The sequence below is a fragment of the Hylobates moloch genome, unplaced genomic scaffold (genome assembly GCF_009828535.3).
Source record: "Hylobates moloch isolate HMO894 unplaced genomic scaffold, HMol_V3 SCAFFOLD_2, whole genome shotgun sequence".
NCBI classification, from domain to species: Eukaryota; Metazoa; Chordata; class Mammalia; order Primates; family Hylobatidae; genus Hylobates; species Hylobates moloch.
The window spans coordinates 81,609,099-81,681,187 of NW_026652277.1; the positions used below are offsets into that span (position 1 = coordinate 81,609,099).

The window sequence follows — 72,089 nt, forward strand, 5'->3', positions numbered from 1 at the left end:
TTATTTTTAATTACTTTTATTTTGTAATTAGGGAGTTACTCCTACCATAGGAACTGAGATTGGCATGCTAATGAGGAGACAATGAAAATCGGATAATTTAAAGTGCAATGAAAATCTCTTCAGGCTAGTAGCTGACTTACCAGGGTTTCACATCCTTGTAGTGTATGATAAAGGCATAACTTCCAGTTAAGATTTGTGGTCCTCACTGCTGACCTCAGACTTGATCTTTAAAGAATCTGAAATATGACAAATGAACCTTGACAGAAATACATTAAACAACTAGTTTGCTGACATCCACAGGTAAGGCAGAGAAAACTGCCACTTCTCAAAAAAACTAATTTGCATCTGGCTCTCACCCTCAGGAGCTGCCTCCAGCGCCCTGTTCACACTCACCGGAAGGAGCCTTGCTGGGTGAGCCCTGCTCCCATGCCTGGGGACCCTGGACCATCTATCTGGAGCCAACACAGTGAGCCAGAGGAGTCGCCTCCTAACTTGTTAAAATGCAGTTTGTAACCACTGAGATAAATATTTACTTCCTTTAACCTTTACTTACGTTAGATGGTTTTACTCAGGAGATGAGGAAAAAATCTGCTTTGTAGAAATATGTTAAATTTCTGTTAAATGCCCAAAGTTCAACATTTTGAAAGGAAAAGAAATAAACAAACAAAAACACAATCTACATAATGAACATCTCATCTGTTATTAGTTACAGGATTCGCTCTACTTAGGTTTCTCCGTTTCCCACTCTTGAGTGTTTATGAAAGGCTAGTAAGTAATTAGCCTGAATGTCTGCAAAAGGGTATCAAACACAAATCTAGCATTTGAAAGACATACGCTCCTGTGAAATTCCAAACACAGTATTAACTACTTGTTAAGAGTAATTAATGAAAATGACTACATTTAAATATCTTCAAAGACTTGGAAAAGGCTCATCTCAAGTTTCCTCACAAACACAAATCCAAAATATGAACTTGTATTTTATGTTTGATGTCTGCAGTCAACTCTAGATTAAACTTGTTGTGTCAGAGTGACAGAGCTATGGAGTTAGTAAGTGCACGAAAGAAAAATATTTTGAAAAACGTAACTGAGTTAAAATCTCCTACCTTATTGCAGTTGTGAATTGTTTAGTATTGAATGATAGCCTTTCCTGATGCCGGCATTTCATGAGCAATTTACGTGTAGTTAAATTGATCTATCGGACAGTTTTCCAAACACATTTTCTTTTTTATCTTCCTCTAAAATCTTATTATTCAAAGTATAGCCCCCGGACCAATGGCTTCTGCACTGAGGTTGTTAGAAATGCAGAATCTCAGGCTCCACACCAGACCTTCTCAAACAGACACTACACTTTAACAAACACTCTGAATAATTCCTCCACACACTACAGTTTGAGAAGCACTGTTATAAAACACAACTACACAGGTTTCTTGTAAAGGAGAGATGGGTTTTTTAATTTTCAGAACTAATAAAGTCAATTTTTTTTAATTCGAAAACTTTTCCTATTTAAATCAATTCAAATAATGAATGTAAAGGACTTTTAACATGGCTCTAAATTTTTCTAGAACTCCCCCCTCCATTTGTTGGAGGTTTGTTATAATAGTCCCAATATGCAATAAACAAGTTACAAGTTGCAAACAAAAGGATAATTCTTGATGCCAAATATAATAGTGACAACTAGTTTTGTCTGATGTGATATTACAAATAGGCCACGCTTATTATTCTGCCCTCGTTTATCAAATATTTTGTGTCTTGTATGTAGTATTTTCAGAATTTGTGATGATGGAATTATGCTGCAAATCCTCTGACAAAATTATAAAAAGCTTTGTTCAGAACAAGAGTAACCTCTGCTGGATCGTGATTGTGTTTTGAAAATCCGGAACAAAACTGAGAATTTTCTCTGTTTTTACAGAGAAAGAGCAACTGCTTTGTTTACTTGGAGATAATCTGCCTTCATTTTTTGAACTAAACTAAGACTCCTAATGAATAATGTGCTGGTGTCCTGAAGAACACATTATCTAAATGATAATGTAACATTTTACTGTCAAATCACGAAATCAGATTTATTTACGCCAATGACATATTTTCTACTTAAATTTAAATATTTTCATGCATCATCTTCAACCTTTTAACAATAAATTAGATTCAGGAAAAAAACTTAAAGAGAAATAGGGGTCTGAAGGTAAAAAAACTATGTTGATTTATTTGTTGTTTCCATTTTTCAAAAAATTTCCCAAATAGTTAACAATGAAGAATTTTTTTTGTAATTTGTAAAAAGGCTTCATTTTTTAAAAAACAACCAAAAATTGTTCACCCCTTGGCAAAGGTACAAAATAATTACATATTAAAAATAGAATGAGAATCGCTAATAGGAGGTCTTCTTGTCTCCATATTGCCCATAAAATAAAATCATTTGATCCTACAGATGTTTAAATGAGAGTCAGTCAGAGGAAAACAACCTTATGCAATCAAAATTGTTAAGCAGTTACCCAAAGTTTAAAGAGCAGTGATATGAAATGCATAATATTCTGTACTTCTAATTTTTACTTTATAAATTATATGTTCTTGTTGACAGGACAGAAAATTCAACAGGAAAAAACGTGTAACCACAAGAAAGTATATAGTATATATAAGAAGAGAAGATGTTCTTTAAAAAAAGAAAGCATAGTTTTGATTCTAGTTCTTTCTGCTCAAAAACCTTCCATAGCTTACTGTTTCTGATTGAATAAATTCTAAGCTTTTAAGCATGGCTCCAAAGCTTTTCATGACCTTGTCCCAAATCTTACCAGTTACCTCCTCCTACTTGCCATCCTCTCTTTATTCTAACCAAATCAAACCATTTGCTACTTCCCTAGTGCAACCTGAGTTTTTCCATTACACACTTCTGCTCACATTGTTTATATGAATTGGGATAGTCTCTCTCCAATACCACCTCAGCCTGCCATACTCCCCATTATGACCTCAAACTACCTAGAAAAATCCTACTCTGTTAGTTAGAATGCTTATTAGCTTCTTGTAACAGAATACTCAACTGTGCCTTAAATGATGTAAACACTTATTACCTTACATAGCAGTAAGTCTGAGCTAGAAGAAGCCATGTGATTTCCATCACTCTATTTTGCTATCTTTGGGATGTTGACCATTGTCTTCGGGCTTCTTTCCTTATAGTCACATGGTAGCTGCCACTGCTCCAGGCATCATATCCTCACATATCTATATCAAAAGGGGAGGAGACACCGGGTGCAGTGGTTCATGCGTGTAATCCCAGCACTTTGGGAGACCAAGGCGGGTGGATCACCTGAGGTCAGGAGTTCGAGACCAGTCTGGCCAACATGGTGAAACCCCATGTCTACTAAAAATACAAAATTAGCTGGGCATGGTGGTGCATGCCTGTAATTCCAGCTACTCAGGAGGCTGAGGCAGGAAAATGGCTTGTACCTAGGAGGTAGAGCTTGCAGTGAGCCGAGATTGTGCCGTTGAACTCCAGCCTAGGTGACAAGAGTGAAACTCTGTCTCAAAAAAAAAGGCGGGGGGAGGGGAGAGAAGTTCTTCTCATACATCTTTTTTAAAAGAGAAGGAAAATGTTTTCCAGCATGCCTTCAGTAGACCTTTGTCAGGTGCCAATTGAAAGAAACCATCCATGCCCATTCTGTAGCTTCAGAGGAGGCAGAAAATGCAAGCATTGCAGCCTATAAAATGAATAGCCTCTATACTATCCAGAAGGAGGATGGGGGTGGGGTGGGAATAGCTGTCATGTAGGCAATCAACGGTTGCCTCTAGTACTCTAGTCCTCCAAAGCCCAAATCCAGTAACATTGACTCCATGGAGTCTTCTCTGAATCATCCAAATAAAAATAATCTTTCCTTTGGGTTTTCACAACCCTATGTACCTTTCTATTCACATTTTGCTTTGTATTATAGTTACCTGTGTATTTGCCCCATTTGTATTATAAGAATGTATCAATTCCATTCTTATTCATCTATTGTTCCCCATATGCCCCTATGGCCTTGACCCTTAGAAAGTCTTGAATAAGTATTTCTTGAAACCTCACTAACGTGAACCACAGTGAGATGGTTCATTTTAGCTACAGAAGGAAAAACAAAAACAAAAGCCCACATAGCCCAAAAGGAAATGTAGGGCTTTCACCACAGCTGCAATTAATAGATATTCTATTTTTCAATATGCAAACTACATGGTTAAGAGTCAGAAAAAATATATAGAGAGAAGTTGAGTTTATCCCCTCTCCTGACACACACACACACACACACACACACACAGACAAAAAAGGCATCCTGTAAAGACTGTCCACTTGTTACTGGAGGACAAAGTGGAGGCTCCCAAGGGCTTATCCTCACAGGATGCTAGACTCAAGCCAATTCACGCCAAAACGATTAGGGCTACCTACTAGGCATAGAGGAGCAATAAGGCTAGAAATCTCCCGAGAAATCTGTGGAACAAAGTTGCCATATCACTTCTTGATTCAAACCTCCTCTCTTAACATGAAAGAAAAAAATCATGTACCTCAACTTCTGCCACTCACGGTTGAACTTAATCCAAATTCATGCATTCAGTCTCCCATGGAGACTACGGCACTGCCAGAATCTCCAGAAGCCATTGCCAGTAAGAAAGTCCACTTGAGTTAAGGCTCAACCTGGCTTGGAACGCTGCTCAACTCAAGGATTGGCTAAAACTAGTCCCATCCAGTCAAGTACCATCGGCTTTCTGCACTCAGTTCTGTTAGCAAAATGCTGGCTGCAAATTGAGTTTCTCAAGCACAACAAGGACAACAAAAAATTGTCAAATATCCTAAACATCAACATCGCTGGTTGTGTTTAGTTAAATGCCACTTTTTTCCTAACACGAAGTCAAAGAATTGAGTCGGGTTTTCTCAATGCCAAAGCAGTTACCTCCAATCAAGGGGTGGACGACACACAGAGAAAAATCCAGCTCAGTGGTTCTTTGCTTTTGATTTGTATTGTTACATCTCTTACCAAAGACTAACACTATGGCAACCTGCACATGCAAAACAGTCAAGTGTAGGAAAAGTCAATCTAAAAATACAGTTTCTATCTTATTCTAAAGGTCAAGTTAATTGAAAAAAGTTGTTTCTTTGGACTGAATGGTAATTTTGGTTTTATGACCAATAAAGCCAGTTAAAATAAGAAGCAGCTGATTTGTATGTGAAGCTGCAGGTTATTTGAAAAATACCTCGACTGAAGTGTCCATCAGGTCAGTTTACATAAGCAGCAGAGGAGCCCTTAAAGTTGGGCCTTGGTGAGGACATAGGGATTAGCACTCTGGCAGACACATGAGAAGGGCAGGAATGCTTGTTCTCAGCTTTTCTACCGAGAGGACAACTGTCCAGCCAAGATTAAGCTGAAAAGACATGACGAAGTTTTCTTAACTATAAAAGGAGAACTTCATAATCATCTGATTCACATGATAAATGCAGACCTTAGATCTGATAATTAAGGTCAACACATTCAAAACAAGGCTTGAAATGTCTTACTTATCTACAATGGTCTTACACCAACATTCAAAACTAAGTTTCAGTTTCTGGAAAGCATTTTTGCAAAAATGGACGCAGCCAATAGCATAAAAACGGATCATTTAATGTCACAAAGAAAATCTATGAGCATATCTGGATAGTCAAAGTAAAATAGTGTTACTATTTTTTTAAGGGAAGTGCTTCATTTTTGAGCTATTTTTTTTTCCATTTTAGATTTGTAAATGGCATTCCTATGGTCCTCTTTTCCATATACAATATCTTAACCAGGATTTTATATTATTTTATTATCATTCTTCACATATGTTAAATGCCATCAAAATGTAGTGATTGTTTATAGTTTAACATCAAAAAATAAAAAAAAAAAAACTTTGATTTATTTGGGTCACTTAGCCCATAATCCCATATACCATACATGCAGAAGAGAAACATGTTATGTATATATACTACCCCTCCCTTTTCTTCTCTCACCCCACATCTGGGCAAACTAATAAGTCCACAGTTATTCCCATTCCCTATTTCTTACTCCTTCATAACCCCCTCCTACCTTGGCATGAATGGCGGGTAGAGGAGAAGCAGGAGGGAATTCAAACCAAGCAAACCTAGGAGCCCTTATCCTGGCCTGACTGTCTACCCACAATAAAAATCAGAGCCACTCTCCTCTCTTTGCTTAAGCCCTTCTATACTAGCTTGGATGTCTGCCCTGCTCTCTCCAGAAAGTCCCATTATATGTGTAATAAATCCTTTCATACCCTCTTGGTGTGTGTGTGTGTGTGTGTGTGTATCATTCTCAAACTTAAAATTCAAACCACTTTGGTGGGAGTCGTGAGTAGATGATGATCCTGCCATCCACAAGGCAACCAAAAAGCAACTGGTAGACTCAACTGCATTGTCTAGTTGATGACCACCACCACCTAGGAGTCTTTCTTTTCTTGCTCTTAGCTTGCTCACTGTCTTTGATGACAATTATTCATGTCTCTCCTTTACCACTGATAATATTGCCTTAACTGAATTTCCCATAGTCACAGCGCCCATTGACCTAAAATATCCCATGGTGCGCATGAATTCTTTGACCTCACAAGTAATAAATCGAAATAAAATTAATTTTTTTTTTTTTGAGACGGAGTCTCACTCTGTCACCCAGGCTGGAGTGTGGTGGCGTGATCTTGGCTCACTACAAGCTCTGCCTCCCAGGTTCACGCCATTCTCCTGCCTCAGCATCCCAAGGAGCTGGGACTACAGGCACCCGCCACCACACCTGGCTAATTTTTTGTATTTTTAGTGGTGATGGGGTTTCACCGTGTTAGCCAGGATCGTCTCGATCTCCTGACCTCATGATCTGCTCGCCTCGGCCTCCCAAACAAAATTTTTTGGCACTTAAAATTGGCTTACCAAAATGGGACCCCATGGACCTTCCCTCACAGCTAAATTAGTTAATATAGTCCAATATAGATTAAACCAAGACCATGGACCTTCCCTCACAGCTAAAATAGTTAAAAAGTCCAATATAGATTAAACCAAGACCTACAGGAATTAAAACCCACCATATAAGACTTCCAAAAGGAAGGCACCATCATTCCTGCTATTTTCTCTTTTAAATGCCCAGTTTGGCCAATGCTCAAACTTGATAAAAATGAATGGCATCTAACAGCAGATTATCACAACCTTAATGCCATGGTGCCTCAATCAAGGCTCTCATACCTGATGTTATTGAAATTATTGACTCTATCCAATCAGTAACGGAAAATGCTTTCCTATTATACATGTGGCAAATATGTTCTATTAAGTTTCTATTTCAACAGCCTCTCAGTTCCAATTTGCCTTCACCTTCAAAGGGACACAATACAACTTTACCTGACTGTCCATGAGGTATCTCAACAACCCTGCCCTCCCACACAGTCTCTGCTGCCATGATCTTCATCACATCCACCTTCCTCCAGGAACACAGATATGATATTACATTGATGGCATCCTCCTCTTCAAAGATTCATTTGACATACTCATTCAAAAAAGACAAATACTCACAAAAAGAAATGGAAATTGCCCAACAAAAAGTACAAGGCCCTGCCACATCAGTTAAATTACTGGGAATTATTTTGTCAGTCAAGGACTACTCCAGCTCTGATACTATCAGAAAACAATTAGTGGCCCTCTCTTAACGCCTGCAATGTTAAGATAAGCAAACAATCTTTTAGGACTTTTTAGGCTTCTGAAGGCAAATATTCCTCACTTACAAATTTTACCTAAGTTCATTTATGCTGCTACTTGCAAACTGGCCCATGATATAGTCTGGCTGTGTCCTCACCCAAATCTCATCTTGAATTGTAGTTCCCATAATTCCCATGTGTCATGGGAGGGACCTGGTAGGAGATAATCGAATCATGGGGGTGGTGACCCCCATGCAGCTGTTCTCATGATAGTGAGTGAGTTCTCATGAGATCTGATGGTTTTATAAGGGGCTTTTCTCTCTTTTGCTCGGCACTTCTTGCTGCCACCATGTTTAGAGGATGTTTTTGCTTCTCCTTCTGCCATGATTGTAAGTTTCCTGAGGCTTGCCCAGCCATGCTGAACTGTGAGTTAATTAAACCTCTTTCCTTTGTAAATTACCCAGTCTCGGGTATGTCTTTATTAGCAGTGTGAAAACAGACTAATACAGTAAATTGGCACCAGGTAGTGCAGTGCTACTGTAAAGATACTCACAAATGTGGAAGTGACTTTGGAACTATGTAACAGGCAGAGGTTGGAACAATTTGGAGGGCTCAGAAGAAGACATGAAAATGTGTCTCTTCCTAGAGACTTGGAGGGCTCAGAAGACAGAGACATGTGAGAAAGTCTGGAACTTCCTAGAGACTTGTTGAATGGCTTCAACCAAAATGCTGATAGTTATATGAATAATAAAGTCCAGGCTGAGGTGGTCTCAGACGGAGATGAGGAACTTGTTGGGAATTGGAGTAAAGGCAACTCTTGCTATGAAAGGCCACTCTTGCTATGCAAAGAGACGGGTGGCATTTTTCCCCTGCCCTAGAGATCTGTGGAACTTTGAACTTTAGAGAGATGATTTAGAGTATCTGGTAGAAGAAACTTCTAAGCAGCAAAGCATTCAAGAGGAAGCCAAGCATAAAAGTTAGAAGAATTTGCAGCCTGACAATGAAGTTGAAAAGAAAAACCCATTTTCTGGGAAGAAATTCAAGCCTACTGCAGAAACTTGCATAAGTAATGAGGAGACAAATGCTGTTCACCAAGACAAAGGGGAAAATGTCTCCAGGGGATGTCAGAGACCTTCCCAGCAGCCCCTCCCAGCACAGGCCCAGAGGCCTAGGAGGGAAAAATGGTTTCCTGGGCCAGGTCCAAGGCCCCCCTGCTGTGTGCAGCCTCAGACTTGGTGCCCTGTGTCCCAGCTGGTCCAGCAGTGGCTAAAAGTGGCCAAGGTACGGTTCAGGTCGTGGCTTTGGAGGTTGCAAGCCCTAAGCCTTGGCAGCTTCCACATGGTGTTGGTCCTAAGGGTGCATAGAATTGAGGTTTGGGAACCTCCACCTAGATTTCAGAGGATGTAGGGAAATGCCTGGATATCTAGGCAGAGGTGTGCTGCAGGGGCAGAGCCCTTATGGAGAACCTCTGCTAGGGCAGTGAAGAAAGGAAATGTGGGGTTGGAGCCTCCACACAGATTCACCACTGGGCACTGCCTAGTGAAGCTGTGAGAAGAGGGCCACCATCCTCGAAACCCCAGAATGGTAGATCCACCAACAGCTTGCATCGTGTGCCTGGAAAAGCCACAGATACTCAACACCAGCCAAAAAAGCAGCCAGGGAGGGTGCTATACCCTGAAAAGCCACAGGGGTGGAGCTGCCCAGGACCATGGGAACCCACCTCTTGCATCAGCATGACCTGGATGTGAGACATGGAGTCAAAGGAGATCATTTTAGAACTCTAAGGTTTAATGACTGCCCTACTGGATTTTGGACTTGCATGGGGCCTGTAGCCCCTTCGTTATGGCCAATTTCTCCCATTTGGAATTACCCAATGTGTGTACCCCAATTGTATCTAGCTTGCTTTTGATTTTATACGCTCATAGGCAGAAGGGACTTGCCTTATCTCAGATGAGATTTTGGACTTGGACTTTTGGGTTGATGTTGGAATGAGTTAAGACTCTGGGGACTGTTGGGAAGGCATGGTTGTGTTTTAATGTAAGGACATGAGATTTGGGAGTGGCTGGAGCAGAATTATATGGTTTGGCTGTGTCCCCACTCAGATCTCATCTTGAATTGTAGTTCCCATAATTCCCACATGTTGTGGGTGGGACCTGGTTACCCCAATGCTGCTGTTCTTGTGATAGTGAGTGAGTTCTCATGGGATCTGATGGTTGGTTGGTTGGTTGGTTTTTAAGACAGAGTCTCACGCTGTTGCCCAGGTTAGAGTGCAGTGGCACAATATCAGCCCACTGCAATATCCACCTCCTGGGTTCAAGCAATTCTTCTGCCTCAGCCTCTCAAGTAGCTGGGACTGCAGGCATGCGCCACCATACTTGGCTAATTTTTGTATTTTTAGTAGAGATGGGGTTTCACCATATTGGCCAGGCTGGGATCTGATGGTTTTATAAGGGGCTTTTCCTCCTTTACCTTGGCTCTTCTCCTGGTTGCCGCCATGTGGAGAAGGACGTTTTTGTGTCCGCTTTCGCCATGATTCTAAGTTTCCTGAGGCCTCCCCAGTCATGCTGAACTGTGAGTCAATTAAACCTCTGTCCTTTATAAATTACCCAGTCTCGGGTACACCTTTATTACCAATGTGAGAATGGACTAATACAGCCCACCTTAAAGGAGGTCTCCTTTAATTAAACGCTCTAGAATCTGTTCAAATTGCACACAATAAGCACTCTCCTTAATATACCCCAGAGATTCTCTCACTGTAGAGGTTTTAGCAACCTCTTCTCATGCCTCCTGGGGTCTCTGGATCACCTGTAAGTTGCCCACAGGCTTTTGATACAGGAAGCTGCCCTCCTCAGTCCCACGCTACACACCATTTGAACATCAACTGCTGGTTGCACATTGGGCCTTTCTGGAGACAAATACCCTCATGGCCCCTAAGCCTGTGATCCTATGTACCCAGCTGCCTCTTATGCCTTGGATCATTGACACAGCACTCTGCACAATCAGCACAGTTAGTTATAGAGGCCTCTGGACAAAAATGGAAATAGTACTTATATACCAGAAGCAAACTTAGGCCTCCTGGCATATCCAATCTACAGGAGGAAGTGGTTTCTCCTGTCCTCAGCCCCTTGCCAAAGTTAATGGTGCTGTAGGCCACCCTTCTTCCAGGCCCACTGGCCACCTGGAGAGTCTCTTGGGATCAACTGAGTAATCAGAAAAGGGATTTCATATGCAAGGTCACCATAAAATGTGATGATGCCCTCTAGTGAGCTGCTGCTATTCATTCCCTAACCAGGACATCCCTGATCAAGGATGGGACTCAAGAGCCAGCAAAACCGACCAAACTTCATGCAGTCATCTTAGCACTACATGATGTTTAACCAACAACTGGTCCAGTATGTATATTTGTATACATTATTGGGGCATTACTAATTATCTAGTCAGTCTGATCTGTAGCAATAATAGCAATTCCTTATCCAAGGTCACCCCACTTTGGGCTAAAAACAAAATCTCTGGGAATTTCTTGCCTTACAGATAGCCGAAATACAAACAAATGTCACACATCAGCCCATACTAAAGCTAAACTAAAAGGCCTCACCAAGACACTTCTTATCCCCTTCAGAGTTCCAGAAATTATTGATGATGACCAAGGCCTGCATTTCACTTCTTAAAATACACACCATGGACTTTTGAAGTAGACATTCAATGGAACTCTCACCTCTCTTACTGACCTCATGCTGCAAGTCTCATAGAGTACAATAATGGTTTATTTAAACAAGTTCAAAATCAATTAAATCAGCCCTGGCACATTTCAGTCATCAATCAAACATCAGTGGTGAATTGTAATAGAGCCTGACTCCATTTGTGATGTCTGAGTACTCATAGTTTTTAAGGTCCATTCCTCCTCCTCCCACTTTTTGTCCCATATCTGAGCAAACCTATAATAGGGCCCATGAACTTCATCCCTTGGCATCTGCTGGAATGTGAAGACCAGACAAACCTGAAGGCTCACTGTGGCCCCAACCCTGATCACAAGGAAAAACAAAGCCAAGTCCTGCTCTCCCCAGAAAGTCACATTATGCAACTAATAAACCTGTGCATACTCTCTTGGTGTGTGTGTGGTCTCATCAGTCTTGATATCCAAACCAACTTGGGAAGGGGGCTGATCTCATCTTTGTTGGGTACAGCCATAGCTATGCATATAACTCCTTTGCTCATAGACTTCCAAGAGCTCCCCCACTGTCCACTAAATTGTATAGAAACTATTTATGATAGCTTCTATCTAGAAAGATAAATTTATCTTTCTAGTCTTATACTCCATTATTCTCCTTTGTAGACATTACATTTCAAATGTTACTGTTCCTGGAAAACGCTTGGTCTTCAATGGCCTCCATTCTCTTTGCTTATGCTATTCTCTCTGTCCTGAGTTTTCTCTTCTACCCATCAACTCTCTTTGCCTCTTCTTCAAAATCATCTTAAAAGCTAACTCTTCCATGAACCCTTTTTGGATTCTCCTGAACAGACAAGATCTCTCCTTACTTTGAATCTGATATCACCTTGTTTGAATCTCTGGTGTTGTTTATCATGTTCTATGCTAGAAAAAGCACAGACGTGATCGTCGTTCACGTCTCCTCTAGAGCAGGAGTTAAGAGCTTGGATCCTGAAGGCTCCCCCAACACCCTCCCCAGAAAAAAATAGCAGTTCAAATCCCATATCTGATTCTTACTACCAAGTTGTTCTTGGGCAAGTCATCTATCCTCTCCAAGCCTCAATTTCCTCTTCAAATGAGAATAAATCTTTTATGTGAAAAGCCGCACTCCATGAAATGTTAGTTATTATCATTACTTGTCCTCACAACTAGATTAGAAGCAAGTTTATCTCAGAAACTCAGTTTTAAAAATCCAATGCAAGATCTGAAAAAATGATTCATGGGAACTTACTAAAATTTTAAAGCAAATTAACAATAAGATGAGTACAATTAATTCACTTGTATGAACTCTCACTTAATTCTAAGTATACCCATACAAGGCATCTAAAAAAATAAATAAAAGAGTAGAATTCAGGCAAAGATATAGGTTTGTCTTAATAACTGCTTCCTAACTCATAGCTAGCTAAATTTATTTCCCAGATGTTCCTCCATACCCCACATTGTCTTTCCCCACCCTGACTCACACACACACACACACACACACACACACACACACTCACTCATAACTGGGCTATGGGCTTAGCTATCTTCTAAATTTGTTAACAAAGAATAGAAATTTATGGACTTAAAACAGTGACAAGTTAATTGACAACTCGGTCCATATTTACTTCTGTTCAAAATCCTGTCCACAGACATTTCGTTACTATGTAAAATTTGATGTGAAACTCTTAAAACATATAGTGAGCTATGATCTATATTTCATCATCCTAATTTAAATAGGCATCAAAAATATTTTTTGAAGTTAGAAAAAAAGAGATTATACCCTCGGAGCTAGTAATTCTCCCTCAAGGATCTACCTTGAGGGAAAAATGCAAAAGGTAGAAACACAGGGGGGTACAACAATGCTTATTAGAACATAAGTTAAAACTGCAAGCAATATCCTGTATGTATAAAACATATGATTGTCTGCAGTACATTAGAACCAGATGTTAAAATAGTTTTTCATAGTAGTGGACAATGCTCAAAAAAGTGTAACTAAAAAGGCAGGATACATGTGAAATAAAGAGAAGGCCATTTATCCCAATATTAGCACTTCTTTTTTCCTTAGTCATAGTGTTACTCATGGTACTTTTCCCTTCCTGTACTTCAAAATATTCTACAAAACATGAGTTAATTTAAAAATATTTTTAAGTGTTTTATAGCCAGTGTTGAAATGGTCTATAAGAATCACCACTGAATGTGTATGATTGAAAATTAAAGTCCTCCTTGAATACAATGTAATACTGTATTGTAAAATTGAGAGAAACTGTCATAGAGTCACGTGTATTTGTAAACTGACCCACCTAATGTTCCAGTCAGTCCAATTCCCCTGGGTAAGGTCACCTTGAAATGTTGTGTGTCATGGCTCTCTTGGGAGGAAGAAAGTAAAATGTAATAGAAACAGAACTGACGGCTGGGCACGGTGGCTCATACCTGTAATCCTAGCACTTTGGGAGGCCAAGGTGGGCGAATCACTTGAGGTCAGGAGTTCAAGACTAGCCTGGCCAACATGGTGAAACCCCATCTCTACTAAAAATACAAAAATTAGCTGAGCATGGTGGTACCCACCTGTAATCCCAGGTACTCAGGAGGCTGAGGCAGGATAATTACTTGAACCCGGGAGGCAGAGGTTGCAGTGAGCTGAGATCATGCCACCACACTCCAGCCTGGGCAACAGAGCAAGACTCTATCTCAAAAAAAAAAAAAAAAAAAAAAAAGAACTGTAAGGGGAAGGGGAAAATAAATCTATAAACTTCCGTTTTTTTTTTTAAAGCCTATCTCGATAACATCCTCGGTTCTTTAAAACATATTTTTAATATTTACTTTTCACAAAAAGTATTATAGAGGGTCATATCTTAAGCTTTTGCTTCCTTAGACCAAATGGTTCCTTACATTAACCAAGTTAAATTGTGAACCACAAGTAAGTCCTATCATCATAAAATGTCAGCTAAATATAAACTGTATTTGTTTTTATAAACATTTATGTGTAAGTGTATGATATAGTAATCATGTTGCTTAATCTTAACCCACACTTTTTAAAAACAATAATGTAAACCTAATTAATTTCCCATGCAATACCCTGAAAGGTACTCATGCTAGCTTCCCAAAATTCACATAAATTATAAGCCTTTTGCAATTTGCAACATAAATACTACGATGTGAGAAAATTGAGATGTAGTGTGTGTCCTGCATATGTAAAGACAGTAAACTGGCACTTCAGCAGCCGAGCTGGCAGTGTTTGGCTGGTCAGTCCCCTGGTTTTCCAGGGTGATAATGGATTTGCATTGATTAACCTCCCTGTCTGGTCCAGGCCCTTGGAGGATGGCAGCATGCACCTGGAGTGGGCGTGAGCTAGGAGAACACAGCAGAGAATGCAAAGCTGACTGTCTCACCTGGTGACTGACTGACTTAATGTCATGAACTTGGTCTCATTTGTTTAGTTTTCTCACCAGCTGAGCTAACTCACATTTAAGGTTGAATTACACAAACCAGCACAGCACTCCAGAGATTTTATTTTTCTTTTCCAAAGAAATATCACCATTAAATTTCCAAAATACTTCCTATTATATAATAGACTCATAAGATTGTTATGAAAAAATTATTTCGAAAACATTAAATGTTTTCAGGGGGTTAAAACATGGTAATTTTTAACAAAGTAAAATCTAGAGCAAACTGAAGCATTCACTCAAAGCAACAACAATAAAACAAATAAATTCACCAAAGCAATTGCCTTTTTTTATTAGACATGGGGATTTCAAAGGCCTCAAGATAGGCAATTAGTAATGCCATCATCTGGTAAAAAGAGCACCAGAAGGGGAATCTAGAACCCTAAGATTTTGTCCTGGTTGTCACTGTGTAACATAATAAGTCACAATTACCAGTTACTTCATTTGTGGAATGGAAAGCTGAGCTTGACACTTCTAAGAATGCTTCCAATTTTGAACTACTAAGAATTTGTATTCTTGTCAAAATTATATAAATCATATATTAAACATTTTTTTAACCCATGACAAAGAGCTGCTAAAATGTTCTAAGATAAAACAAAATAAAATGAGCCTGCCTTTTTGAAACAAAAGTCTGTAAGAGTAACAATGGGAAAATAACTGTACAAAACATCCTCAAGAAGATGTTTTTCGTCATCTAAAAGGTGACAGGATCACCTGGACAATGTCGAATGTATTTTCTTAAACTATTTCTAGTGCAGCACTGCAGTATGGGTGAAAGATCTTAAAAACACAGTATCAAGGTAATTTTCATATATTATCTAGAAATATAAATTCCTCCTTTCCTCTCCTTTACTGTTAAAAATCTTGCACAAGTGTAAAAGTGAAACCAGAATTTCATCTAATAAATGTCTGTCTTCACTTTACGGTGCTGCTCTGAAAGCTGGGTGACTGGATTTGGGAGCAGGAGGAAGCACGTGCAAAATTGTTTTTAACCTTGCAAATCTCATGATGTCTCCTTTAGTGCAGTCTTGGGAGAAAAACTAAAATGATATGAAAGAGTCACAATCTAGAGTTGCAAAGCCTCTAAGGTCCTCAACAAGGTAAGCTCTGTTTTAGAACATCAGGTAAAAGGAAAAGAGTAAAACAGAATTCCTAAGGAAACAATCTCAGTTCATCTGGACCTTCTTTTTTACAGCCACTTTAATTAAAAAGACAGAAGACAAAGATAAGTTATTTCTAATTAAATACTGAGATGAGCATAATCCACACTTACTGCCAATCAAGATATTTCTAAAGGATTTATTATTTGTGATTTGCTCATTTATTTCAACTAGCCTTCCCCCCCAGCTCCTACTCTTTTTCCTTTAAAAAATTCTATTCATTTAAAAAACCCTATTCAATGTGCTTCAAAGTCTCCTTATTTTGTTAGAAAAATCTATCAGCTCCTGTACAAATTTGCCATTGAATCACACCCATAGCAGCCAAACTGCTATTACAAAAACGAATGCTGCAGACTGAATGGTTATGATCAAAGGGGGGCAGTTATAATTCAGGGCCAAATAGCTGTACTATCCTAAAATTTTTGCTACTTTAAATAGAAATTTATGGGATAGTTGAATAGCTTTTTAAATTAAAGGATTTATCAAGTCCTTGAATTTCTAAGTATTTTTTCTAACTTTCTTCAAATGAAACTTGTAAAGGATAAATGAAGGGTGTTTTACGTTGAAAATTTTATATTCAGTAATAGAGTATTACCAACTAAAATTTTAAAAATGGATACTTGCAGGTTTCTAGTCAACAATGCATTAATAGTAAGAACAGTATTTAAAACAAACAGACTTGTCTTATTTTTAAATAAAGTGATACTTTTATTTTTCCCATATTCCCTAATACTTATTGAATTTATATAGCCTCTTATCTTCCAAGGAACTTAGAATGTTTGGTAGGCTTATAGACTTCAGAGTATTAGGGCTGCAAAACATTAATCAGTTGTCAAATAATAACAATTTTTTATCTTAAGAATAAGATGTTCTTTTTATTGACTTTTTTATTTCCATATTTTGGAGAACAGGAAGGAGTGATGTGATGGAAAACAAAGCAGTGGCAATTGGAAAGTCCACACAAGAGAATAAGTAGGGGGATGAAAAAGAAGCAATAAATTGTAACTTCAAAGAAGCCATCTACCTAACAGGGAAAACTTGGCTTCACTTTATCAGATTCATCATTGCTTCAAAGAGTTGATGAGAAAAGCTAGACTAATGAATCTACTGCTTTCCTGGTTCTTAGATAAAGCTCCACTTTAAACTGTTACATTATCATGTGATGAAGAAACAATTCTTCTCAATAGAGGCTCTATCAATATTATAATTTGTTTCCTACAGTATCAGAAGACTTACTAACTGAAGTCCATTAACAGTTTACTAAGATAGTGGTCACTATTTTTGACAGATTAGTATCTCATTGTTCTTACCAAATAATGGCAACCAGACAGTTCAGGAATTTCTGATGAACACTTAAACTGTTCGATGGAATTTTAAGTGCCAAATATTTAGCTTTTTCTGAGGTAATTATAGGATCTGAAATATAACCCTTAAATAAAAAATACTATATTTCACACAACAAGCCTGATGGAATTTAAGGAATTACAGCTTCGTATTCTGACTATATATTCTAAACTATAAAAAGGAAGATTTACTTATTTTTAGCCCTACTTTGAAAATTTCTGAATTTAATTCAAAGAAGGAATCAGCAAAGATTTCTAGAATCTAAAATACTATCTGATCCTATTTTATTTATAAAAATATGAAAATGTAGATTTTATTTCAAACATAAAGCACTGAAGGACATAACCAGTTCAAAGGAAAAGCAGGCCGTAAGACTCACTGATGCAAGTTTACCTAACACTTTTAGTTAAGCAATAACGGCTACATTTAAACCACTTGATAAAAGAGCCTGAAGATTCATTAATGGAATTTACTTTTCGGCTTAAATGGCAGATAATAAACTGAAAAAAAAAAAAAGTCTTGTATATTATGGATGTATCAATTAATGATTGCCTGTATTTACATCTAAATGTGATTTATTCTTCACAAAGGTGTATATACTTACATTATGAACAGCTTAGCTAAAATCAAAATATCCTCAAATTCTTGAACACCGAACTGAAGATAAGAACCTATAAATACTTGAGACACGTGTTTACAGATGTAGACATTTATCTGTGGCTATTTCCTCAAGTTCATATTGAACCATGTCAACTTTTTAAACATATTAGCTGGGTCTCTGATAAACTAAAGACCATTTATGTTCCACTTTAAATGTTTTCTTGAAAATATCCTCAAGAAAATCTAAGTTTCAATTTACATTATGACATTGAGAAATATTTTTTAAATTTATATTTTATATCTTTTATTTCAGAATATTGTCTTCAAGACATTTTATCTTCATATTTATTTGCATTATATTTGTTTCAAATTCTGCTCTAAAAATCCACAGAACAATTTCAAACAGAGTTTTATTAAGTAAATACTATTTTTCTAGACCAACAATAACTTCATTAGCCTTGAAAAAGCCCCAAACTGGGAACTGTTTATTGTACAGAACGCTTAGCTTTTACCAACTTCGTTATGCTCTTACAAAACTGTTTCATAAATAGCATTAACTTTGGGACCATATAGTCACATGAATACTCAAACTCGCCATTTAAATACTAAAAGGATCCACCATTTCAAAACGATCTCCCAAGTCTATTTATATTAGACATTGCTACAGTTTGATTCTCAACTATGTTAAGTAATAATTATCATCGGAACCAAGACCTTTGAATACCCCTGCCCTTAATCCTTTTTTCAAAGCAAACTTGCACACACTGTAACTCTTTTAAGAATCTTTATTGTTTTTTTTTTAACAATTCAGTCGGCTGGATCTCGATGCAGTTTATTAAAAAAAATCAGTACATTTTCATATAAACTGCAATCAAAAAGTAATTTACTTTGTCAAAGAAGTTATGAAGTTGCAAGTTATTTTTTGTAATACGCAGAACAGTAAAATGTAAGCATGCTCTTGGATGCAGGTGCTCCTGTATACTATGGAGTTATTTTGAAGAGCCTGCTAACGTCTGCAGGTATAGGATGCAATTATTTTCTCCACAACTTAGGTACATGAGAATAAAACTGATATTTGTGAATAAAGTATTTTTCTCGAAAAAGTTGAGGCAGCTTTTGTTGAATGCTATCTGTGTGGGTACACTTGCTACACCTTGAACTGTACTAAGAGAGAGACAGACAGCAAGAAGTCCATGTTCATGCTGAAACCTGAAAAATCCCTCCATACGTGTTGAGGAGTTCCAAGAAAAAGAAGAGGGTAAAACATTATACACAATTGTTCATCGTCTTACATTAACAGAACACACCAAGAAACTTTACATAACAAAGAAGCAAATCCCCTGCACTGCTTTTAGTCAAAGTCCGTTGTGTCTATAAGTGGAGGATAAAAGTGGGGCAAGCCTAGTAGAGATAAAGCTTAAGTCTACACCTCATGCAGAGTTGTCCTTGGTCTGTCCTCTAATATTTCTCAGACATCCGAGTTAGAACTGAGGTTTGTCAATCTGGGGTCCGCGTTGATTTCATATCTGTAATGATACCCCTCCATGTGATCCCTGCACGCATCTCTGATGTTATGCATCCACTTTTTTATCCCCTTGCGGTTCAAATACAAAACCAGGAGGAAAATAGCGCCTATCAGGGCTAAAACAATACCCAGGAAGACATAAGAGGTTTGCAGGGATGGGGGAAGAATCGGGTCACAGTCCAGGTCAGCACTGTTGAGTTCCAAGAGGACCCGATTCCTCATTTTTTCCGGATATGCACAGGTGAGCCGGTCTTTGCCCTGCACTACCTCTGTTTCCTTGAGCCAGGTCACCATGTCTGCCATGTGGCAGTCGCAGACCCAGGGATTGTTGTCCAGGAAGACCCTAATGTGGGGTAGACCTTGCAACTCAGCCAGGGTGCCATTGTGAAGGACCTTGAGGGCATTGTCCTCCAGGTGGAGGCTTTCTAGATGTGTCAGGTTGCGGAAGGACACGTAGGTCAGGCTCACCAGCGAATTGTTACTTAAGTCCAGGTGCCTGAGGCTGGGCAGTTGGGCCAGCACATCCCGCGGCAGGTAAAGGAAGTGGTTACTGGCCAGCTCCAAGCGGCGGAGCCCCTGCAGTGCACGGCCCGCCAGCAGGGCCGCCACCACCATGCCCTCGAAGCTCCGGTTCTGCCGCCCATCTTCAGGCGGCACGATGTGGTTCATGATCAGTTCCACAAGGGGACTGGGGGCCGAGACGCTGGCGTTGCTGCCCGAGAAAGCGAAGGGGCTGAGGCAGGCCAGTGGGTTGTGGCTGAGGTCGAGCTGGCGCAGGCTGGGCAGATGCTCGAAGGCGCCCGCGCGCACCTCGTCCAGGCGGCTGCCGCTGAGGTTGAGCGCGGCCAGCTCCGCCAGCGGCGGCCGGCGGGCGAAGGCGCCGGCAGGGAGCACGGCCAGCTGGTTGCCGGTAAGGAAAAGGTTGCGCACGTAGGGGGGCAGGTCCGTGGGCACCTCGGTCAGATTGCGGTTAACGCACTTGACTGTGCGCGCCGCCTCGGAGCACTCGCACAGCGCGGGGCACTGGTCGGGCAGCGGGGGCTGGGCGGACACGGCGGAAGCCAGGAACGGCGCCGAGGAGGAGAAGGAGGATGCCGAGGAGGTGGGAGAAGACGAGGAGACCCAGCCCAGGAGGACCAGCGCCAGTCGCGCCAGCCGCAGCCGCCCGTCCCCGGCGGCGGGGCCCCGGGAGCACCCCCCAGGCATCGCGGCTCGCGCTTCCCCGGAGCTGGGCTGGGACGGCGCCCGCTCCGAAGGCTCGGGAGGCTGGGCCCGGAGGGCGCGAGCCGGCGGAAGCGTCTGGAAAAAAAACTTTCCTCTCGTGGAAGCGAGGGAGTGGCGCCGCAGCCGGAACTTGGCTAACCCCCTCGCTACCGGGCGCTTCCCTCCGGGGCCGATTCCCCCGCCCCCTCCCTCCAGAAAGTACGCACGGGGGGTCGGGACGCTTGGCTCCGCGCTCCTGCTCCCGCTCCTCTTCCTGCCGCCGCCCCGGTGGCACCTCTTCGCCTCTTGTTGGCGCCCCTCGCTGGATCCTCTGAGGGACCTGGGACAAGCAGGAGAGAGGCGTGAGCAGCGGTGGCTGCAGCGGCTTCCGGAGTGCAAAACTCGGCCTTTTCGAGTCTAGTCGTCTCCACTCTGTCCCAGAGACCTCCCTCCGAAAGCCCGCCCCGGCCTCGCCTCCCCAACCCCTCCGGTCTCTCTTACTCCGGAGGGGGACGCGCATCCGACACCCAGAGCGCAAAGTCTTCCTTCTCCCCTGGCCCACACTAAATAAACCCGACCGGCCTCCCCACCTCCGCCTTTCCCGAGGAGACTCGTCTCCCGCGTCTAACTTCTCGCTTAATCCCCAATTCCTTCCCTACCAAACTTCTCCCTCTCCCGGTTCCTTCCCGCACCGCCTCGGCGGAAAGTCGGCCTCCGGGTGTCTCCGCCCCCGCCCGGACCTCACCACCCGGTCCCGGTCAGGATGCGAGGGAAGTTTCAAGTTACAGGACTTTTCGATCTTTTTGTACCTTCTCGCATTAGCAGGAAGTGGATCTACAACTGTCGCCCCCCAGCCCGCGCCCCGCCAGCCCCTCGGATCCCAAAGGGGTTCAAGTCATCTCCAAAGAGGAGGGGAGAGTCTGGGAACAAAGCAGCAGTGGGACTCGGGGTAGACTGGCAACCCGAACCAACGCTACTCTCCACCCGAGGATGGGGAGGGGCCCCAACGACGCCTCCCAGGTCTCTCCCAGGCCGCGGGCTCCCACTGCTCACCTCCACGTCCGCCGCCTCCAGAACCAACTCTGAGTTCCACCAGAGTAGCGACGACTTCCCGGCTCCGCGCTGCGGGCGCCGACTCTCTCCGCACTCCAGCCCCTGGCCCAACCTCCCAACCTCCGCAGCTGGGAAAAACCAACCCGGGGGGCGGGGGAGGGCCAGGACTGTCGGGGAGACTCCCGCCGCGCGGCCAACCTCAGCAGCCGTAGGTAGGGGGATTTAAGAAGAGAGACTAGGGGAGCTGGGCTGCGCGCCTCCTCCTGGTGGAAATTAACGAGGAATGTGCCGGAAAAGGTGAGGGAATCCCTTTCTCTCCCCCCTCCCCGACATCCTTGGGTGGTTCCTCATTTTGCATACTGTATTTACCTTGGACGAGAGCAAAACCGCAGGTGAATCTCGTGGAATTCACCCTGATTCAGGCACCTTTGGCAGCGACGAGATAGATTTAGGCATGACAGGGCAGCGCGAAGCAGCAGCAGAAGGAAATGAGCTGAAAATCTACAGCGGCAGCAGCAAAGGCACAGCAGGTTGTATGGAAGCTTCAGAAGCTCTCCCCATCAAAGTGGTACCTGAGGCCGCAAACTTCAGATTTAGGTGTAATTAATGCCTTCCCGCCTGCCCCCCCCCCCCCCCCCGCCCCCTCACTTCTTGGGTAGTGATGGAACTTGTGAAGAGAGCGCGCCAACTTTAAGAGAGAGAGAGAAAGAAAAAAAAAGATTAGTGGATAGGAGATTCATTCCTGATTCATTAGCTTTTCTCTTACCAAAATTAAAAGCAGATGGAAGAGAAAGGCAGCCAAAGGCATCCCAGAAACAAAAGGCAAATAGCAAAGACTTGAGTCACCTGGAAAGCGGACCCGCCCCCCTCCCCAGATGTAGCGCGGTGTGTCAAGTCACTTCTGCGGAGAAAGCTCCAAGGGTGGGGAGTGGAGATTGCAGGAGCTGACCTGGGAGAGAAGTTTGGTTTCAAAGTCGATTGTCCCAGGGGGCATCTGGCAGATGGTGATGGAGAGGATGGGGTTGGGGAGAGGGACAAATTTAATGGTTGGTTACCGGAACGATCTGTTATTATACCAGACAGGTTTTGGGTTCTGAAAGCCCTATCGTTGCTCTCTGTAACTCCATATCCCCTTTGTCCCAATTAAATAATTTCCCCGAAGGGATAAGAAGGTGCTGGTTATTCCAGGCTTCTTCATTTTAGAGAGAAAATGGCAATTGGGGAAAACATGGTTCGGAAATTTAAGACCTGGTCGTATTAAAAAAGATCAAATAAGGATCCTGAGGCTTGTGCCTGGGACATGTGCCTTTAGTGTGAAGAAAAACCCCAACTCTCGAATGGATGCCTGATTACTTTTACAGAAAGAGATAGTCTGCAAAGCCGACAGCAAAAATGGCTCAGACAAAAGCTGAAAACACTGGAAACTGCAGAGATTTGTGCACAAAAGCTAGTTTCATTAATTTGCATCTTCAGCACGTTTATCTACATCTCTTTTCTTATTTTTAAAAGTGTTTTGCAACATGAATGTAAAACACTTTGAAAAAGAATCTCTAAAGCTGTAGTCATGTTCTGTATCCGGATTGTGATGGTGGTTACATAAACCTATACAACGTGTTGTAACTCATAGAACTTTGTAAACTAAAAGAGTTAATTTTACTGTATGGTAAGTTTAAAAATAAAATTAATTACTCATTGGAAAAAACCTGTAATAATGCTCTGGCATGATATTAACTCTGGTCCTGATCTGAAGACCAACTGCTTTGTTAGGAGAGTGAGATACACTTTAGAATTTAGAAACGTAATATATATTCTCATCTGATCTTCAAGACAACTCAGAGGCAAGATAAATATTGTTAGTATTATTGCTTGTTGCTATTATTGTTGTTGTTCTGTTGTACAAATGAAAACACTGGGGCTTTAAGTTAGCTTGACTGAGTGTCTTCCACTTGCCAAGCACTGTGCTGATCACAGATATTATCTCATTGACTCTTCACATCGGTACTCAAGTTAGGTCCTCTCACTCCAGTTTTACAGACAAGAAAATTGACGCAAAAATAAATTACATAACTTGTTCAAATGAGTGATGGAGGTGGGAACCAGGCCCAGATTTGCCTGCCTCCCATATAGTACATCCCACATTCTGCCTCTAGGCAAGATTAAGGAGTTTGTGCAAAGTTCTACTCTGTTCCACTTAGGCAGAACGTAAACCTCACCTCTTGTTCCCTTTTCACTTCTTCTGCCTCCACCTTCCTGCAGCTGGCAATTGCTTATGGCTGCTGAATAGGGACCCAGAAATTTAGGGTCATTTCTAGCTCTGACACTTGCCTGCTGTGTGTCTTCTATAATAGGACCACTAATGAAATTTGAAGATATTTCCATGAAAATTGAGATAAATATGTCACATACTTAGCAAAATCACCTGTTTTGATTGTTCTTTCCTAAATTACCCCCTCATGTTATTTATTGTAATCCACTATATCGCTGTAACTGTGTTAGTAATAGGAATACAAGGATAAATAAAGTCTCTTTAAGATAGAGTTGCCAGATTTAACAAATAAAAATACAGGACACTCAGTTAAACTTTAATTTCAGATAAACAACGAATACCTTTTAAGTGTGTCCCATGCAATATTTGGGAAATGCACCCAAAATTTTGTTGCTTGTAGTTGAAATTCAACTTTAATTGAGTATCCTATATTTGATCTGGCAATACAGCAGTTGATAATCTGGTAAAAGAAAGAAATAGACATGGAAACAAAAGCTCTCAATGCAGAATTGAGTATGGTTTGGTGTGTGTATCTTTCCAGTCAATGCCCTCCTTCTTTGTAAATATTTCGATTCTGTTTCTGCTATTTTTTATGTGAATGGGATCATAGTATATGAATTATTCACATTTTTTCTTTTTGAAAAACAACCATCTATCTTTCTGTGTGCATACGTATAGGTATGCTTCTCCTTTTTTAGAGACTGAAACATTTCAAACTGTAGATTGTTGTACCACAATTTATTTAACAGCCTTATTGAAAGACATTTAGATCAGTAACTACTTTTTAAAGAAGTTTCCTTCAAGTGAGAAAAGCTTACTAGGATCAGTTCTATTTTGATTGTCTTAAGCATTTAATTATCCCAAATTATCATACTTACTTTACTCCTGACAGCTTGAAAATTTTTTGTGCATGATGCTATTTACATACTCTAAGGCAGGGCAGAGGATTGCAGAGCACATTTTTCCCAATTTATTCTTCTATTCCAAAGTGAAATAAAGGAAGGATCTGAATGTCCCGACAGATAAGAACCAATTTAGTGTATTTCAAGAGGTCACTTTGTAGCCTCCAGGAAATGTTTCTACACTATCATTTATTTAGAAGATTGTTTCTACAGGGACCATTTTTCTTCTAATGACCCAAAGGAAAGTCATTAGTAAATTATTGAAATATTGCTTCTAAATCCTGATTAGGCAAGGAATAAGATAGGTATAAAAAGAATTATGAGTGGTTATGACCACCCTTATGGTAACTAGCAGAGAGAAGCCACGTGGTCCAGCGTGGACAAACACCAAGATTATTTAAGACTAATTCATTTGATCTCTGTCTCAAATTAGCAAAGGAATTGAATACATGTGAACACTGTCAAATCTGAAAAGTAACTAAAACAAAGTCAAGTGTTGGTGAACAACAAGCACATATGTCAAAAAACCATGAACCAACACTTAAAACTAAAACCATCAATTTGAGGGTCAATTTGACCAAAAAAAAAAAAAAAACACCAGGAATTATGCATGTATATATGTATATTCATGAAGAAATAATTTTTTAAAATTGTCAGTGATTAAAAAGAAAACTTCAAGTCACTTTAGAAGGAATGGGCTTCTGTTCTGAGATGTGTAAACTAAAGTAAAATATAAACTAGAGAATGGGTCAAAAGGAATGTATTTGTCTCATCAGTCAGTACAATAAGTGCTGTGGCTAGTAAAAGAAAAATATAGCCCTCTATATGTGTGGGTTCTATATCCCTGGATTCAACCAAACCACAGATAGAAGATAATCAAAAGAAAATAAATGGGTGGTTACATCTGAACCAAACATGTACAGACTTTTTTAAAAATTATCATTATTTCCTAAGCAATACAGCAGGGCGTGGTGGCTCATGCCTGTAATCCCAGCACTGTGGGAGGCAGAGGTGGGCAAATCACTTGAGATCAGGAGTTTGAGACCAGCCTAGCCAACATGGTGAAACCCTATCTCTACTAAAAATACAAAAGTAAACCAGGTGTGGTGGCACACACCTGTAATCCCAGCTACTGGGGAGGCTGGGGCAACAGAATCACTTGAACCTGGGAGGCAGAGATTGCAGTGAGCTGAGATCATGCCACTACACTCCAGACTGGATGACAGAGCAAGACTCCATCTCAGAAACAAAACAAGCCACAAAAAAATACAGCATAAAAACTATTTACATAGCATTTACATTGTATTAGGTATTATAAGCAACCTGGAGATGAATTAAAGTATATAGGAGGATGTGCATAGGTTATATGCAAATACTATGCCATTTAACTTAAGGAACTTGAGCATCCATGGATTTTGGTATCTGCAGGGATCCTGGAAGCAACTCCCTGAGGATAACAAGGGATGACTGTATATAGTAATATCCAAACTCTCCAAATAGTCACCATTACAGGATCACTCAACATTAATTCAATAAATGCTTTTTTAAGACCCCGGCTATATACTGTCCACCTATTTGATGCACTTGAAATACAAGGGTAGATAGGATAAAAATCCCTGCCCTCAGATAACTCACAGTCTAATGGGAAAGCAAATAGTTACAAAACATACGGTAAGTGCAAACATGGGATGGAGTGGGGAGACTGTCGGAAGGTTTTACTAGGGTAGAAATGCCTGAGTTGCATTTTGAAGCACAATCGGCCTGTATACTCAGCTTCTGCCCCATGTATTCAATCAGCTGGGGATTGAAAATATACAGAAAAAAGAAACAGGAAAAAATAATGCTACGACAGTAAAAAATAATACAAATGAAAAATACAGTAAAACAACTATTTGCATAGCATTTACATTATATTGGGTATGATAATCTAGAGATGATTTAAAGTCTGTGGGAGGATGCATGTAGGTTATAAACAAATACTATGTCATTTTATATCAGAAACTTTAGCATCTGTGGGGTTTGGTATCCACAGGGCTCTTGAAACCAATCCCCATGCATACTGAAGGAAGACTATGTTAGTAAGAACTTGACAGACAAAAGATTGGTAAGTTGGTGAAAAACCTGAGAATTTATTCAGTTCTAGAGACTACACAAAGCAGAGCACAGCACACATTGACACATTGGAGGGAGTGGTACAAGGTGATTTGAAATATAGTGGGATCAGATTACTGACCTCCAGTCTAAAAGGTTTGTATTATTCCAGCCTGGCACGGTGGCTCACACCTGTAATCCCAGTACTTTGGAAGGCCGAGGTGGGTGGATCAGCTGAGGTCAGGAGTTCGAGACCAGCGTGGCCAACACGGTGAAATCCCATCTCTACTAAAAATACAAAAATTAACCAGGCATGGTGGCAGGCATCTGTAATCCCAGCTACTTGGGAGGCTGAGGCAGGAGAATCACTTGAACCCAGAAGGCAGAGGTTGCAGTGAGCTGAGATCACGCCATTGCACTCCAGCCTTGGCAACAAGAGAGAAACTCCATCTCAAAAAAATAAATAAATAAAAATAAAAGGTTTGTATTATCCTGTAGTGATGGGGAGTGAATGGAAGTTTTCAGCAGAAGGATGACATGATCACAAGTGCATTTTAGAAAGATCACATTTGCTATCTGTTTAAAAGGTAAATTATAGACAAAGAAGACAAAACAGAGAGAAAAGTTGGGTGGTTCAAGTGAGGGATAACAAAGAGCCAAACTAAAGTAGAAGGAAAAGATTGGCAAGGCAACAACAGATTATATAGACCAGTGGTTATTATATAGACCATAAGATTACATGGAACAGTGGTTCCCAACAGAGTGGCACTGCACCCAGTGCCACTAAAATATTTTTGGAAAAGAAAACATTGGTTTTTAGGAAGTTTGAAAACAACCTATAAAAATTTTTAAGATAATCTACAAATCTTGGTGATTTATTCACTTTGAAGGTAACAATACATACATTTAGAATTCTAAATATAAGATTACAGATAACTTCTGTATTTTAAATAATGACCAAGAGAAATTTTAATTTATCCCCAGTGTGACTAGATAAAAACCTGAAGTTCTCAGCCTAGAAACAATCTCATTTTACATTTAAGCTCCAAATACTTATAGTATGGTTTTATTATATGCTGAATTTTCCAGTAACAGTTAACACTGTAAGGAAAGAATATATATTGTTTTGTTTGGAACTTTGCCAAAATTTTATCTCTGATAACCATGCCACTCATTCTACTCAGATCATCAATATAGTATCAGTTTGCATTTTTAGTTGTTACATTTGCAGTGATTCTTATTTCAAAATGTCTAATATTTTTAAAAATTATTTCAACATTCATTTGAATATTGGTCTAACTTCTCTTAAATCCTAGCTTATTTATAAGTAGGCAGAAGACTATCACCACTTCATTGAGTTTCTATCGTAGTTATGCCCAAGTATTTACATGTAGTGCTACATATTAACTAATATTCTTCTTTTATTTATCCTTTAATATTCTAGTTAATATAGTATGTACTTTTTAAATTATTTATCAAGATGCATTTTGTAAAATAAAAAAGGCTTTATAAAATATTTGTTTTGAAGAAGAAACATTGGTTTTCTGAAAGTTTGAAAGCAACCTGTTTAAATTTTTAAGAGAATCGACAAGTCTTGGTGATTTATACACTATGAAGGTAAGAATACAGACATAATGCTAAGTAGCCTAACATCACAGAAAACTTATTTAAAATTTTTTTCTCTTTTGAACTTAATATTTCAGATACATGGTATTCAGTCAGCTTCTATATTTTAAGTAATGGCCAAGAGAAATTCTAATAATTCTTAATTAAAGAGTCAAGTTTGATTATGATGAAGTGAAAAAATACCTAGAGAAAGAACAGGACAAGACACTTATCTGTTTCAAGAACCTGTCTTATTTGATTGAAATTATTGTCTTTTAAAAGGAAGTTATGGTAAATATTTAAATTAGCAATGTTACCTAATATCCTTTTTTAATGTACATTATTTCCACTTTGGAGGTGACATGGAAGATGTTCGCAGAGATTCTTGCCAAATGTTCTTACCCAAGATGGGTTCTAAACCAAGACTGGAATTCAGTCAAGAAATGGGAGCAGTTGCAATTGTAGCCACCATCCAAACTCAATTAATTTCAATTAAATTTAACACAGTTCAATAAATGTTTATTAATGTGCTTTTCTGTAGTGTACTCACTTTGTCTTCCAAACAGGGCTACCTCCAAAGCCAGCAATTTCCCTTAAAAAAATTTACAATACTGGCACATTGACAGACAATCTATTGCACGTCCATGGCAGAGGTTCAGCAGATAGTGTTAGGCCGAAGTTTGGGTACATGACCCAGGCTTCTCTATTATTTATAAGTCCTACCCAGTGAGTTAAAATACGTAGGTCAATAAGATGGCTCTTAGCACTGTTTGAAATGTTCAAATACAAAATTGAGTATCAAATTTAGATTCCCATATGAAAGCTAAGGAAGAGAGTACTAGAGATGTTATGTACTTTGAAATAGAAATTTATCATATTACCTTGGAGTGAAAAAAAGGAAGTTAAGGAGCTTAACTAGGGAGATAAAGTCAAGCCAGTGTCAAACCCTATGGCCTGAACAGTGTGGGTAGCGATAGGATAAAGGAGTTGGGTGCGGGGCACACTCCAAAGGATGCCCATACTGAACTTCAATAGAAGCCCGGCAAAGAAATGTGTGACATCAGGCGGTACTTTCACCCCCAAAATATTGATGTGGGTGACATTTACAAAGGGGTGAGATTCAAAATGGTTTGCAACCAGTATGGCACAAAAACTGATCAAACAGTGTTCAATAATCAGAGGCTGCCACCTGTAAACAACTAATAGAGCTTTGTTGTTGCAGACTGCCTGAATACAAGCCCTGCATCTTCATAAGAAAACTAAAGACACTTCAAGGTTTCTGATAATCTCCACAACCACCCTCCAGAGTATGTGCTATCACTCAAAAATTGTTCGATAACTTCCAAGCTTCATCATAAGAAATTGGAAGCTTCTTTAAAATAGGAAAATTGCTGGTAGCTATGGATAAACTGAGTTTATTCATTATTTATTACATAAATATTTTTGGAGTATGTGATGCGTGCTTCTAGGCACTGTTCTGAGAACTGAGGAAGCAATGGTGAAGAAGACACACACGGGCTCTATTTTCATGAAATCTGTTGTTCCCACTACTTTGTTAAATCAACTAACTCCAGTGTGAAAATCTAGATTTCTTTTTTAAGTGAATTTAAATATTTTATTATTAAATACAGCAAAGACACTCAACAATACAGAACAGCATAAAAACCTGTGCACCTATTACTCAGCCTTACAAATCCTAACATTACGTTTCTTTTTTAATGTTCTTTTGCATATAATTAAAGTGTACCATTGGATAATTACGTATACATCCTTGAAACCATCATTACTATCAAGAAAATGAACGTATTCATTATTCTCAAAAGTTTTCTCATGTCCTTTTGTAATCCCTCTATTCACATGCCACCCTTAAACCACCCCATCCTCAGGCAACCATTAATTTAATTTCTGTCACTACAGACTAATTTAAATTTTCTAGATTTCATATAAATGGAATCATGAAGTTGGTGCTCTATTAATTTGGCTTCTTCCACTGTGCATAACTAATGTGAGATTCATCCATGTTATTGTAAGTATCAATAATTCATTCCTTTTTATTTTTTTATAAGTAGCATTCCATAGTATGGATATAAAACAATTCTGTTCCAAATGGCTCTGACCTTCCTCCTAAGCCAGTGAAATAGCCTAAACATGCTATTCTTATGGCAACAGGTTAAGCACAAGAGCAAGCAAACATAAATCATGTAAATCCTTTTTAAGATACTGCTTGCCTAACATCTGCCAATATGCTATAAACCAAAGCAAATCACATACTAAAGCCAAGGTACATGGAATTACACCCCAAACAAAGTGAAAGGGCCCTGCAAAGTGGCATGGCAAAAGGCTTGTAAAGGAAGGTCTGAAGAAATGGGGCTATTGATGCAATCTACCGTGAACTGACATAACACCCCCCATGAGGATGTTTTCAGTCTCATGCTATTGCAAACAATGCAGCAATGACTGAGTACATTGTCATCTTCCACACAGGCCAGTATATCTGTAGGATAAATCTTTAGAAGTGAAATTCTTAGTTAAAGGATATAGGTTTTTGTAATTTTGATAGGGGTTGCCAAAGCACTGTTCAGATATAATTGACTGTAACAATTATATTTCCACCAACAATGTTGGGACGATGTTATCATTAAAAAATTTTTTTCCAGTCTTACATGTGAAATGTAATCTTTGTATGGCTCTGATTTGTATTTTTCTCGTTAAAAATAAGATTGACACTCTTTTTATGTTTAAAAGCCATTTACATTTCCTTTTTTGAATCCATCTGTTCAGATCTTTTGCTCATTTTGTTTCAGTGAAGGGTTTTTTTTTTTTTTTTGCCTTTTTTTCTTCCTTTTTTTTTTTTTTTTTTTTTTAAAGAGATGGGAGTCTCACTATGTTGCCCAGGCTGGAGTGCAGTGGCCATTCACAGGTGTGATCATAGCACACAACAGCCCCGAACTCCTGGGCTGAAGTGATCCTTCTGCCTCAGCCTCCAGAGTAGCTGGTGCTACAGGCACATGCCGCTGTGTCTAGCTTAGTGGGTTGTTGTTTTTTTTTTCTTTCGTTTCCCAATAGATTTGTATATACTAGGGAAATTAGTACCTTATTAAATTAGTTACAAATATTTCTTCATTTGTTTAATGCCTTTGGTCCTGGAAGTTTTTCAACTTGGTTTTTCATTTTGATAGAGTCTAATTTATCATTCTTTTATGGCTTCTGGGTTCTGTGTCATAGGAAGGCCTTCACTTCAAAATTATAACATTTCATTTTTTACATTTTTTAATCATCTGGATGTATTTTTTCAGCACTTGTTGAACTCTAGTATCTCTTCTTTTTCTTCTTGTTTTATAGAGATTTTTGCTATAAATATTGTCTTTTAAAAAATTTTAGGCCAGAATACATGATTACTATTTTCATCTGCTTTAATGCAACATTTTTTGGTGGTTTTTTTGGTCTGGCATTTGCTTTTGCCATTCTTGTCTGGCTTTCTTTTTCTTACTCATCTTTCAGACAGGTAAGATTTTTCCTTGACCAGCAATCCGTCGAAGGTTCACAAAGTGAAGGTGATCTTGGCAATGTTCCAAGAAACTAGAATTTTCCTTAGAATCCAGGATGTTATGTATGAGTCACTTTAACCTCTATGCTTCCCCAACAGAAAGAAATAATCAAGTGTGGAAGTTTTCACAATGCGAAGTTTCTCTTCCTCTCTTCTGCCACAAAGACTGACTACCTCTTGCAAATATGACTGATCTGTGAGAGTCCTGATTTAGCCTTGACTCCTCTGATTCACAGAACCAACCCAGTCTTAGGGAAGCATCTGCCAGTAGTCCTTGCATCCTGTGCTAAATACAAGATTGATCTTTTCCACCTCAAAGTATGTACTTCACTTTCCAAAAATGTACTTTCTGACACTTTTTTTGAAATCTACATCTACAGTGTCTTCTTTCTTCTTTCATGCTCAATCCCACTGCTTGTAGGAGCCATTTCCCCTATTGTGTTATTTGGGGATTTAACTCTGTCATTGTTCCACTAAAAATGAGTTTGCACTTTTTGTTTCCTATTTTTCTTGTTCTTTTTGATGATTTTGGGTGAAAGAAAAGGGAGAAAGCAAACTTATTACCATTATTTTCAAATGGGAATTTTCTCTGGAGTTGTGAGGGGATAAATGTGTGGCACCAAAAAAGATAAGTAGAGTAAAGTTTATTAGATATTAGCAAAGGGTGCATATATTCCAAATTACTATTAAAAAAAAGAATCACTGCATAACAAAGGGTAAGAATAAATAAATTAATTAAAAAGATATAGCAAAAGTAGAACCAAACCAAAAGCGTTTTAAAGATTCAGAAACAGAATGAACCCTATCAGTTATGGTATTAAGTAAAACAGCATAAACTCTCTATCAATAATAGACTCATAGACTGAGTCATAAAACAAACTATATACTGTTTATAAAAATGATTGACAGATTAAAAACCAGATTAAAAAGCCCTGGTAAAAATGCATCAAATAGTGCAAACAACAAAAAAATGTAAGGAGCAAATTATTAATATCAGACATAAGGGAAAGAAGCAAAAAGAGGGTAATTTTGTTAAGAAAATGATAGTATAATTCACAATGAAGAAAATATACATAAAGTTTTATGCAATGAATAACAAAAATATGTAAAGAAAAAATACAAGAATTATGAAGAGAACATTTGTAGTAGAGACTTTTAGATGCTCTTTGATAGAATCTTTGATAGATTATGCAAATAAAAAATAAGATAATGAAGAATCATAATGTAATTCAGGTTATAATTACATTATGTATGTATACATCATACTCTCATTTTCTAGTGCTCATTGAATAAATTCAAAATATGACTAATAGGCAATACTGAACTTAAATAAATTTCAAAACGCAGAAATGAAATAGGTCACATTTTCTTACCACAATAAAATAAAATCAGAATTAATAATAAAAGATTTACCCTTTGGAAATAAAAAATGTAATTTTCAATAAAAAATAGGAAATTTTAGAATTGTAGACAAGTTGGAAATATGAGAAAAATGTCTTTCGAGAATTGTGGGCTGAGTGCGGTGGCTCACTCTTGTAATCCCAGCACTGTTGGAGGCCGAGGTGGACAGATCACTTGAGGCCAGGAGTTCGAGACCAGCCTGGCCAATATGATGAAACCCCATCTCTACTAAAAATACAGAAAATTAGCTGGGCATGGTGGTGCGCACCTGTAATCCCAGCTACTCGGGAGGCTGAGGCAGGAGAATCACTTGAACTCCGAAGGTGGAGGTTGCAGTGAGCTGAGATGGCACCACTGCACTCCAGCCTGGGCAACAGAGCAATACTCTGTCTCAAAAAAAAAAAAAAAAAAGAGAGAGAATTCTGAAACTTAGCCAGAGCAACATCATGTAGTGTTTAAGAGCAAGTTCTAGAGCCAAAAAAATTTTATTTATATCCTGGTTATACTGCTTTGAAGCTTGGGTAGACATTTTAAGTGCTCTGTGCCCTTATATGAAAATGGGAATAGAATAGTACAAACATTATAGGTCTGTTTTGAAGACTCTCTGACTCATTATGAGAACTTTATAAATGCTATCCATTATTACTAGGAGAAAACTCTTTTTTTTGAGACAGCATCTCACTCTGTTGCCCAGGCTGGAGTTCAGTGGCATGATTACAGCTCACTGCAGCTTCAACCTTCCAGGCTCAAATGATCCTCCCACTTCAGCTTCCCAGGAAGCTGGGACTACAGGTGTGTGCTACCCCTGGCTAATATTTTTATTTTTTTTGTAGAAACGGGGTCTTACCGTGTTACCCAGGCTGGTCTCAGACTCCTGGGCTTAAGCAATCTCTCCCAAAATGCTAGGATTACATGTGTGAGCCACCACACCTGGTCAAAATTCATTTTTAACTGGTTTTGTCATAAAATAATGAAAATAAGTTATTTAAACACCAAACTCTCAAATTAGGTAAACAACAAGAAAATCTAAGGAAAATCAGAGATTTGATAAATTAAAAAGCAAACATTAAAAAATTTTAAACAATGATATCATTAACAAATCCAAAAGATGATTGTAAATATATATAAATTTTTCTTAAGATGAAAGCTCTATTATCTTACAAGATAATAGAGCAAAAACAGATTAAGAATAAGAAAAGGGACATAACCCAAGAAATGAAATAAAAATTTCAAATTATAAGAAAGTACTATGCCATAACTTTGGAAACATAAATATTAACAATTTCTAGAAATACATAAATTAGGAAAACTAGCACAAGAAAAAGTAGGAAAATAATGGAAAAAAATGTGAAAAAGCTTTCAAATAGCTATCCCCAAAATGGTGCCAAGCCCTTACAGTTTTATTGATGACTTCTATCAAACTTCAAAGAACAGTTTTATTACCTTTATACTATTTAAGATAGTTCATAACATTGAAAAAGAAGAAAAGCATTCTAATTTTCTATGAAAGACAAGCAAATCCTGTGAGAAAAGACAAACTTGGATGGCCTCTGAGGCTAATTTCCTCCTCTATTTGATGGCTTAGCAGAGTTGGCTTAGCAGGTCACAGTCAGTTGAAGAGAAAACAGACCACAACAGCTTGTGAGCTCTGAAAATCCCACCCCCATCTTTCTAACAAGGCCACTTTCCAGATTAGAGAGCTCCAATGTTGCATGGTACCCGCTCCTGTCCTGATAGATATGTTCAACCTAATGGGACAGGACCCTTCCCCATAGCAACAATGGCCATAGGGCATGCCTTCTGGCCTAAACTATGGGATGAGAAATTAGAAGATTTTACGCATTCTACTACTTCTCTACTTGTGAATTCTCTCCACCTCTAATAAACCCTATTTCATATCTGCAACAGATGCCACTAGTGCTGTGTTCTGATTGCTTTGCCCAACACTCTAATCACAAAATTTGACAATGTCAGTACCAAACAAAAAAATTATAGCTAAATAACACATACATTTAGTTGCAGATATACTAGTAAATGAAACTCAGTAGCGTACAAAAGGAAGATTTTCCCAGGAAGACAAGTAGCATTTTCCCAGAGATTAAAATAGTATTTAACATTGGAAATTTTAGTTTTATTCATAATATTTATAGATAAGAGAGGAAAAATCATACAACTAACTTAACAAATGTTAAAAGGGTATTTTTAAAAATGCTCTGCCAATTAAAACTTTAGGAAAATAGAAGTGAAGATTAGGGTTGTCAAGAATTACTTCATCACATTAGAAGCATGTCAGCTTTAAAGAGTGATTTGTGAATAATTTGTAAATGGGATGAGGTGATTGTTAAATATAATATAAATAGGAGACATTAAGAGTCTTGCAATGTAGCTAATACGAAAACATAAGGCCAGGCTGGGCACAGTGGCTCATGCCTGTAATCCTAGCACTTTGGGAGGCCGAGGCGGGCAGATCACCTGAGGTCAGGAGTTGGGGACTAGCCTGGCCAACATAGTGAAACCCCGTCTCTAGTAAAAGTACAAAAATTAGCCAGGCATGGTGGCAGGAACCTGTAATCCCAGCTACTTGGGAGGCTGAGGCAGGAGAATCTCTTGAACCCGGGAGAAGAAGGTTGCAGTGAGCCAAGATGGCGCCATTGCACTCCAGCCTGGGCGACAAGAGCAAAATTCCATCTCAAAAAAAAAGGGAAAACATAAGGCCAGATGCTGGTAGTATCTTCATATGTCATAAGCATATTTTGAATAAAAAAGTCCCCCAGTTACGAGGTAGTTCCTGGGAAATCCAGACCAATTCTGTTGAATTGTTTTTATTCTTTCCTTCTAACCGCTTATTTATTTCTCCTCCCTTATAATTTTTGGGAATTCTCTAGTTTTAATGGAGGAAGAAATTGTTCCTTCAGTGGGTAGTAGAATATGATTTACGCCTTCAAGGTTAGACTCACCTGACTTTGACTCCCGTTTTGTCATTCCTATTTGTGTGAATTAGGATACTTTCACTTCATCCGTAAATGGGTATTAAATAAGATCGTTAATTATTACTGGCTTCTCAGAAAACAGACTCTCCACAACTACCATTCCAAAACTAGGCCCTTTATAGCAAAGGGTGAATTTGTCTCCACCTAGGGAAGGCCCAGTCTGTGTCTCTGCCTAGCCAGGGCAGAGACTTGTTTTAAACACCGTAGTGTTTAAAAGGACACTAGTGAAAGAAGCTCCACTCCAAGTGGGTGTGGCCAAGAAGATGGATTCCCTCCTCAGCTCCTAATCAAGTGTTAACACATCTCACCAGAAGGGGCAGGCTGTCAATGTTTCTTATCCCCTTTAACTCCAAGATAAATAGGCTAAATTCCTGGTGAGTGTTGCAGAAAAGTCAAGTGCTCTCCTCCTCCACCTAGCCCCCACCCACACAGAGGCTCTGCCCCAAGCACAGCAGGTCAAGAATGTTGGGGTCTGAATTGCCCTCATCCTAACACTCATAACACAGAAGTCTCATACCAGGAAAGGTAGGCTGGAAAGATCAGAGACTATGCACCCCACTCTCTGCAGTACTGGGAATAGTGGCTCAGAAATTTTGTTCTGAGGGAGAGACATCCATAAGAAAAGAGAGCTCTGAACCTGTTTCTGAACTGACTGTATTTGAAAAGGAGTGTGGAGAAGCTCAAGCATAAAGATACTCTCAACAACAATAGGGCTCCCTTATTAAGAACAACAAGCTGAACCACAGGCCAGCTGTTCACAGACATAATCAGTGAAAGAGAGAGCTAAGAAGAGTCCTCCTTAGCTCAAAAAAAATCTGGGAGACTGGCCTCAAAAGTACCCCAGTCTGAATTTAATTGTGAATTTATTTAACTTATTAATAAAATAACAATTAAATGTAGTTATAAAGTATAAAAACATGTTTCTTATTTCATCTTTCAACTGATTTAAAATGAAGTTGTATGAAATACTATGTTTATAAATATATTGTTGGGCCAGAACATATAGAAATGTAATATATTTGCTAATAACAGCATAAAGGAGTGTGGGAGCAAGTTGAATTTGGCTAAGGAAATGACACCAGATAATGACTTGAATCAATGGAACATATGTAGAAAACCAAAAATGGTAAATAATAAGGTTAACATAACAAACTCTATGTGTACAGGCCTGTGCTTAACGACCGGGGTATATTCTGAGAAATGCATTTTTTAGGTAATTTTGTTGTTGGGCAAACACCATGGAGTATACTTACACACACCTAGATGGTATAGCCTACTACACACTTAGGCAATATGGCATAGCCTATTGCTCCTAGGCTACAGACTTGTACAGCATGTTACTCTACTTAATACTGCAGGCAATCATAACACAATGGAAAGTATTTGTGTATCTAAACACAGAAAATGTACAGTAAAAATACCTTTTTTAAAAGTATTATAATTTTATGGGACCACCAGCATATATGTTATACATGTGGTCCATCGTTGACTGAATGCGATTAAGTGGCACATGACTGCGTATACTTGTTCTTCCTTTTCTGAGCTTGATAGACATAAAATTTACAAAGTAATAGTTATAGCAATATATTATTGGGTTAGTAACATTTATAGATGTAATATGTATAATAATAATGGCATAAAAAGGAGAAAGAGGGAATAGAACTATATAGGAGTAATGTTTCTGTACCTCACTTTAATTAAGTTTGTATAAATTTGGAATAGACTCTGATAAGACATGTATGGCAAACCGTAGTGCAACCACTGAGAAAAAAAACTTTAAAAATAGTTTAAAAGTAATTACAGTAATTAAAATATTACTCTAAAAATATTCACTTAATGCAAAAGAACACAATAGGGGTAATAGAGGAACAAAAAAGATATCAAACAAATAGACAAAACAAAAATTAAAACTGCAAACATTAACTATATCGATACTAGTGTTAAATGTGAATTGATTAGATAATCCAATCAAAAGGCAGGGATTGTCATACTAGATAAGAAAACATGATGTAACCACACGCTGTCAACAGGAGAAACACTTTAGATTCAAAGATACAAATAGCTTGAAAGTAAAAGAGTTAGACCGGGGGGATGGCTCACACCTGTAATCCCAGCACTTTGGAAGGCCAAGGTGGGCATATCATGAGGTCAGGAGTTCAAGACCAGCCTGGCCAACATGGTGAAACCCCATCTCTACTAAAAATACAAAAATTAGCTGGGCGTGGTGGCTCGCATCTGTAGTTCCAGCTACTCAGGAGGCTGAGGCAGGAGAATTGCTTGAACCTGGGAGGCAGAGGTTGCAGTGAGCCAAGATCACACCACTGCACTCCAGCCTGGGCAACAGAGCAAGACTTGGTCTCAAAAAAAATAAATAAATAAAGTAAAAGAATTGGCTGGGCACAGTGGCTTACATCTGTAATGCCACCTCTTTGGGAGGCTGAGGCAGGTGGATCATCTGAGGTCAGGAGTTTGAGACCAGCCTGACCAACATGGTGAAACCCCCTCTCTACTAAAATACAAAAACTAGGCAGGTGTGATGGCATGTGCCTGTAGTTCCAGCTACTCGGGAGGCTGAGACAGGAGAATTGCCTGAACCTGGGAGGCAGGGGTTGTAGTGAGCTGAGATCACACCACTGCACTCCAGCCTGGGCAACAGAGTGAGTCCATCTTGCAAAAACAGAAAATAAAATAAAATAAAATAAAATAATTGAAAAAGGTGTATCATGTAAACAGCAAGCATAGGAAAGCTGGAATTGCTATAATATTAGACACAATCAACCTTAAAATAGAAAAAGGTTATTAGAGACAGAGAGGTTATTTTATGATAAGGATCAATCTATCAGGATGTTATAACAATTATAAACACATATGTACCCATCAACAGAGCTTCAAAATATGTAAAGCAAAAACCAACACAACTCAAGGGAAAAATAGACAATTCAACAATAATAGTTGATTTCAGTATCTCCCTTTCAATAATGGATAGAACATCTAAGCAGAATGTTAACAAGGAAATAGAAAATTTGAACAGTATACACAAAATAGACCTTACAGGCATATATAAAATAATCCACCTAACAACAGCAGAATATACATTCACTAGAGCACATGGGGTACTCTTTAAGATAGACCATATTCTAGGCTATGAAACAAGCCTCAATAAATTCAAAGAGATTGAAATTGTAGAAAGTATTTCTGTGACCACAATGGATGGAATTAGGATTAGAATTTAATAACTAAAAGAAATTTTGGATATTCACAAATATGTGAAAATTAAACAATATTCTATAAATGACCAATACATCAAAACAAATCAAAAGCAAAATTAGGAAATATTTTAGGATGAATGAAAATGAAGACACAACATACCAAAACTTATGGAATGCAGCTAAGGCAGTACTTAGAGGAAAGTTTACAGCTATAAATTCCTATATTAAAACACAAGAAGAAAGATCTCAAACACTGAAAAAACATCAACATAAAACACTAAAAAAAGAAAAGCAAATTAAACCCAAAGCAAGTAAAAGGAAGAAAATAATAAATATTAGAACAGAAATTAGTGAAATAAATAAAAGAAAGTAATAGAGAACATTATCAAAACTGAAAGTTGGTTGTTCAAAAAGATTAACCAATTTGATAAGAATTTCTTAGACTTAAAGGCTCAAATTACTTAAATCAGGAATAAAAGAGGAAAAATTACCACCATCCTTACAGAAATACAAAGAATAAAAAAATACTATGGACAGTAGTACCAACAAGTTAGATAACTTAGATGCAATGGACAAATTCCTAGAAAGACAAAAGCTACTGAAACTGACTTAAAAAGAAATAGAAAAGCTAAATGGACCTATAATAAGTAAAGAGACTGAATTAGTAACCATAAAACTTCCCATAAAGAAAAGCCAAGGACCAAATTACTTCACTAGTGAGTTTTCCCTTTAAAGAAGAATTAATTCCAATTCTCAAACTTTTCCAAAAATAAAGAAAAGGGAATATTCTCCAACTCATTTAGTGATATCAATTATTACCTTGATACCAAAAGCTGACAAAGGTATCACAAGGAAACTATAGACCAATATCTCTTAAGAATATAGATGTAAAAATTCTTTTTAAAAAACCTAGGAAATAAAATCCAGCAATATGTAAAAAAGGTATACAACATGACCAGGTGGGATTTACATCCAAGAATGCAAGGTGGTTTAAAATCTAAAAATCAACTAATACACCATATCAATTAAAAAAATATTAAACATAAAGCTACAATACGACCCAGCAACTCCACTTCTAGGTGTATATACAAGAGAAAAGAAAACATATGTCCACAAAAACTTGTAAATGAATGTTCATAGCAGCATATTCACATTAGCCAAAAACTGGAAACAACCCAAATGTTCATCAAAAGACGAATGGATAAAGAAATATGATATATTTATGAAATGGTATATGATTTGGCAACAAAAAGGAATGAAGTACTAATACATGCTGTAACATGAATAAATCTTGAAAACATCATGTTACATGAAAGAATTAAGTCAAAAAAGGCCATACATTGTATGATTGTGTTTATATGAATTATCAAGAATAGGCAATCTACAGAGACAGAGGGTAGATTCATGGTTGCCTAGAGCTGGAACTGGTGGTGTTGGAAATGGGGATTGTCTGCTAATGGGTATGGGTTTCTTTTTGGGCAGATAAAAATGTTCTAAAATTGATTATGGTGGTGGTTGCATAACTGAATATACTACAAAATCATCAAATTGCACACTTTAAATGAATGAATTATATGGTATGTAAATTATATTTCAATATAACCATTAAAACTACTAAAACAAAGAAAAAAATTGGAATTAAAAAGCACCATTGTACAAGTGAGTTTTAAGGGCTAACTTGAGGCATAATAACTACGATTCAGAGAATCCTGGGATTGCTGTCTGGAACTGTTCCAAGCTTGTGCAGCCTATGGCCCATGGGCTTTCCAGGATGGCTTTGAATGTGGCCCAACGCAATTCGTAAACTTTCTTAAACATTATGAGCTATTTTTGTGATTTTTTTTCTTTTAGCTCATCAGCTGTCGTTAATGTTAGTGTATTTTGCATGTGGCCCAAAATAAGTATTCTTTCAGTGTGGCCCAGGAAAGCTAAAAGATTGGACACCCCCATGTTGAATATTAAATCTCACAGATTAAGGAATTTGATATGGCTGGGCTCCGTGCCTCATGCCTGATGCCAGTGCCTCATGCCTCCACCTTTCGGGAGGTCACGGTGGGAGGATTGCTTGGGTTCAGGAGTTTAAGACCAGTGTGGGCAGTGATCTTCATCTATTAAAAAAAAAGTCACAATTGGTTGGACATGGTGGTGTGTGCCTGCAGTCCTGGCTACTCAGGAGGCTGAGGCCAGAGGATTACTTGAGCCCAGAATTTCAAGGCTGCAGTGAGTTATGATCATGCCATGGTACTCCAACATGGGCAACCAAGCAAGACTCTGCCTCTGAAAAAAAATAAAAATAAAAGCTTTCCATGAAATGGGCTGATATGGAAGAAAAGAAAACATTCCATATGGAGAATAGAAGTATATGTGCAAAACCCAGTACTTCCAGCCTCTCATTTTTCTAATTCATCCTCCACACTGGCACTGGAGAGCTCTTTCTGAAAGCAAAATTTTGAGCAATTTACTCGCTCCTTAAAGCACTAAAGGCATCTCATCACCTCCAGAATAAGGTCCAGACCCCTTAGTTAACATTCAGAGCCCCTCAAACCACTTGCCTCAAACCACTCCTTATATCCCTTGTTTCCACAATGCTAAACTGTTCATGGTTCTTATGCATGTCATATTCTTTTTTTCTTTCTGCGTTCAGTACATTCAACACGTTCCTCAGAAAACCTCCAGGGCACATATTTTTTGTCTGCCTGCTAAACTCATATTCATGCTATAATACTCAGCTTAACATTGCTGTCTTCTTGAAACCTATTGACCTCAGAGTGCACCACTTCATCTTCTGCCTTACCCATGCAAGTTATGAAGTACAAACCTTTGTTACTGAACTTACTTTGTGTATGGTAATTATTTGTTTACATGGCTGACTTCTGTATCAGACTGTAATCCTTTCTTCTCTGTATCTTTAGTGCCAGGAAAAGCACTGGTTGAATAACTACAGGGATGGTTGGATGAATTACAAACTAATTACAAAGTCTCCATCATCTACTTTAATCTAAGTGTAATTTGAAATATCTAAATAATTAATCTGATGTCTTCCTAATAGGATTGATATGGTTTGGCTCTGTATCTCCATCCAAATCTTATGTTGAACTGTGAGCCCAGGTGTTGGAGGTGAAAAGTGATTGGATCATGAGGGTGGTTTCTGATGGTTTAGCACCATCACTATAGTGCTGTCTCATGATAGAATTCTCATGAGATCTGGGCTCAGAAGAAGACAAAAAGAAGAGGGAAAGTTTGAAACTTCCTAGAGACTTGCTGGATGGTTTTGACCAAATACTGATAGTGATATAGATAGTGAAGTCCAGGCTGATGAGCTCTCAGATGGAGATGAGGAACTTATTGGGAACTGGAGTAAAGGTCACTCTTGCTACACTTTCGCAAAGAGACTGGCAGCATTGTGCCCCTGTTCTAGAGATCTACGGAACTTTGAACATGAGGGCGATGATTTAGCGCATCTGGCAGAAGAAATTTCTAAGCAGCAAAGTGTTCAAGATGTGCCTGGCAGCTTCTAAAATCCTACACTCATTGGCATAAACAAAGAAATAATCTCAAACTGTAACTTGTATTTAAAAGGGAAGCAGAGTGTAAAAGTTTGGAAAATTTGCAGCCTGGCCATGTGGTAGAAAAGAAAAACCCGGCCGGGCGCGGTGGCTCACGCTTGTAATCCCAGCACTTTGGGAGGCCGAGGCAGGTGGATCACGAGGTCAGGAGATTGAGACCACAGTGAAACCCCGTCTCTACTAAAAAATACAAAAAATTAGCCGGGCGTGGTGGCGGGCGCCTGTAGTCCCAGCTACTCAGAGAGGCTGAGGCAGGAGAATGGCATGAACCCAGGAGGCAGAGCTTGCAGTGAGCCGAGATTGTGCCACTGCACTCCAGCCTGGGCGACAGAGCGAGACTCTGTCTCAAAAAAAGAAAAGAAAAACCCATTTTCAGGGAAAGAATTCACGTTAGCTGAAGAAAATTGCATAAATAAAAATGGGCCAAATGTTAATAATGAAGAAAATGGAAGAAATGCCCCCCAAGCATGTTGGAGACCTTCATGGCAGCCCCTCCCATCACAGGCCTGGAGGCCTAGAAGGGAGAATGGTTTCATGGGCCAGGTCCAGGGCTCCGCTGCTCTGTACAGCCTTGGGACATGGAGCCCTGCATCACAGCCACTCCAGCTCCAGCTGTGGCTAAAATGGGCCAAGGTACAGCTTGGGCCATTGCTTCAGAGGGTGTAAGCCCCAAGCCTTGGTGGCTTCCACATGGTATTGGGCCTGTGGGTGTACAGAGGGCAAGAGTTGAGGCTTGGGAGCCTCTGCTTAGATTTCACAGGATGTATGGAAATGCCTGGATGTCTAGGCAGAAGTTTGCTGCAGGGGTGGAGCCCTTGTGGAGAACTTCTACTAGGACAGTGTGGAGGAGAAGTGTGGGTTTGGAGCCCCCACACAGAGTCCTCACTGGGGTATTGCCTAGTGGAGCTGTAAGAAGAGGGCCACCATCCTCCAGACCCCAGATGGTAGATCCATGGACAGCTTGGACTGTGCACCTGGAAAAATCACAGGCACTCAATGCCACCCTGTAAAAGCAGCTGTGGGGATTATACCCTGCAGAGCCACAGGGCCAGAGATGTCCAAGAGCTTGGGAGTCCACCCCTTGTGTCAGTGTGGCCTGGATGTGAGACATAGAGTAAAAGGAGATTAATTTGGAGCTTTAAGATTTAATGACTGCCCTGCTGGGTTTGGGACTTGCATAGAACGTATAACCTCTTTGTTTTGACCATTTTCTCCTTTTTGGAATGGCAACACTTACCCAATGCCTGTATGCCCATTGTATCTTGGAAGTAACTAATATATATATTTTTTTATTTTATGGGCTTATAGGTGGAAGGGACTTGCCTTGTCTCAGATGAGACTTTGAACTTGGACTTTTAAGTTAATGCCAGAATGAGTTGACTTGGGGAACTGTTGAGAAGAAATAAATGTGTTTTGATACGTGAGAAGGACATGAGATTTGGGCAGGGCCAGGAGTGGAATGATATGGTTTGGCTCTGCGTCCCCATCCAAATCTCATATTGAATTGTGATCCTGAAAATTGGAGATGGGGCCTGGTGGGAGGTGATTGGATCTTGGGAGTTGTTTCTAATGATTTAGCTTTCTATAGCAATGTGAGGATGGACAAATACAAGGATTTTAGAATAACAGGCCGGGCGCGGTGGCTCAAGCCTGTAATCCAGCACTTTGGGAGGCCGAGGCGGGTGGGTCACGAGGTCAGAAGATCGAGACCATCCTGGCTAACACGGTGAAACCCCGTCTCTACTAAAAATACAAAAAATTAGCCGGACGTGTTGGCGGGCGCCTGTAGTCCTAGCTACTCGGGAGGCTGAGGCAGGAGAATGGCGTGAACCCGGGAGGCGGAGCTTGCAGTGAGCTGAGATCGTGCCACTGCACTCCAGCCTGGGGGACAGAGCAAGACTCTGTCTCAAAAAAAAAAAAAAAAAAGAATAACTTTGAACTGTTTATGATGATTTGAAACAGTTTATGATGCTCACAGGTCCCAGAGATACAGGATCACTGCAGGCTGAGAGGAGAATCATGGGAATGAGCACGAAGGGATCAGGATCACCAAAGCAGATGGGAAGCAGAGAGAGAGAGAACCTGTAAGCAAGTACATTTATTGAGGTTCAGGGTGGGACACACAAGAAAAGGAGGGAGGGGATTTCATTGGTGTATTTGAATGTCACTAGGTCACAGTCAGGAAAGGAAGTAGGAAGGAGAACCTCTAGCAGGGACCGACCTTATCACATTGGTGCACCTGGTTGACTAAACTGGAAACTCACAGCCCTTTTATGGAGATGTTGAAGCAGCAGGAAAATATGTAGTTTTAGGGCTGCAACACACACTGTCTGCAAAAGAAAAGAGAAAAAATAATAATATACTTTTTGTGATGTAGATTCAAAATTGGGATATCAAGCAATGGAATTTAGCTTAATAATTCAGCAGTTTGCTGTTATGAGAAGTTCTGAAATTAAAAGGAAGCTTATCAAAGCTCACACAAACAAAAATATATAAATACTAAGTTGGAGGTTGCAACAGAAATATGTTTTTAAGAGTTGTGTAATATATGTTCTAAATGTATGAAGTGGTAGGTCAATGTGACAAATAGATTTTATCATAATTCATTATAAAATATTTTTGTCTTTGGACAAAATGAAAAGGTATACTTATTAGATTATGGGTTGCACCTAATATTAAAAGTACAGAATGCCGTGTTATTTGAACATGAAGCATTATTGAGTATAATTCTCAATAGCTTTGCTGAACTTGATTTTCTATAACAATTTCTGTTGTAAATTCTTCCATTTGTGTAATCTCATTATAAACTGATTTTTGGTTAAGAAACAAAAGATGCAGGCTGGGGGCGGTAGCTCATGCCTGTAATCCCAGCATTTTGGGAGACCGAGGCAGGCGGATCACCTGAGGTCAGGAGTTCAAGACCAGCTTGGCCAACATGGCAAAACCCCCATCTCCACTAAAAATATAAAACTTAGCTGGGCGTGGTGGTGCACACCTGTAATCCCAGCTACTCAGGAGGCTGAGGCACAAGAATCGCTTGAACCTGGGAGGCAGAGTTTGCAGTGAGCCAAGATTGCCCCATTGCACTCCAGCCTGGGCAACAACAGAGCAAGACTCTGTCAAAAAAAAAAAAAAAAAGAAAAGAAAAGAAACAAAGAAACAAAAGATGCAACACATAGGTTCTATTTTACGATTAAGTCTTTATTGAGAAAATATTTGCATGCTCAAGAAAACTACGATACATTGTCAATACAAATGTTTCATAATTTTTGTTTCAGTGTTTGCTTTTATATTTCAAAAAGTTTAGGCTTAAGGCCAGGCACAGTGGCTCATGCCTGTAATCCCAGAACTTTGGTAGGCCAAGGAAGGTGGATCACCTGAGGTCAGGAGTTCGAGACCAGCCTAGCCAACTTGGCAAAACCTTGTCTCTACTAAAAATATAAAAATTAGCTGGGCATGGTGGCGTGCACCTATAGTCCCAGCTTCCGGGGAGGCTGAGACAGGAGAATCGCTTGAACTCAGGAGGCGGAGGTTGCAGTGAGCTGAGATCACGCCACTGCACTCCAGCATGGGTGACAGTGCAAGACTCCATCTCAAAAAAAAAAAAAAAAAAAAAAAAATTTATGGCTTAAAACTAGGCCACTGGACATTAAAGAATTACTTGGTTTTGTCTCTTAAAGACCTTTTTAGGGCCCAGTATAGTTGACATTGAGATAAAGGCCTATCTCAGATCTCTTTGTCTTTTCTAAACCCAAATCTGCTTATTACTAAATGTCAGCTTGGTAGACTCCCAAATAGACTAGTTTTAAGGAAATTGCTAGGGCATGGAATTTGGGCTAAGTTTATCTAGTATCATGTGAAATAATAAATTACTTGTTGCAGAAATAATTTCTTAGAATTTTCACAGTCCATGGTATTTTTCTTACAGATCTTAGTTCTGACCACCTTGTTTTATGGTTACTTACATGCAGCATGCATTTCTCCTGCTAGCTTGTAAGTAAGAGACCAAGTTTTACTTATTTTGAAATAAGCCATACCACTTTTTACAGTGGCTTAGCATATAGGAGTTACCTAATCAATGTCCTTTCAATATCAAATTACTGAAATTCATTCATCTAAAGTAAAATATAGGATTGTGGATGATGCCAAAAATGTGTTTAGAGAAAATTTTGGCTTCACCACAATTACAAATATCTATGATGCAATAGTTGAACTTGCTCTATAGATCAACTTGCAGACACATGCCATTGCCTTTCTTTCTCCCTCTCTTTTATTTTCTTAATCAGCAGCTCATTGAAGTACTTCCTGTAAGTGAGCTGCTTCATGTTTTAGCACCCTCCAGAGACTTTCAGGATATTCTGATACTTGTCCTTGGAGAATAGGCAGGTAAATTCTTGGCAGAAATCCACAATTTTGCATTGGAGACATAAAGGTTGCCAGGACTTGCAGCACATGGTGTGTTTTCATGCCACTGAGGCAGCCTTTGTCGGAACAGATAGAAATCTCAGCAGCCTGACGCATCAGGCCCTTGAGTCGCTGTGCTAGGAAACTGGAAACTGATCATAAGAAGAGATGCAGGCTCCCAAGAGATATTCAAAATGACCTTCCAGGTGCGGAAAGAAAATATTAGAGCTTCAATTTACATGTTTTATCAAAAACTATGAAATAAATGATACTTTATTAATAGTTAATACATACTTTGCCAAAATGTGGTTCTCAATATATCCTGAGGAAAGAGTGGGAGAGGTTGATGCTGATGCTCTTTTTTCTTTGTTTACTTCAACCTATCAGAGTTTACTAATCCTGACTCTAATTCTAACCTTAACCTTTGCCAAGTGTAGCAGACCCTGTCAACACCACACCCCATACCTGCAGGGCCCACCTGAATTCACCTTAGGTGCGGTAAGCAGTTTGCTGAAAGCTCTCCACTTCTAGACCAGCCTCTCTCTTCTTCTCCTGATTCTCCAGCACCATGGGGTTTGCTCTGTCAAAAACAAATGCAACCCTGAAGTGAGAGGGGTTCATGCCACCAGGGACACCCATCAACCAATGGGGAAAGAAGGTAAGTGGATAAATGCCCCAGCCTCCCCATCATCCAAGAAAGGATGACTTGAGGGATGCTCCACACAGCTTCTCCGAGGGTTGCTGTTGGGATTAGGCGCACAAAAGCAACATGCTCATTAGCATACACTTTATCTCACTTCCCAGGGTCACTTCCTAATAAAATGACCTGTATATGTACCACACTTTCTTTATCCAATCTACCATTGATGGGCATTTTGGTTGATTCCATGACTTTGTTATTGTGAATAGTGCTGTAATAAACATTCACCTGGATGATGAAATAATCTGTACAACAAACACCCATGACCTGAGTTTACCTACGTAACAAACCTTCAAATGTACCCCCAATCCTAAAATAAAAGTTTTAATAAGAAAAGAAAAGAAAAAGAAAAGGAAAATTACCTGCACCCAAGACCTTGATTCAGGGTCTACTATTGGGGAAACCCAAGAAGTCAGGTTAAGTGGATTTGTGTACTATGTTATGTGGTTAACTAAACTCACATAATGTATACATGTTTCAAAAAGATTTGAGCAAAGAAACTTTATATTGAAGATTATGCTGCTAATTTAAGAGCGAGTGAACGAGAAAATGACATCGCTGACACGTCTCTGAATCCAAGTAAGAGCTCTTTGTCAGCCAAATTACAATATAAAAATACTGACTATCTAATCAGATCTGACAAGAAATGGGCAAGAAAATAAAAATTGTCAAGGACTATTTGAAATAGGCATTTACATTTATAATGATAAACCTTAACCTACCTTGAGTTTGTGCCTTGAGATGCTAGTTAATGATAATATTATACCATCACAAATGACAAAAACTTAAACTATAGTATTTGCTTCATCTTTATTTCATTCTTTTTATATTTCTGTGTTTCATGATGTAATATATTAGTAAAATGGTACATCTACTAATTTATACGTTTGTGAATAATTTATAAATTTGCCATGCAGCGCCTTACCAAATGGAGGTACTTGCAAAGGTTTCTCCACTAGTAAGTGTATGATTAAAAATCTTCAGGACGATTGTGTGAAGAATAATAGGCTTTGTAACTCTCTATCAGAGGTCACCACATTGAAACCCCTAATTTTAAAGATGAGAAAAGTGAGCTCCAGATAGTTTAAATAGCTTGTCCAAGATCACACTTCTGATTGATAGTAGAACTAAGTTATAATGCAGGTTTTCTGACACCCATTTTAAAAACCTTTCCACTCTACCACAGAGTGTAAGACATCTGACATGTGTTTATCATGATTTGGAGGGCACATCTGTCTTTGGCACACATTCTCTGCTTCTGTCTGCTCTCATGACCCACATTGACTCTCAGTGTCTGTGTATGCTTGACCCCTTTATGTTTGCTGACTTTAATTCCTCCATGTGGACGTCTCTTTCACCATCTACTCGCCTTGTCCTATATGGCAGCTCCAAATTATGTTTTGTCCTGCCTTACAGCCTTATCTTTTCAATTCAATACTGCTCATGGTCCAACATGACAGGGCTAATATTCTCCAAGTGGTCCAGATCCTACTCCAGAAGCCTATTTGGCTTCAAGCTATAGGAGCCATGCTGGTTGCATCTCACATACCACTGGATCAGTAGACCCTAATTAACTCTTCGGTTTCTCCTCAAACTTAATTTTGATTCTGAAGTGCTCTAGAATTAGACGAGGGGTTGGATGAGGCAGAGAAATGAATTTAGTTCCAGATTCACATCTATAAGCTTGTGAATTTAGTTATCTACTATATTTTTATAGCTATAATGGAAAAACTAATTAGAACTTGAGCGTAATACATAGAAGTAGATCAAAAGGAAACATAAGGAAGTGCAGTGGTTAAGAGCATGGATTTAAAGCCAAACTGCCTGCTGTCTAATTCTAGCACTGCTAGCACTACCATTTATTAGCAGCATAAATTTGGGCAAGTAAGGTAACTTCTGTGTGACTGTCCCCCATCTATAAAATATGAATAATAACTTCCTCTACTTTGGAAGATTGTGACGATTAAATTAGGTAATATAGCTAAAGCATTTAGAATAATGTCTGGTAAATAGCAAACACTATGTAAGTATTAGAAGATAGAGGATATTCACAAAGCATAACTGTTATATAGATATTCATCTACCGAATTAACAAATGTCTGATGGTCTGTTTCTGTATACAAAATTGTGCTAGGTGTTGTAGGGAGTACAATAAAGTGCAGTACATAATACTAGATCCCGAAAGGGAAGAGAAAAGATGAGAGTCTGAGCTAAAGCAGAAGAAGTGATAATGAAGATGCGTGGATAAATTCATAAATTAGAAAACACAGGCGGGCGTGGTGGCTCAGGCCTTAATCCCAGCACTTTGGGAGGCTAAGGTGGGTGTATCACCTGAGGTCAGGAGTTCGAGACCAGCCTGGCCAACATGGCAAAACCCCATTTCTACTAAAAATACAAAACTAGCCGGATGTGGTGGCACATGCCTGTAGTCCCAGCTACTTCGGAAGCTGAGGCAGGAGAATTGCTTGAACCTGGGAGGCAGAGGTTGCAGTGAGCCAAGATCACACCACTGCACTCCAGCCTGGGCAATAAGAGCGAAACTCTGTCTCAAAAAAAAAAAAGAAAAGAAAACATAAGACATGACGACTGATTAAATGTGGGAATGAAGGGAAAAGGGATGTAAAAAATGTCTCTTACTCCATCTATTAGCTTGTATGTTTATATAAAATATATTGTAGAGTGAGGGAGGAAATGCAGAGAAACAGACTTTGAATGAAAGATAATGAGGTTGATTTGGATATTTCTAGGTTGTGGTACCTATAAAAGTAGAGAATCTGGAGCTCAGGAGAAAGGGATCCTGGAATTAGAGTTGAGATCACTGTAGAGGCCATAGGAGTCACTGAAATCACTCAGGGAAGACATTCAAAGGGCAAAGGAAATTTAGATCATACCAACATTTAAGAGACAATTTAAGAGGCTAACTCAACAAAGCCAGAAAGAATAGTTAGAAATGTAGAGACACCAAAAGAGTATAATATTGTGGAAATAAAAGCTGGAAGAAGGTCCTGGATGCGCAATTGTGACTGAAGCTGGGAGACTGAATATGATGAAGACTAGAGATAGATCCTTGTGTTTCAAGATTCAGTGATTGGGTTACAGTAAGTTGGTAGATACATTGTGGATAATGGCAATGACTTAGCTATCACCTATAGGATAAAACTGGTTTCTGTGGTTGCCACCTACTCACTGACTTGCTGAGCAACCTACTCACACTGTTTAAGCCTCAGCGCTTTCATCTGTATAAACAAAGCTACTAATGATACCTAATTTATTTGATTCCTGGAAAAAATGTAAGCTGCACAGTGCCTGGTACACATTATTCACTCAACAAATATTGCCTATTACATATAATGGTATTATTACAGTTGATTGATGAGAAAATGAGAGGTTAGGACGTGGAGTCTACAAGGAAAGGAAGGAAAGACATAAAGCATTCACTTGAGTAGAAAACAGTGTCCAAGGAAAGATATACATGTGATAGAGAGAGGCTTGAACATGTTTTTTAGGCAGAGAAGAAGGAGTCAGTAATTTAATAAAAATAATACTGTTATTGAAAAAGGAGGCTTCTTTATTTAGAGAAAATTCTTTCATAAAGGAAAAATTTCACAACGAGATAATATGACAAGTTCAATAAATCAATAACAGAGAGTAATATTTGGATTGAAACATCTTTGGGTGAATCTAATTTATGAAACCACCTACACTTTGTTGGCTGTTCTCAAGAAAAGTGAATGCTTCTTCCATGAGGTGCTTTCAATTTATAATTTGTTATTGCTTGTGAAATGAAAGCTAATTCTTGAAAAATGTAGCCAAGAGTCCAGGCAGGTTTACCTAGATGGGATATCAGCTCTTTCTAACAGTTTTTCTAGTCATGTGAGAATCAGAAAGGCATGTGTGTGTGTGGCAGTGCAGGGGTGAGGGGTTGGTGGGGAGAGAGAGACAACAAGGCAGGCAGTCAATCCTTCAAGCAAATCTTAAGCTACCAGTAGGGTACAGTGGAAAATACTGATTCCTGTTGGCCTTAAAATATTCAGCAAAGTTAAATATCCTTTTCCTGCAATTAAAATAGCTTATATCAAAAAGACAGGTAATAATAGATGCTGCTGAGGATGTGGAGAAAGGGGAACCCTAATCCACTGTTGATTGGAATGCAAATTAGGACAGCCACTTATAGAGAACAGTATGGACGTTCCTCAAAAAACTAAAAATAGAATTACCATATGATCCAGCAATTTCACTAATGCGTATATATCCAAAAGAAAGGAAATCAATATATCAAAGGATATCTGCATCCTCATGTTTATTGCAGCACTATTCACAACGGCCAAAATATGGAATCAACTTAAGTGCCCATCAACGATGAATGGATAAAGAAAATGTGGTATATATACACCATGGAATATTATTCAGCCATAAGAAAGAATGAAATTTTGTCATTTGTACCAACATGAATGGAACTGGAGGCCATTATGTTAAGTGAAATAAGCCAAGCACAGAAAGACAAATACAGCACATTCTCACTCACAGGCGGAAGCTTAAAAAGTGGATTTCCTGAAGATAGGAAGTAGACTGGCAGCTACCAGAGACTGGAAAGGGGAGGGGGTAGAGAAGAAGAAGGGAGAAGGGGGAAAAAGAATATAAACATATTTATTACCACTGAACTATACACTTAAAAATGGTAAAGATAGGCCGGGAGCGGTGGCTCACGCCTGTAATCCCAGCACTTTGGAAGGCCGAGGTGAGCGGATCACGACTTCAAGAGATTGAGACCATCCTGGCCAACATGGTGAAACCCCATCTCTACCAAAAATACAAAAATTAATTGGGTGTGGTGGTGTGTGCCTGCAATCCCAGCTACTTGGGAAGCTGAGGTAGGAGAATCACTTGAACCTGGGAGGCGGAGGTTGCAGTGAGCCGAGATCCCGCCACTGCACTCCAGCCAGGGTGACAAGAGCGAAACCCTGTCTAAAAAAAAAAAAAAAAAGTAAAAATAGTAAATTATATATGTATATTTTGTATATTTTACCTCAATAAAAAAAAAAAGACTCCTTTAAAAAAAAAATAGCCCCTACCAGAGTACATGGAGATCAGCAGCCCCACAATGGCCACAGAAATGAGAAAAAGGGAAAATGGCTGGAAAGTACAGAATACTTTCAGTAAGTAACTTGGTTCAGAAAACAGTCACTCCCAACATTATGTTTTAAAGAAGTGTGATGAACCATTTTGACTGCCAGGTATCATTTTGAGCTTTGCCAAAATAATCCTTACGCTTCTCAAACTGAAAGTTTAGAAAAATGTAACAGCTGCTTCTTCACGATTTTGCCTAAGAGTTGACCCTGCAGGCCAATGAAGAAGGTCCTTTTAGCTCAATCTCTATACCCCTCCAATCCCGGGACTTCCTCCCTCAAAGGCTCTGGGCTCAGTCAGTCGCAAGAGGAGAAGAGTGAGTGAAATGCATGTCACTGGACTTACTTTGCCCTCTCATGGCAAAGGCGGAGCACAGCTCATTTCTGTGAAAACTTCTTTGTTGAATTCACGCTTTCTTCCTGGCCATCCATTGTCAGCAGGAAAAGAATCTAATGGGCCAATTCACACAGAGTTGCTGATGACTGAAAATGGTTGATTATGATATCCCTTCAGGCTATTTACATTTGTGGGAGAGAATTCACAAAAGCATTGACTCTGAAGGTAGGAATTTTAAGTACTTAGGAATGATCTAGGAGAGATGTATGAGGACTTAGAACTCTTCCTAGCACTTCACCAATTATATCATATAAACAACAGCATATCCTTAACTCTGACAATTCTTGGCAGGCTAGAGGGCTGAGGATACTAAGAAGAGTAATCATGTGACCAGGGTCCCAATCCCAAACCCTGCCTAGAAAAGAAAAGCCTTCATGATCCAAGAAAACAAATTATCTCCTTCTTTTGTGCAGCCCTCATCGTGGACTTGCTGTGACAATTAAATAGATCTTGTACTGATTTTTTTCAATCCATTGGTTAAAAATGTATTCCCAACAGTTATTCTAATCTGAAAAGAGAAGAAAGAGGAAAAAAGTGGTTCATGGAAACGGTACTCTAAAGTAAATGCTCAGGCCATTTTAGGAAATAAAAAAATTTCTCTGATGAAAAATTTAATCTGAAACAACACTGAATAAATATTTATTAGGTTGTGTCATTTGTAGGAAAGATACTATACTGCTGTGGGCAAATATAAAGGAGAAGACTAATAAATTACTATGTAGTGAAACATAGTAAACATAAATATGAGAAGCAGGTCTATAACCCAGAACAAGTGTTTGTGGATAGGATGTGGATGAAAGGCATAATAAAGTTATCAAACATTGCTTTACACCAAAGACAATGGCAAATCCCTGTCTTTATGTAGGGAAATAGCTTTCACAAACTTTTAAAAAATTTGATCCTTATAACCACCCTAAGATGTTAAGTAATATAACATTAGAAATTCAACTGCAGCAGAGATCCGGAGAGAACAGAGGCTTATCTAAAAGGTTACATAGCAGGCGAACAATTTCGGGGAATGATGGGAGAGGAGTCAAGACAAAGTCATCTTATTTAGCATAATTATTGGCTGGCACACAATTTTACTATACCCTCTGTGGAAACTTATGGTTACTTAAGTCACAATAATTCTTCACTTGTTCACATGCAAAGCATCTTATTTCAATTTGATTATTCACTACCCCTAGGTATTTAGCTCGATAGTCTCACTCATGTCAATTGACACATATATGAGGTCGCTCACTTTCTGCATTGTTTTTAATGACAAAAGTTTAAAAATCACATAAATGTCCATAACTTACTTATCCAGTAGATAAGTTATGGCCCAACCATACAATAGAGTACTATGCAGCTGTCAAATAGAATCAAACACCTCTCTATTAATATAGAAAGATCTCTGTATTCACTTCCTAAGGCTGCTGATACAAAATCCCACAAACTGTGTGGGTTAAGATAATAAAAGTTTATTGTATTACAGTTCTTTTTTTTTTTTTTCTGAGACGGAGTCTTGCTCTGTCACCCAGGCTGGGGTGCAGTGGCGCGATCTCGGCTCACTGCAAGCTCTGCTTCCCGGGTTCATGCCAATCTCCTGCCTCAGCCTCCCGAGTAGCTGGGACTACAGGCGCCCGCCACCACGCCCGGCTAATTTTTTGTGTTTTTGGTAGAGACGGGGTTTCACCATGGTCTCAATCTCCTGACCTCGTGATCCACCCGCCTCGGCCTCCCAAAGTGCTGGGATTACAAGCGTGAGCCACTGCGCCCAGCCTATTGTATTACAGTTCTGAAGGCTAGAAGTGATACTGGTGGTGAATCCATATGGGTCTGCTGCAACCTCAATTTTTGCCTCCTCAGAAGAAAGAATTTGACTGAGGGGCATAAAGCAGAAGGAGAGACCAAGGCACATTTTAGAGCAGGAGTGAAAGTTTATTAAAAAGCTTTAGAGCGGGAACAAAAGGGAGAGTACACTTAGAAGAGGGCCAAGTGGGCGACTTGAAGGACAAGTGTGTACTTTGACCTTTTGACTTGGGGTTTTATAAATTGGCATGCTTCTGGAGTCTTGTGTCCCTTCTTCCCTGATTCCTCCTTTGGAGTGGGCTGTCCTCATGCACAGTGGTCTGCTAGCAGTCGGGAGGTGAACATGCTCATTTGAGGCATTCTTCCCTTATTGGTGGAATGTCCCTGTTAGGTCATATACCAGTTAAACTTTGCCATTTTGCCACTTAATGTGCATGCTTGAGCCTACTTGCCCTACTCCTGATACATACCAGGAAGCTGCTGATCACCAGTTTCAGGTTTTTTCTATGCATAAGGAGACTGCCTTTCCCTGGCACTGGCTGCAACCAATTATTTTTTTAGAGAGACAGTTAACAACTGCCTGATCATCACCTGATGGTCATCTGACATTCATGGTGGTGGGGGCCCTCTCCTGCCCTTCTCATGCCTGACTAGCTACCTACTGTAACAGAAGTCCCAAATCACGGTGTTGGTAGTGCCATGCTCCCTCTGAAACCTGTAGGTGAGAATCCTTCCTTGCCTCTTCCTAGCTTCTGGTAATTTGCCAGCAAGCCTTGGGGTTCCTTGGCCTACAGCTGCATGACTCCAATCTCTGCCTCTGTTGTTACATGGCATTCCTCCTGTATGTCTCTGTCTCTTCTTATAAGGACACTAGTCATATTGGACTAAAGGCCCATCCTACTCCAGTATGACCTCACCTTAACTAATTACACTTGCAACAAACTTATTTTCAATAAGGTCACTTTCTGAGGTATTAGGGGTTAGGACTCCAAGATACTTTTTGGGGGGATACAATTCAATCTATAACAATCTCCAAGATAAATTACGTTAAACAACAACATGCAGAGCAGAGTAGATGGCATGATACATTTGTGTAAAAGAAATGTATGCACACATATTACACAAATGTTTGTAAACTCATTAGAGTATCACCAGAACAATTCATAAAATGTCAGTGGCTTTCATGCAGGAGAATTTTGTAGCTGGCAGAAACAGGACAGAAGAATTATACTTCTTAGTTATTGCTTTTTTTGTACTTTTTGAATTCTGTGTTAACTATTTTAAAAAATTCCCTTCCACAACTATTCTTCAGTTACTGTGAATCTATTTAACATCAATTCCCTCAAATATTAGGAGAAGGTATTGAGATCATTTTTTTCTGAGCTGCTCCGGTAAGATTAATCAGAAAGGGAATTCACTCGGTTTAATGCCAGTCTGAAATATTAAGTAGAGAGAGAAAAACCAGAACCAAGATGAGATAACGGGCTCAGAAACTGTGTGACCAGAATCCAAAGCTAAGCAAACACATATGACAGAAGTTGAGTTCAAATTCTCCAGCAGAATAATTATGGATGTGAGGGCCAGGGTCAGAAATAGCAAGGCAAGTCACACACACAGGGGTGTCTTAGTGGGCAGTATTTTCTAACCCTGCCAGTCCTAAGAATCATCTTTTCTCCATACTCTGCTTCCATCAGTCTGAGGCCTTGGCCACAAACTCTTAATGTTTAATATGTGCAGAGAGAAAGTTTGGCAAACACTAAAGATTAGAGAGAGAACAGAGGGAGGAGAGAGACTTAATGACTATCTTTGGTGTTATCTCTTTCTCTATCTGATTCTGCCTTAAAATTAACCCTGATCCTAAGGCATAAGCAAGCTCTTCAGCTCAGGACTATTTGGGGTGACCTAGCTTTTGCCTCACCATCCCACTGTTATCGTTTATTCATCCCTGCTTCTCCCCAATAACTCTAACATTAAAATTTTTCTGACACAAGCTTTTCATTTCCTCCTGTATTATTTATATCCTCAAGGAAGATGGTCAAACTGATATTCCTAAGGGTTTCAAGTGAGAGTAAGCATAAGAGATCAGGATCTAGAATGGAATTGATAATGGAAGAACTACAATTACCATGCAGGATGAAAATCAGGTCTTTCATAGGATGAAAATTAGGTCTTTAAACAGAATTAGAAAACATGCTGTTGATTAAAAAAAATTTCAAACTGTATCTTGATGTAATTTGTTCTGTAAGGAGTTAATAGTATGCTGCCTAAATAGGACTGGTAGTACAGTAAGTTTGAAAAATACTAATAATGATTCCTTCTTTAAACACTCACTATGAATATTGTAGTTAAGGCTCTAAGAAGTCTTGATGTAAAAAAAACTGTTTGATTCATTGAACTCAGAGTTTACAAAACTTACTTAACTACATATCTGTTTTTTACACTGTATTTATTGAAGTTTTCTTGCAAATCTGCGGTTCCAAAAAGCATAGTGGATGAAATAGGACTATTTCTTGGCACATTTATATATTTAACAAACATTTATCAAACACTATCTAGAAGAATAAACTAGGCAAAATTTTTTCCACAAAACACAGAGAATTTTTTTACAAACTCCTTTACTAACATGCATTATTTTGTAATTTTGTTTTTAAAAAATGGACATTTTCTTGAATATTCTTCTTTCTAAAATAGGATTAATATGAGAACACACTAGATTGTTGATCTAGTAAGTGTTGGTTCATTGGCTAAAAAGAAACACCATATTATCAACAGAGTATATAGACAACCTACAGAATGAGAGAAAATATTGAAAAACTATATATATGTGACAAAGAACTAATTCTAGAATCTATAAGGAACTGAAACAAATTAGCAAGAAAAAAATCCCTTTAAAAAGTGGATAAATGATGTATAGACATTTCTCGAAAGAAGATATAGAAATGGCTAAGAAACATGAACAAATGCTCAACAATACTAGTCATCAGGAAAATGCAAATTAAAACCACCATGAGATACTACTTTACTCCAGTCAGAATGGCCATTACTAAGAAGACAAAAAACAATAGATATCAATGTGGGTGCAGTGAAAAGGGAATGCTTTTCTACTATTGGTGGGGATGTAAATTAGTACAACCACTATGGAAAACAGTAGAGAGATTTCTCGAAGAACTAAAAGTAGATCTACCATTCAATCCAGCAATCTCACTATTGGGTATCTACTTAAAGGAAAAGAAGTCACTATATCAAAAAGACGCTTGCAATTCATATGTTTCTTGCCACACAATTCACAATTGCAAAGATAAAAAATCAACCTAAGTGCCCATTCACACACACACACCCACACACACACACACCCCATAGAATACTACTCAGCCATAAAAAAGAGTGAAATAAAGTCTTTTGCAGCAACTTGGAAGAACTAGAGGCGATTATCCTAAGTGAAGTAACTCAGGAATGTAAAATGAAAAACAGGATGTTTGCACTTGTAAGTGGGAGCTAACCTATAGGTACACAAAGGCATGCAGAGTGCCATAATGGACACTGGAGACTCAGAAGAAGGGAGGGTGGGAAAGGAGTCTGGGATGAAAAATTACCTATTGGGTACAATGTACACTACTCAGGTGATGACTACACTAAGAGCCCAGACTTCACCACTATACAATTCATCTATATAATTAAAACCACATGTACCCCTTGAGCTATTGATATTAAAAACAAAAGAACAAAAAACAACAGGTTATGAGAATATTGAAGTACAGTATATATTTTTAAAATATGTAGTACAACAAATGCTGAGTTGTATAATGAATTCATCTGAGTGGTAATAAAATATTGGATTTAATGACAAACATAAAAATATTCAAAGATAGAATGAGACTTCCGATTAAACATGGCAAATTGAACCTGTTTGTTTAGTTCTGTGCTCTCCTAAAATCCCCACTTAAATGGCAGCAAAGGAATAAAACCACAGTGAGAACAAAGAGAACAGGGTGGGGAATAATAGTAGCTAAGAGATAGCCACATATTTTAGATGCTGGGAAATAGATGAATGAGTGATAAAAGACAGCTCAGCAGAGATCACTGAAGCCTAACTGCCTGCGGTGTCAGATGCCCCAAAAAAAGCACACCTATTAAACTTTAAGGGCCATAAAGCTTTGGGACTTGAAGACACTGGTTCCTTGTGAAGAACTAGGGTATGGGATAGCACTAAAAAGAAGAGAGTTAATGAAAAGACTGTAAGCAGCAGTATAGAACTCCCAGATCCCCTCTTCAGCCAACAAAGTCAGATACCACTCCTCTGGGACACTGGTAGGAATCAGGATGAAGAGTCAGATTTACCATGAAGCAAATGAAGCATAGGCCCTCCACTTGGTCCCTTCCAAGTTCCTGTATTTAATTTTGCATTCATATTTTATTTATTTTCTTTGCTCTGGAAGAGGGCCCCCGAAAGACTATAAGCTTTAGGCCCACAAAACCTGGATTCACCCTAGACAGAGCGGAGAGTTGGGACTAGAGGACACCATGTTGAACACAAGGGGATGGGTGAGAGTCTGCATGAAAAACTGTTACCCTCTATCCTAATTCTGCTCACAAAACACTGGTAGCAAAACTTAATACCCCTAGGCAAGAAGTAAACTGGAAATAACCGAGAAGCTCAAAATCAAAGATACACAGAAATTGATATTTAGGGAAGTCCAGCTGCTTCTTCAGGGAATCCTTAACCCAACTCAACTTCCCTAAAGCAAGTCTCACCAGCTGAGAAGTCCCATAGCTTAAAAGCCTCCTTTTTATATGTGAATAAACTGCCAAGAATCACCAGGTAAGAATCACTAGAGAAAAGCCTCTAACATAATAGATAGGGGGAAAGTCCGGGCACAGTGGCTCACGCCTGTAATCCCAGCGCTTTGGGAGGCCAAGGTGAGTGGATCACTTGAGGTCAGGAGTTCGAGGCCAGCCTGGCCAACATGATGAAACCCCTCTCCCCATCTCACCTCCCACCTACCCCGCCACACCTCCATCTCTACTAACAATACAAAAATTAGCTAGGCGTGGTGGCAGCCACCTGTAATCCCAGCTACTCGGGAGGGTGAGGCAGAAGAACTGCTTGAACCCAGGAGGCAGAGGTTGCAGTGAGCCGAGGTCATGCCAATGCATTCTAGCCTGGGTGACAGAGTGAGACTCTGTCTCAAAAAATTAAAATAAAATAAAATGGAAAAACACAGAAGAAAACTTCAAAACTTACAAACCTATAATAAATATCCTCAGAAAGAAAAGAGAAAAACATGCATCCAGTTTAAAATGTTTGTATCTATACTTGTGTATAAACACATAAATATATATGTGTGTGTATATATGCATATATATACGCATATTATAAATACACGTATAAAAAATAAAAATATTGATATTGATTCTATTTATTTATTTATTGAGACAGAGTCTTACTCTGTCTCCCAGGTTGGAGTGCAGTGGTGTGATCTCGGCTCAGTGCAACGTCCGCCTCCCGGGTTCAAGCGACTCTTCTGCCTCAGCCTCCCAAGTAGCTGGGATTACCACCACCACGCCTGGCTAATTTTTATATTTTTAGTAGAGACTGTGGTTTTGCTATGTTGACTAGGCTGGTCTCAAACACCTGACCTCAGGTGATCTGCCCACGTCAGCCTCCCAAACTGCTGGGATTACAGGTGTAAGCCACTGCACCTGGCCTGATATTGATATTTTAAATATGATAGATTGAAACATAACATTGAGGAAATTCAATTAATAATGATTCCAGAAAAAAAATTTAAAAAATGAAGGGGAGAAAATTATTAAAGAAATAACACACGTAGGTTTCTGAGCTGTGAAAATCTGAGTTTCCAAATTGAAAGTCTACTAAATTCTCAACATAATAAATAATAATAACTAATATTAATAGCTAGTGTTGACAGGGGGCTTGCTATGTGCCAGGCACCATTCTAGACATTTTTAAATATTGCTGCTATCCTCCCTCAAACCCTATGATGTCGGTTCCTTTTACAGCCAACAGAAGCACAGAGATATTGAGTAACCCATCCAAAATTATAGAGCTATTTAAGTGATGAACCCAGCAGTCTGGCTCTAGAATCTGTTTTTGTAATCACCACACATTTCTGCCTCTCCATTAAAAAAAGGCCTTGTGCAAGTTAAATTATTTTGAAATGTTAGAACCCTAAGACTTCCAGTGAAAAAAAACTAGGTCACATTCCAAGGACTGGGAACAAGAATGACATCAGAATTCCAAATAGCAATACTGAAATCCAGAAGGCAACAAAGCAATGTCTCTAATTTCTGAGAAAAAATTATTTCCAACTTAGAATCCTATACCCAGGCTACCCATCAAGGATAAGAGTAGAATAAAAACATTTTCAGTCACTCAAGTTTGTATAAATTTACTTCATGTGCGCCCTTTTTCAAGAGGCCACTGGAGGGCTAAATCAAGAGAGAGGAAGATGTGGGAGCTGGTTAAGGAGATGCACCCAGGGGAGAGGCAGAGGGAAATCCTAGGAAGATAATGAAGAGGGGCTTGCACATGACAGCTGTGCTGCAGGCCTGGAAAGTTACTGGAAAAGGCTGGAGCAGGAGGACAGAGGTCTCTGGGAGGAATGATGAGAGAGGAAGAAAAGGAGAAGGAGAAAAAAAAGAAACAGAATTAACTCTTGTGTTTGACCATATCGAGAGAAGTTTTATAGTTTTGGCAGAATGATAGGAATGAATTAGTTCTCAGTACATGGAAAACAAACCAAATGCAAAGAAAATTACAGTCTCAGAGAAAAGAAATAGTTGTACAATAAATGAAAGGTAATTATAGTACAACATACGCTTCAGTGTCAAGTAGTTATCTAGTCATATCAGTGAAAACATCAAACGTTTTATTACAACTATATTGGGTAGAGGGAGGAAAGAGACTTGTGTCCTTTCCCATTGTCTTTTTTTCTTTCCTTTTTTTTTATATTATGGGTCACTTTCTGGAATTATATTATTCAGTTATTTAGTTATTTATGTTATTTAGTTATTTTACCTTCTCATACCACAATGTAAGTTCATAAGTACTGGGGACTTTGTTCTGTTCACGGGTGTATCCCCAGTCTCTACAACATTTATTGCAGGAAGAGGCAGAGTGTATAGCTGAGCAAAATCTTCATCCTTTAGAGTAGAAAATCAACAGGCAACATCCACTCCTTTAGAGTAGAAATCAATAGGCAATTTCCAATAGTGAGAAATCTAGAAGTAGAGGTACAAACATATCAATTCAAATAATACCAGGAGAAAACAGCTAACCAAAATAGTTGAAAGAGATGTCCTCTGGGAAGGAGTAAGAATGTGAAGCGATGATTTAGGAGACAGCCGTAAGCTTTGAAATATTTTTTGATTCTTAAATTATTTACATATAGTACTCTGATAAATTTTGAAAAGGAAAAAATAAATGGATACTATAAAATTATTCATAGCAAAGTTGATAACACTTGACATTGAAAACATTTCACAATAGTGTTTCAGAATGACTGATTTCATAATGTGCATAATGAATTGCATGAGGTAAGAGATTAGAGGAAAGAAAACCAGAAAGGAGACTTTGAGCTAATTCAGATGGTAGATGCTGAGGCCTTTAAGTGGATGGGTATCCCTGAAATTGAAGAAGTAGTGACATATTAGAATTTATTTTGGTAGTTAAAAAAGTAACTAAAAAGATAGCCGGGAAAGACTGCGTATTCCATAACCATCACTAATAGGCATTCTCAAGTAATTTTTCAGGACTTTTGCAATAGTGAGTACAATTCTGTAATTTAAAACAAACACAAGTTAAAAGAAATTAGATTTACCCTTATTTATTGCAATATTCCTTTCAAAACACTTTTATAGTTTTAGCGTCCATGATGAGCAGTCTTGACAGTTTTTTGGTACACAGGGCAACTTCTGAAGCATGAGGTAGAATTGCAGTATCATGTCATAGTATTATCATCAGTTCTACAGATTCAGAAGTCAACATTTTCTGATTTTAAAACCAGATTATATACCATATTCCTGATAAAGACCTCAAGCTATCTCTCAGCTCTTGGAAGTACCAAAACACCTTGCTTTTCTTCCTGTGGCATTTACCTTATTCTGCCTTGAATAATTTTTTTTTTTTTTTTTGAGACAGAGTCTCACTCTATTGCTCAGGCTGGAGTGCAGTGGCACAATTTCAGCTCACTACAACCTCCACCTGCTGGGTTCAAGTGACTCTCATACCTCAACCTCCCAAGTAGCTGGGACCACAAGTGCATGCCACCAGGCCTGGCTAATTTTTGTATTTTTGGTGGAGACGAGATTTCATCATATGTGCCAGACTGGTCTTGAACTCCTGACCTCAAGTGATCTGCCTGCCTCAGTCTCCCAAAGTGCTTGGATTACAGGTGTGAGCCACCATGCCCAGCCTGCCTTGTATAATTTTTCATTGTTTTCATTCTTATGAATCAATAAGGCAATTTTAATAGGCATGAATACCACAAACATGTTGGTCCTCAATAAAGATTTGTTGAATTGAATTGACTATTCATATTTATGCATGCTTATAGAAATTTAATTATTCCCTTCTAGAGGAAGGGAGCTCAGCTTCCTCAATGAGTAAGGAATTAAGGAAACTGAGCCCTCTCCTCCAGAAGGGAATAATTCTTCCTTATTTAATTCCTTAGATCAGTTGTTCTCGATCCTGGCTGCACATTATTAATAAAATAACTGGAGACTTTTAAAACAAATTCTGATGCTCAAGTCAATAACATATCTGGGTGTGTGAAGCTTCTACTTTTTAAATAAATTCTCCTCTTGATTTTAATGTGCATCAGAGATTGAGAATTACTGGATTAGACCGTCTACAGCTTTGGCTCCAAACCTAGTTGGGTATCAGAATCACCTAAGATTTGTATGTAAGGAATTGATGGGCTATCAGAGAGAGTATCATAATCATTTATCTCTAGGTATTTTCCCCTTCTCTGAGTATGTCTGTCTCCTTTGACTTGGTTTAATTTCTGCCTAGAATGAAGATTTTGAGGTTGGAAAAAGTCAGCACCTATGAGCTGGTTTCAAGACCCTGGGGAAGCAAACTGAATAACATTACTGAAATGCTTTATGTAATACTGTGCTTGCAAAAGATTGTACTGCTCTTTCACCAGAAATAGGTGATATTTTATGTTAAGTTTTGTAATCATTTCCTCCTTATATCACATTATAATATTCTTCATACTGTTTTCACTACAGCTAAACATATCAGCTACTAAATAATAATTTCTTATTAATCATCCCACAATTATAAGCTCATACAAGTCTTTTAATAGTCTGTCAGATAGGTTGGAATATCACCTGCAGTTTGCACATGAGCAAACTGAAGTTAAAATTTGTTCAGAGCAGCTACACTAGACCTGCTGTCACCTGGTTGCCACGTTAGTGTTTTTCTACTCCAATATGTTCACTGTCTTCTTTGCGAAGAAGTAGAAACTTATTTCTTTTTATAAAAAAAGTCAGATTTCCAGTTCTAAATATGCAATTTATTTTCTGATGAATATTTCCCTTTAAGAAACAGAACGTTTGGAATAGTGAATATTCTAAGCAATCAGTCCTGTGCAATTTGTATAATCATTTTATATGTTAGCCATGTTTGTATTTTTCCACATGAAAACAACTGGTCATTTTAAACATACCTTTCATGTAAAACTGCCAGCAGCACAGCTTTGAAATAGATTTTTATCCTATGGAAATGCAGAAGAGTTTAACAAAAATGAAGAAAAGTCTGTCAAAGGGTTGTTTTCCCATGTTGGCATCGTAGGCACTTAATACCTGGTTCTTTTTTTTTTTTTTTTTTTTTTATTATACTTTAGGGTTTTAGGGTACATGTGCACAATGTGCAGGTTTGTTACATATGTATCCATGTGCCAATACCTGGTTCTTGAAAATAATAACAATGGTTGTTAGCATTCATGATACATGCACTTTGCTCATCAGGTGTGAATCAACAAGACACAATCTGACCTTCCTGTGCAGAAAAAGGAAAGTTTTTATTCTGGAAAAGCCAAAAGGAGACTGGAGTGGTTACATAGAGGGGTTTAATTACAGGTATTTAAAACATAAAATAATTGTTTAAAATCTCTTCACAGAGAAAAGCTTGTCTGCTACCAGCTGTATTTTTTCCATGCTCTTTTCTACTTTTGTGGAGATCAACTCCTTTGTTATTCTCCCAAAATGTTTAAATAGACTGGAGCTGTAGTTTGAAAAACAATGAGAAATGCTAGAGCCTTATAAAACATTAAAAAGCTACAAAAACATGTCTAATTAATTCTTTGAATACTATTTCATTTTAGAATGTAAAATGAAGAGGGGAAGAGCTTGAACGGGGAGTTAAGACCTTATTTTTAGCCCTGATTCTGCCACGAACTTATTATATAACCTTTGGGCACTTCTCAGAGCCTGTATTTCCTCATGTGTGAAATGAAGGCATTAGGCTAGAATGATCTTCCCTCCCTGCCTGAACATTTCATAATGCTACATTTCTACATTTCTCAAGTTTAACCTTCATTCTACACTGAATATACCTACAATTTTATGTAGATCCTCTCTTGAAAAATTATTTTGCTGCCACTAACACTGTTTTGCAAATTGTAGTCTTTAAACTTCCTTTTAACAGAACCACCTGGAATTTATATTAAAAATGCAGATTCTAGGACCTGCCCAAGCCTAAAGATCCAAAATCTTTATGAAGAGAGGGAGGATTCAAGAATATATGTATATATGTGTGTGTGCGTATATATATACACACATGTATATATATAATATTTCTCAAAAGAAGACAAACAAGTGGCCAACATATATTTTTAAATGTTCAACATCACTAATCATCAGAGAAATGCAATTCTTAAGAACTACCTCACAAAGTAAATTTTATTTTATCTTATTTTTAAATTTTTAAATTTCAATAGTTTGGGGGATCAGATGGTTTTGGTCACATGGATAAGATCTTTAATGGTGTAATGGTGATTTCTGAGATTTTGGGGCACCTGTCACCCGAGCAGTGTGCACTGTACCCAATTTGTAGTCTTTTATTCTTCACCCACTTCCCATATTTCCCCAGAATTCCCCAGAGTTCATTACATCACTCATGCCTTTGCATCCTCATAGCTTGGCTCCCACTTATAGTTAAAAACATACAACGTTTAGTTTTCCATTCCTGAGTTACTTCACATAGAATAATGATCTCCAATTCCATCCAGGTTCTTGCAAACGCCATTATTTTGTTAATTTTTTATGGCTAGTGTAGTATTCCACAGTATGTGTATATTTATATTTTTTCTTTATCCACTCATTGGTTAATGAAAATTTAGGCTAGTTTCATATTTTTTCAATTGCAAATTCTGCTGCAATAAATATGTTTGTGCAAGTGTCTTTTTCATATAATGACTTATTTTCCTCTGGGTAGATATCCAGTAGTGGGAGCTGGATCAAACGGTAGTTCTACTTTTAGTTCTTTAAGGAGTCTCCATATTGTTTTCCATACTGGTTGTACTAGTTTACATTCCCACCAGCAGTGTAAAAGTGTTCCCTTTTCGCCACATTCACGTCAATATTTATTATTTTTTCAATTTTTAAAATTATATCCATTCTTGCAGGAGTAAAGTGATATTGCAATAGGTTTGATTTGCATTTCCCTGATTATTAGTGATGTTGAGTATTTTTTAATATATTTGTTGACCATTTGCATATCTATTTTTGAGAATTGTCTATTCATGTCCTTAGCCCACTTTTTGATGGAATTATTTTATATTTTTCTTGCTGATTTGTTTCAGCTCCTTGTAGATTCTGATATTAGTCCTTTGTTTGATGCATAGTTTGGGAATATTTTCTCCCATTCTGTGGATTGTCTGTTTACTCTTCTGATTATTTCTTTTGCTGTGCAGAAGCCTTTTAGTTCAATTAAGTCTATTTATCTTTGTTTTTGATGCATTTGCTTTTGGGTTCTTGGTCATGAACTCTTTGCCTAAGACAATATCTAGAAGAGTTTTTCCAATGTTATCTTCTAGAATTTTTACAATTTTAGGTCATAGATATAAGTCTTTGATCCTTCTTCAGTTGATTTTTGTATAAGGTGAGAGATGAGGATTCAGTTTCATTCTTCTACATGTTGCTTGCCAATTATCTCAGCACCATTTGTTGAATAGACTGTCCTTTCTCCACTTTATGTTTCTCTTTGCTTTGTTGAAGATCAGTTGGCTATAAGTATTTGGCTTTATTTCTGGGTTCTCTATTCTGTCACATTGGTCTATGTGCCTATTTTTACACCAGTCCCATGCTGTTTTGGTGACTATAGCCTTGCAGTATAGTTTGAAGTTGGGTAATGTGATGCCTCCAGATTTGTTCCTTGGCAGTATGGTCATTTTCACACTATTGATTCTACCCATCCATGCGCATGAGATGTGTTTCCATTTGTTTGTGTCCCCTGTGATTTCTTTCAACAGCGCTTTGTAGTTTCCCTTGTAGAGGCCTTTCTCCTCCTTGGTTAGCTACATTCCTAAGTATTTTATTTTATTTTATTTTATTGCAGGTATTGTAAAAAAGGTTGAATTCTTGATTTGATTCTCAGCTTGGTTGTTGTTGTTTTATAGTAGCACTACTGATTTGTGTGCATTGATTTTGTATCCTGAAACTTTACGGAATTCATTTATCAGATCTAGAAGCTTTTCGAATGAATCTTTAGGGTTTTCTAGGTATACAATCGTATCATCGGTGACGGTTTAACTTTCTCTTTACTGATCTGGTTGCCTTTTATTTCCTTTTTATTTATTCATTTGCCCTGGCTAGGACTTCCAGTACTATGCTGAATAGAAGTGGTGAAAGTGGACATCCTTATCTTGCTTCAGTTCTCAAGGGGAATGCTTTCTACCTTTTCCTGTTCAGTATAATGTTGGCTGTGGGTTTGTCATAGATGGCTCTTATTACGTTAAGACATGTCTCTTCTATGCCGATTTTGCTGAGAGTTTTAATCATAAACAGATACTAGATGTTGTCAAATGCTTTTTCTGCATCTATCAAGATGATCATATGGTTTTTGTTTTTAATTCCATGTATTGTGGTGTATTATTTTTGTTGACTCGTGTATGTTAAACCATCCCTGCATCCTTGGTATGAAAGCCACTTGATCATGGTGTATTATCTTTTTGATATGCTGTTGGATTCAGTTAGCTAGTATTTTGTTGAGGATTTTAGCATCTATGTTCATCAGGGATATCGGTGTGCAGTTTTTGTTATGTCCTTTTCTGGTTTTGGTATTAGGGTGATAATGGCTTCATAGTACAAATTAGGGAGATTCCCTTTTTCTCTATCTTTTCGAATTGTTTAAGTAAGATTGATACCAATTCTTCTTTGAATGTTTGATAGAATTCAGCTGTGAGGCCAGGCACGCTGGCTCACACCTGTAATCCCAGCACTTTGGGAGGCGAAGGAGGGTGGATCACTTGAGGTCAGGAGTTTGAGACCAGCCTACCGAATATGGGGAAACCTTGTCTCTACTAAAAATACAAAAATTAGCCAGGCATGGTGGTGGGTGCCTGTAATCCCAGCTACTCGGGAGGCTGAGGCAAGAGGATAACTTGAATCCAGGAGGTAGATGTTGCAGTGAGCTAAGATCATGCCACTGGACTCCAGCCTGGGCAACAGAGCAAGACTCTGTCTGAAATAAATAAATAAATAAGATTTTAGCTGTGAATCCATCTGGTCCTGGGTTTTTTTGTTATTGTTATTTTTGGCAATTTTAAAATTACTGTTTCAATCTTGCTACTTGTTATTAGTCTGTTCAGAGTTCCTATTTCTTCCTGTTTTAATCTAGGAAGGTTGTGTATTTCCATGAATTTATTTATTTCCTTGAGGTTTTCTAGTTTGTGCACATAAAGGTGTTCATAGTAACCTTGAATGATCTTTTGTATGTCTGTGGCATCAATTGTAATAACTCTTTGTTTCATTTCTAGTTGAGCTTTTTAAATCTCTCTTCCTTTCCTGGTTAATCTTGCTAAAGGTCTATCAATTTTGTTTATCCTTTCAAAGAATCAGCTTTTTGTTTCACTTATCTTTTGTATTTTTTGTTTTAATTTCAATTAATTTCATTTAATTTCTGCTGTGATCTTTGTTATTTCTTTTCTTCTGCTGTGTCTGGGTTTGGTTTGTTCTTGTTTCTTTAGTTCCTTGAGGTGTGACTTTAAATTGTCTATTTGTGCTCTTTCAGACTTTTTAATGTAGGCATTTAATGCTATAAACTTTCCTCCTAGCATTGCTTTTGCTGTACCCCAGAGGTTTTGATAGGTTGTGTCACTATCATCATTCAGTTCAAAGAATTTTTTAATTTTCATTTTGATATCATTATTGACCCAAAGGTCATTCAGGAGCAGATTGTTTAATTTCCATGTATCTGTATAGTTTTCAGGGTTCCTTTTGGAATTAATTTCCAATTTTATTCCACTGTGGTCTGAGAGGGTACTTGATATAACTTCAATTTTCTTAAATTTATTGAGACTTGTTTTCTAGCCTATCATACGATCTATCTTGCAGAATGTTCCATGTGCTGATGAAAAGAATGTATATTCTGAAGTTGTTGGGTAGAATGTTCTATAAATATCTGCTTAGTTCAATTATTGTAGTGTATAGTTTAAATCCATTGTTTCTTTGTTGACTTTCTGTCTTGATGACCTGTCTAGTGTTGTCAGTGGAGTACTGAAGTCCCTCACTATTATTGTGTTGCTGTCTATCTCATTTCTTAGGTCTAGTAGTAATGGTTTAATTAATATGGGAGCTCCAGTGTTAAATGCATATATATTTAGGATTGTGATATTTTCCTTTTGGACTTCTTTTTACCATTATATAATGTTCCTTCTTACGTTTTTTAACTGTTGTTGTTTTAATGTCTGTTTTGTCTGATATAAGAATAGCCATTTCTGCTCATTTCTGGTTTTTATTTGCATGGATTATCTTTTTCCACTCCTTTATTTTAAGTTTATGTGAGTCCTTATGTGTTAGGTGAGTCTCTTGAAGACAGCAAATACTTGGGTGGTGGTTTTCTTAATCCATTATGCCATTCTGTATCTTTTAAGTGGAGCATTTAGGCCATTGACATTCAACATTAGTATTGAGATGTGAGGTACCATTCGATTTATCATGCTCATTGTTGGCTGAATACCTTGGTTTGTTTTTATCATTGTGCTATTGTTTTACAGGCCTTGCATGAGATTTATGTTTAAGGAGGTTTGCTGGATACAAAATTATTGGCTGATAATTACTTTGTTTGAGGAGGCTAAAGATAGGACCCCGATCCCATCTGGCTTGAAGGGTTTCTGCTGAGAAATCTGCTATTAATCTGATAGGTTTTTCTTTATAGGTTACTTGCCGTTTTTGCCTCAAAGCTCTTAAGATTCTTTCCTTTGTCTTAACTTGAGACAATCTGATGACTATGTGCCTAGGTGATTATCTTTTTGCAATGAATTTCCCAGATGTTCTTTGAGCTTCTTGTATTTGGATGTCTAGCTCTCTAGCAAGGCCAGGGAAGTTTTCCTCGCTTATTCCCTCAAATATGTTTTTCAAACTTTTAGATTTCTCTTCTTTCTCAGGAATATCAATTATTCTTAAATTTGGACATTTAACATAATCCCAAATTTCTTGGAGGCTTTGTTCATTTTTTTAAATTCTTTTTTTCTTTGTCTTTCTTGGATTGGGTTAATTCAAAAGCCTTGTCTTCAAGCCAAAAGTTCTTTCTTCTACTTGTGCTAGTCTATTGTTGATACTTCCCAGTGCATTTTTTATTTCTCTAAGTATGTCTTTCATTTCCAGAAGTTGTGATTGTTTTTTCTTTATGATGTCTATTTCTCTGGAAAATTTTCATCCACATTCTGTATTGTTTTTTAAATTTCTTTAAGTTGGTTTTCACTTTTCTCTGGTATCTCCTTGAGTAACTTAATACTCATCCTTCTGAATTCTTTATCTGGCAATTCAGGGATTTATTCTTGGTTTGGACCCACTGCAGGGGAGCTAGTGTAATCTTTTGAGGGGTGTTATAGAACCTCATTTTCTCATATTTCCAGAATTACTTTTCTGGTTTCTTCTATTTGGATAGGCTATTCAGTGGAAAGATCTTGAACTCAAGGACTGCTGTTCAAATTCTTTAGTCCCATGGGGTGATCCTTTGATGTGGTGCTCTCCTCCTTCCCCTAGGGAAGTGGCTTCCTGAGAGCCAAACTGGAAAAATTGTTATTGCTCTTCTGGTTCTAGCCACCCAGTAGAGCTATCATGCCCTGGGCTGGGGCATCTTTGCAGAGTCCTGTGATGTGATCCATCTTCAGGTCTCCCAGCCATGGATACCAGCATCTGCTGTAGTGGAGGTGACAGGGGAGTGAAGTAGAC

General features: G+C 38.6%; 1 protein-coding gene across 1 annotated transcript; it reads right to left on the bottom strand.

The window, feature by feature from the left end:
* Nucleotides 1-18,170: 18,170 nt before the first annotated feature.
* Nucleotides 18,171-22,596, bottom strand: TPBG (trophoblast glycoprotein). The gene is made up of 3 exons (XM_032152512.2): nucleotides 22,036-22,596; nucleotides 21,667-21,929; nucleotides 18,171-20,953 (listed from the first exon to the last, which is right to left on the bottom strand). The coding sequence occupies exon 3, from the start codon at nucleotides 20,614-20,616 to the stop codon at nucleotides 19,354-19,356; it is 1,263 nt and encodes a 420-aa protein (XP_032008403.1). The 5' UTR covers nucleotides 20,617-20,953; nucleotides 21,667-21,929; nucleotides 22,036-22,596; the 3' UTR covers nucleotides 18,171-19,353.
* Nucleotides 22,597-72,089: the final 49,493 nt, after the last annotated feature.

Bases quoted from the DNA above. Each gene is read 5' to 3' on its own strand.
- TPBG (XM_032152512.2), bottom strand. From the start codon at position 20,616: ATGCCTGGGGGGTGCTCCCGGGGCCCCGCCGCCGGGGACGGGCGGCTG.